Below are 70,748 nucleotides of genomic sequence, written 5' to 3'. Positions count from 1 at the left end.
GTAAACCCCTTTTTCCATGAATAAAAATCCATCTTTCTTGTCTTCATTTATGAATTTTGCTTTTGTGGAATTGCCATATTTGATGTGATTTACAAGAACTTCAATTCATGTGAGTCTCGTTGGATCCCAGTGGGAATTTTGTTTCTTGAAATATCTGCAAAACAAATATGTAATGCTCGTGAAGTTAGATGATATGCAATGCATCTTACCTGTTTTTGAAATATAGGTTCCCCCCTCTTTGATGCTTCATCGTCATGGGGTGGCTTTGTTTGCATTCCAAAGCCTTCTTTGTTCTTTCGATGCATTGGCTCATTCATGTGCTAGCCACCCGCTAAGTTGTAAATGCAGCGCCCATCTTGGGTTGTCCGCGATAATCACTGCTCTCGCTGTTTATCACTTGACAATGCCCCCAAGTGTAGTGTTGCTTGATTCATCATTAAGAAGTTTAACAAATCGTTCATCTCCTGGATTCTTTCAATAATTGTTCTCTGATTGATTGTGCGCACCGTGCCAACACCCATCAAGATTGTCAATCAGTTATGAACTCGACTTCAGTTGAAACATACCCTTCAAGTATATGCGGTCATCCACTTTCATGGAACTGTCATGTCATTCAGACCTGCATTTCATACTTTGCAGTAAAAAGCTCATCGTTGTATGCTCAGTTTCTTTCTCAATAAGTTCTTCTCAACTCATCTAACCAGATTGTGAAAAGAAATGTCTCAACATCATCAATGATGTCGCTTTTATCACCCATACTCATGTGGTGCAGTGCACATTGACTTCAAATCAGATGGTCTCATGGTCAGTCTAGGTGGGTGCGGTGCATTCTTCCAATATTCATGCAAAAGCGATCATGTGATAACATCTTTCAATAGTCATAGCCATATTGGAGATGATAAACCAAGATGAAGATATGAAGATGTCCTTCAGGTACATCTTTGCTCTCAATTGTTGTCGGGGTTTACTGGATCATAAACTGTTCTTGAACATCATTGCCCTTAATTGATATGAATGTGCTCATTCACTGATTATCTTTCTTTGAACCATATTGTCCTCAGTTCATTGATTCATCATTTGATCATCTCTATCCCCCAGCTGATTTAAACACTGTTTGTTTTTCTTCTCAAAGGTCCATTGTATTGCCCCCAGGAGTGTCGAGGAGAATTGATGTCATTTCTGTCAGGAATTTGCAAACTTGGTCGATGTTTTTCTTGTTTGAAAATCTTTCTTATTTTGGAATCAAATCTCACATTTCAAAGGTCATGTCTATTCAAGTATGATTGTTGAAATGAAATCAGAGAGATGTCAATTTTTGAAAGTATTTTTAGAAATCAAGCTTTATTGGTCAAAGATCCAACACACGCTATTCAATATAGTCCTTTGATTGTCTTGTATTTTGAGAGAAAAGAAATTGACTCGTTGTAAGATTAAAATGGTTTTTCCATGGTTCTTTGTATCCATTTTAAACTCTAATTTTGGGTATATCTTTTGATTGTCTGTGATGAGGTGACCTTTTATGAATTTGTGGAAAAACAAGGTACCCGAGTCAAAACTTGAGGCTTTATCAAGAAAGATTGTTTCTTTTTCTTATCAACAATTTTATCAGCATGCATAATAATCAGTAGCTTGATTCATGAAGTCACGACCTGTATGAACAACTCTTCAATTTTTGAGATCGCCATTTATCGGTTCAGATTGCTTACTTGATTAAAAAGGACTTTCTAAAGCACGTAATGTAGGCTATGGTTCATGGCTATGAAATGAAGGAATATCACAAGCTCAAAAGGTGTTTGAGGGTTTCAAGAACCTAGGATCACCATCAATTACTCATCAATCTTTTTTTTCCTCACGTTGTCTTTGTAGAGACAGTGACATATAACCTTGTTAATCTCAAAAATCAAAATTTGTTTAACATAGGTCATAACGCAAATCCAACTTTTCTTTGATGAATAGCCAATCTAATCTTTTGAAGATCGTAAAGGCTTTATCATAGACACGCCAAAAGACATCACACTTGATTTTTTCGGGTTAACTTTTGGCATTTGTTGTGTCTTTATCAATCTTTGGCTTTCTTCTTCTAGCCCTTTCTCAATCATTGGACTTTTGTTCTAAGCCTTTCCTTTATCCATCAACTCTAACATTGTCTTTGTCTTTTCTAGGAAAAGATTCTCATTGCCCCCAGTGTGGGGTGTGATCCTAGTCAGGGTTTTTTATGAAAGAAATATTCTATCAGCTCAAAATGGGACTGCAAGGGATATATATTTCAAGAATTGTGAAAGGATGAAACAAAAATGGCCTTTTCTCATTTCAAGCAAAGTCGGTTAGAACCGATAAATTTTGACCTCATCCAATGTAATGATTTAGACTTGTACGAATCATAATTCATGAGTCCATAACTAATGAATCCACTACGTGTCATTATGCATACTGCTAAAACGTAGCTACATGGTGTGTGGTTCAATTTCATGTGTGAGCTCAAAAGTTTCTTGGTCACCTCATGTCATTTCAACAAGCATCGAGTCATTCAAGCAAAATAATTTTAATCTTCAGGATTGACTAATCTTAAACGCATGTTGGAGCTTGATCAAAATATTTTGTCAAAATAACCTTTGAAAGAAACATCTCATGCTTTCAGAACAACAAAGGGACAAAGAAAAGACATGTTTCGTTAAAAGATGAGATGTGATCCCAAAATAAAATGCAGAATGACAAAACTCATAACAAAAAGGATCGACAGTTTAACACTCTTCTTGGATCAGCTTTTCTGGCGATATCTGTGTTTTGCCAAGCATTTCGATCACTTGTCAATCTGAGGATGTTGAGGTGACAATATGGCCGATGACGTCATTTTGCACAAACTCAACTTGATTCTTGAAATTCTTGCAACCGTTCAACTGAATGGCACAAAATCCCCCAATGATATTCATGTATCTTTTACTAAGGGATGAGGGCTCAAAGGCGCACTCAAAAGGAGTTGAGGGCTCAAAGGCGCACTCAAAAGGAGGTAGGGTTAGAAAAGACACTACCAAAAGGATGAGGGCTCAAAGGCACACTCAAAATGGAGGTGAAGGCTTAAAGGCGCACTCAAAAGGAGGTAGGGTTAGAAAACACACTACCAAAGGGATGAGGGCTCAAAAGCGCACCCAAAATGGAGGTGAGGGCTCAAAAGCGCACTTAAAAGGAGTTGAGGGCTCAAAGGCGCACTCAAAAGGAGGTAGGGTTAGAAAACGCACTACCTAAGGGATGAGGGCTCAAAGGCGCACTCAATATGGAGGTGAGGGCTCAAAGCGCACTTAAAAGGAGGTAGGGTTAGAAAACGCACTACCAAAGGGATGAGGGCTCAAAGGCACACCCAAAATGGAGGTGAGGGCTCAAAGGCGTACTCAAAAGGAGTTGAGGGCTCAAAGGCGCACTCAAAAGGAGGTAGGGTTAGAAAACGCACTACCTAAGGGATGAGGGCTCAAAGGCGCACTCAATATGGAGGTGAGGGCTCAAAGCGCACTTAAAAGGAGGTAGGGTTAGAAAACGCACTACCAAAGGGATGAGGGCTCAAAGGCACACCCAAAATGGAGGTGAAGGCTCAAAGGCGTACTCAAAAGGAGTTGAGGGCTCAAAGGCGCACTCAGAATGAGGTAAATTGGCGGAGTCAGGGCAATAAGTCCAGAGTCTAATAGATGCTGGTAGACAAACTCGAGTGGTTGAGGTATGTCAATCGTGGCAAAGACATTTGAGCAATTGATGTTACAGTGAGACCTGGTTGGACCACATAATTAAGGCTTCCCATCGTCAGAGTCATCCTTTGATTCATTTCTCATTATTGTTCTAGAATCCTTGGCAGAATCTTCAATCATTCCCCTCTTTGTAGCTTGTTCAATTCTTTCGACAATCCTCACAACATCATGTAAATCTTCCAACGTTGTTGTGGTTATTTGTGGATTGGTAGAAACTTTCCAACAGCCAGGTGATCTTAGTAACGCACAGAAATATGCAACACCACCATTGCCAACGTGTGGAATCATGCGTTGTCTCAACTGAAAGAGAAACTGATGAATCTGAAAACCCTTTTGTCTCCTCTTTGATTCCTCACTGGCAGTGCAACAAACAAACACCTATAGTGGGAATTCTGCTCTGTTAAAGTTTCAATGTCTGCTCTTGTTTTTCTCAGAGCAGCATCCGATACTGCTGGATCGGAATGGTGTTCACAATAGAGATGTCTGGAAAAAAGGTCAATGCAACAGGAACAGAAAGCTAGCAGCTATTATGTGCTCTTGGAATATGTGAAGGCTTTGAATGACTATCAGTGCAGTTGAACGAGAACAAGGGTTGTCGTCATTAATTGTGACTGAAGGCGTTGCTGTCATTGTTCATGACGAAAAAGGAGAGGTTCAACTTCAATGGAACGTGGACAAGTAGTGTTCCCAGCAAGAGCCTGTACAAACGTTCCCTTTCCATTCTTGAAGCTCAACACTTATTCAAACAGATTTATGAGTCGAGTAGACCTCAGCAGGTGGGGGAACTTATGTTTCAATCCTTCAAGTAAATGCAAAAATGGATGCAAAATGTCATATGTTTTATGCATGCTTGTTATTTGTTTCAAGTTTTCCTTTAGCTTATGACGAGGAACAGACCAGATCAGATTCTCTTAAGAAAGTTCTCACTGAGGACTCCAAACCTACAGGAACTTGAACCGATTTGGGGGAGAAATTTGATTTCATAAATCAGAATAAACATTTCTCATAACAAAAAGATGATGAAATTGTCTTTTATTAATTGATAATATTAAAAGTACAACAAGTCAATCTTTCCAAAGCCTTGGACCGTCGTATGCTGAGATCTCATTAATTCCATCTCTGATCAACCCAAAAAACTGATGGAATTCATTTCTGGTCATTGGCTCACCATCTGCTATTTGTTGGGCTAGGCCTCTTAATCCTAAAGCATAATTCTTGGCATCATCTGCTTGTACATGATAGCGCATAGCTTCAGAAGCCCAACATTCTGCTTCTTTTTCTGCCTTTTCTTTTTCTGATGATAAAGTTTGCTCAATAAAAAGCAAATGGTCTAAATGCTCATCTAAATTGGCAATTATTACATCTTGCTTTTGATGTTGCTCCTGAAGTGATTTATTTGTCTCTTCCAACTTTAATACCATTTCCTCAGCTTTCGATGCTCTTCTAACCCATCTCTTCATGTTGACATCTTGCTTCGTCTTATCTTCTGACAAAAGTACATATTTTTCTTGTAATTGCTGGAAATCAAGTTGTTGATGTTGTAGCTGAGCTGACAAGTCATCATTTTCCTGTTTTATGATAACCAAAGCTTTTTCTCGAGTGGCTAGATTAGATTCTAACTTTCTTTTTTTAGCCCCTAACTCTTCCACTTCAGCATTCAAACTTAGGTTATAAGATTCTTGTTGGGCGCGAACTTCTTCGTGTATGTCTTCAGCAGACTGAATCAAAGACCTGGGTGGTCCTTCAAAAGGAGGAACTTTGTACCCTTTCCCTTTCTTCTTTTGCCATATTGGATATCCTTCAGTTGTTTTTCCTTCTACTCTCTTAGCGGAAGTAACCCTACCAGGATGTTTCCATGCCTTCTTCACTGACTCCAATAATTTCTTTGAGGTCTTGAAATCTTCATAAAATGTTGCCAGTTTAGTAGTCCTTGGAATAAACTGCTCAAATCCAAACTGTCGTAAAACCAGGTTAGGACAGTAACTAATACAGCAGCGGGCTCCTATCAACGGGACCCATGGGTACTCACCACAATACGCCAGATAAGATTTGAAATAAGCATATCGACTTCTCCAATGAAATTGAGATTTACTTAGACTTAGGAACATTGATTCCCATGTGGTTTTTCCTACTTCATGCAAGTGTTTTTCAGCAAAATTCTCCAGCTGAGAATAAAGATGCCACGGGGTACCAACCAAACCTGAAATCTTCCCCTCAATCATATGACTCACAGTCCAGACAAACAATAACTGCAAGCAACATCTTAAACGATATATGCCTAAGGCCAAAATTCTCAATCGAATTTCATTGCTTTCATCATGTAATCTCTTCTTGAATATGGCTTCTAGCTCATTCCAAAACCAACCCTGGCTATTTCCTCGTTTAGTTGCATGTGATTTTGCTAGTTGACAGTCTATCTGGGTAATCCAAGCAAAGTTAGAAAGTGCATGCTCTATAGGTGTGTAAAAGTACACCTTTTCTGACTTGGGACAATTTAGCAGGGATTCATACTCCTCGATAGTAGGAGTCATATCCACAGTATCAAATGTGAAGCACCGATATTCTGGATCCCAAAACCCTATCATGGCCTGAAAACAAGCATGTTGGACCCTAATTTTCAGTAAATGTGATAGATCCCCATATTGTTTCTGAAAAGTGATTTGATCATGAGAGGATAACTTTTCCCAGCAGTCTAGCAGTTGTCCTGTACCAAGTGGTCTGTCATCTAATTTAACATGCTCTGGCAACTGAGACTTAAATTCTGATGGCAAACAATCCCCTTCATCATGTTGGCTCAATTCTGATCTGGTCAAAAATTCCTCAATAGTAATGGGTTTTTCCATCTCACACTTCCTGTAAGGATCGGTGGAGATTTAATGAGCACATGAAATGTATATGAACATGTATGTTCATGCATTGACATTTGTTCGTGTCCTAATGGGTATATCCTACTTGATAGGATCTAGCTCATAAGATTTGGCTCAGTTTAGTCTATCCTTAAAGATATTCTCCGGTTCTTAGATTGCCCGAATTACTCGTGAAGTAATCGGCCTCTTAACCTTATACAACATGAGTAGGGGAGAAAGACTCCACAGTACTAGTTGCATAGGGTGAGTTCCAATCCAAGCAAAAGTCCAAATGAGCATCAGTGGACATAAGTCACACTTGCCACTTGAATCTCTCTTTTCTAATCTTAAAAAAGGACGAGCTCGGGTCCAGAGCTTTTATGGGTTCACCGTGAAGTGTGTGAATACACAAATAAATAATATGTATGCATGTGACGATATGAAAAATTGAAAAGAATCACAGTAGATATTGCATAAAATAAATAATGCAAATAAAATAAGTGCCCAAAAATAAATAGCGATAAGAAAGAGCAAATGAAAAGCAAACACAAGCAGTTGGCTCAACCCTAAGTCCCCAGTGGAGTCGCCATTCTGTCGATACACGACGTCGGGCGACGGCTCCCGCTTTTTTTGTTTATTTAACAAAAAGGGGTTTTTCTCAATTGGGGGAAACAAAGATTTTATTGGAGTCGCCATCTAGTAATTTGAGGGAACTAGAAATCCCAAATTAGACACTGGTCCCAGAGATTCGGGTACGGGGTTAGTTATGATTAAGGGAAGGTAGACACCACCCTTAAAACATCCTTTCAAAAGAAAGGTTACCCTTACTTGTGTGTTTTTATTTGATTCAAATGCGATTATATTTTGGGCTTATTTGTAAATTTTTGTAAATGATTAACGTCGGTCCCTAAAAATAGGAGACACGTTAAAAATGACATCAGTCCCTAAAAATTGGAGACTCGTCTGAGTTACCAAAAGAAATAATGGATATAATCCATTATATTTTGGGTTTATTGGTAATTTGTTTTTTTTTTAAATGGTTAACGTCGGTCCCTAAAAATAGGAGACACGTTAAAAATGACATCAGTCCCTAAAAATTAGGAGACTCGTCTAAAATATTGATGTTTGTCCCTAAAAAGGAGAATTACGTCTGGGTTACCAAAAGAAATAATGGACATAATCCATATTTGGTATTTACATTTTTGACATCGGTCCTTTTAAAAAAAGAGACGTGTCGACTTTGGTTTTTGTATTTTTTACAACATGCAAGAAAATTTACAAGCATTTATATATAAAAAATATCAAAAATACTAGTAGAAACTCTGAAAAATTACCTGAGTGCCACTGTATAGGCAAAATAATGAAATACCCTTGGATTTCTCCAAAATTTACAAAAATGCCACTGGCGGCGCGTGTGGCACACGCGCGGCTACTGTTGGCGGCGGGGAGATTTTCCGGCGCGATTTCTGGCCAAACGATGGTCGATCCTGGTAGATCTGATGTCAAGGATTCTTATGGTGGTGGTCTTGACTGTCGTTGATGGCTGATGAGCGAGAATCGACGACTTGAAGCTTCGGTGGCAGCCGACGAATCGCGGCCCGTTTCCAGCCAAATAGAGCGGCGAAAACGCTGAAACCGGCCGGGGTTTTGCTTTATATGATGAAGGCGACCTTTCTGTGGTGGTTTTCAAGCTTGCAGTGGCCGGAGATGGGAGATCGGAGGAGAGAGAGGGAGTCGCCGGCGAGAGGAGAGAGATGCTCTGGGCTTTGCTACGGTGAGAACACTAGCACGGTACACCGGTGCAGTTGATGCTTGTGATCCGTTGGATCTCTGATGGAAAGATCGTGCGGCTGTGATTGGCCCGATCTGCAGGTTGATCGGACGGTCCGGATGAACAGAGGTGTGATCCGGTGTGCCGCGGTGCACCTAAGTCTCGGTACACCGGGTGACGTGGCGCAACGGGATCAAAGCTCAGATTTTTTCAAGGGCTGAGATGTGTTGGGGTTTTAATCTGGTGTGGTAAGCCCTATTGTATACTCTTAAATCAACGGTTCAGATCTAAACACTATTAGATCTAACGGGTAGGATATATTTGGTATTTTTCATATTGTTTTTAATAAAAATTAATATCCTACTCTCGTGAAGAAATAGTAAAAAAAACTTGAATAGTGATCCGGATACTCTTTTCTTTTCTTTTTCTTCCCCCTCTGGCGCACTGTCACTGGCTATTTATAGCCAATTAGAGGGGACATCAAAATCATCCATCGATCTGCTTTAAAGAAAAAAATGGATCACCTGCTTTCGGCGCAACTGCCCGCTGACAAATTGTATTACTTTTGTTTTTATTATGTATAATAATAAATATTTATATAGGTAAAGTTAAAAAATTCAAATCAGTATTAGAAAAAGCCTGAATCAACCGCTAAAAATCAATTTTAATGACCGAAAATAACAGTTTTGACCCAAAATGACCTGAAACTCATTTTTTACCCTGGTCGACATGGTTTGACCCGTATTGACCCGGTGGACTCGGTTTTGACCCGAAAACGGCCTGAAACTCATTTTTTACCCTGGTCGACATGGTTTGACCCGTATTGACTCGATGGACTCGGTTTTGACCGAAAATGACGGTTTTGACCCGAAACGGCTTGAAACTCATTTTTTACCCTGGTCGACATATTTTGACCCGTATTGACTCGGTGGACTCGGTTTTGACCGAAAATGGCGGTTTTGACCCGAAAACTCATTTTTTACTTGGCCGACATGGTTTGACCTGTATTGACCCGGTGGAATCGGTTCTTATGGAAAGATGCGGTTGACTCGAGAAAAATATATTTTTGAATTTTCCTTTTTCTTAATTTTTTTGGATAAATAATAATAGAAATAAAATAACATTTGAGAAAATCTTGGTAGATCCAAAATTGGGTTACAACACTCTACATGAGTATTGTCTATCAATCAGATGGACAATCAAAAAGAGTAAACAAATGCTTTAAGGCTTACCTAAGATTCATGACTATGCATTCCCCTAAACAATGGCACATATGGTTATCTAGGACGTATTGGAGGTACAATACAAATTAATATCCAACACAAATGAGCTCTTTTCAAATAGTTTATGGCTATCCATCTCTTGCTGCAAAAATAGTTCGATCTAAGATGATTTATATTGTTGTTGTGGAAGATATGTTACAAAATGGGAAAGAATTGGATCATAGTCTATAGAGGCAACTAGATATGGCTAGAAACAGGATGAAACAAATGGTTGACAAAGGCAGAATAGAAAGAGAATTTCGGGTGGGAGAACGAGTGTTTCTTAAGTTATAACCATATAGACAGACTATTATAGCCCTCAAAAAGAATATAAAGCTAAATCCAAGGTGACCTTATAAGATAATTCAGCGAATAAGGACAATAGCATACAAGTTGCTGCCAGAATGAGTCCCAATTTCACCCAGTGTTTCATGTCTCTTTGCTGAAGAGAAAGATTAGTGACCATTTAAGGTACATGCTATAGCAATTATGGACCGAAAAAACATGAAGAAAGGGGACGTGGCTATTACAGCAGGGCTAATTCGATGGTCAAATTTGTTTGTTTGATGAAGATTCTATCTGGGAAGAACTTTAGTTGCCATTTCCATTTTGAAATTAGTTCCTGAGGTCAAGAATTTGTCAAGTAAGAGGAGTTGTTATGAATAGTTGGATAACGTGAGCAGAAAGGAAGCTTCAGCAGGGATGGAAAGAAGAAATAATTGTGCACATTTTTTGTATTTTACAAACAAAATTTTCTCTCTTGTTTTCTTCTATTTCTCAGCTTATTTTTTGCATTGTCAAGAGAGATTTTAATAGTGTGTATATATTAAAAAAAAAAACACTATATTTTGTTGAGAAATGTTCCCAAAAAATAGCAAAAGCACTGTCAAACTCGAGCATTTGATTTATCGGCCTCGGAGTTGGAACGACAGATCCTCGGAGTTGCTGCAAGACCTCGAAAACCAATTTGCTTCACAGAAGCGGATTTGGCTGTAAAATTGGCAAGGCCAGTTGCTCCAGGCTGTAGGATTCTGCATTGGCTAGAGTACATTTTCCCAAACCTGGATAGCAATTTTACAATGAGGACAGCCAAACATCTACCACGCTAATTGTCAGCTTTAAAAACCAAGCCACAACGACCTGTGAGAAAATTCACAACAAATACTGGGAGGTAAACCTTGAGCAGTGACATCATTAAGGTGCAGAAACTGAAACAATTCAAATCCATATATCTTCATGTGATTTTTGAAGATGGACAAACCTAACTCTAAAGCCAGTCTGCCTATTTGGCTAGACTTTGGGACTTCCTAATTGATGGATCTTGGGGCCTAAACTGTCACGGGCGGTTCTGTGATTGTCTTAAACAGGGGTAATTTGTAATATTGACCAGTCAACTACTACACTATTGAGTACTTGAAAGCCCAGCTGGCTCCACCTTTGGAGCACCTCCTTAGTGCACCTCTATCAGGGTACCCCCAAATTAGTCTCTTATACGCTAGTAACCCCACACTTTTAAATGAACTTATCAATGACTAAGAATTTCAGTATATGTTTTGAGACAGTGTGGTGCAACCTATCTTAGGTGTGGAGCAACTATATTAGGTGTGACGCCAAAGAACCTTAGGTGTGATGCGGTTTTCTATCGTCTAGGTATTCTTCCTATAAATCCTACTAGTGTGACGCCAAAGATTTTGGTATGTTTAAGGGCAGGGTGATTAAACTAGGTAAAATAAATGAAGGATATTATGGGGTTTATAGATTAAAGTGGAAGGAATATAAAAGCACTACGGGTGATTAAACTAGGTAAAATAAATGAAGGATATTATGGGGTTTATAGATTGAAGTGGAATGAATATAAAAGCATTATAAACCATACTGGGAGGTAGTGCTTTTATATTCATTCCACTTCAATCTATAAACCCCATAATATCCTTCATTTATTTTACCTAGGGTCATGTTTGTTTTCCGGAATTCACTTTCCGGGAAACCACTTTCCAAACTTTCTTGTGTTTGTTTGTCATTAGAAAAGTTGGTCAACGGAAAACACTTTCCGGTCAACGGAAAACACTTTCCAGTCAAAGAAAAATTTGGTTTAGTTTCCAGGAAAGTGTTTTCCCTTTTGTTGGTTGTGTTTGTTTTCCGGAAAGTGGTTTCCGGGAAACCACTTTCCAAACTTTCCTGTGTTTGTTTGCCATTAGAAAAGTTGGTCAACGGAAAACACTTTCCAGTCAAAGGAAAATTTAGCTTGGTTTTCAGGAAAGTGTTTTCCTGGAAAATTTGGGCGGAAAACACTTTCCGGAAGTTGTGAAAAATTTAGAAATGTCATTATTTGCTGATTATATCAAATTTGATCCTCAAACTTTTGATTGCTATATATAATTTGTTTTGTATATTTATTTTTCAATTCCATCTCTTAAAATTTAATTTTTATATTAATTTTGGTCTTTATTTTTATAATTGCTATTTGCTTTTTCCTTATCATTTTTTTTTTTGAAATTTTTTATCTATCAAATTTGGTTTTCATTCTTTTGATTGTTACTTATTTTATTTGAAATAATTTATGAAATGTTAATTATTATTATTTTAATTTATTCACCTTTCATTTTTTTTTAATTTTTTAGATTTGATCTCTATTATTTTGATTATTATTTATTTTATTTGAGATAATTTATGAAATTATATTTTTTTTCAATTTCATTCTCATTCAACTTTTTAATTAGTAAGATTTGTTCCTTATTATTTTAATAAACTTGAGAAAAATAAAACATTAATAAGTTATTTTCCAGCTCATTTTCATTACATAACCAAACACTGGAAAGTATTTTCCAACTTATTTTCCATTACACTACCAAACATCGGAAAATGCTTTGGAATTCACTTTCTCGGAATTCACTTTCCCCGGAATTCACTTTCCAAAAGGAAACTACTTTCCAGTAAACAAACGGGCCCTAGTTTAATCAACCTGCCCTTAAAACATACCAAAATCTTCATCTATAACCTATTCTCTGAGTTCCAAACAATCAAATTTGATGCGATTTGTAATCCTAAGAGATTTGGGTGCTGTAAATTGATGTGAAAGGGGAGATATTCTTTGACCAAGAAACTAATTGATTAAATACTTGAACAATTCACAAATCACTGTAGTAGTTTTACCGAAAACAAGCTGTTGACAAGCTGCATCCAAAAGTCGAAGAGGAACTCAAGTGATTTGGCTATTTCCAAAAATTTGAAGATTGCATGAAGTATTGCATAATAGATGTAAGCAAAAGCTTAAGACCCCACAGATTAATTCAGATCACTTGAGCATCAATATGGGCTTAATTAATTTGGAAGCTAGTGCAACAGTCATATTTGCCAAAAGAAAAAATAGATAGGTTGAATGAAAGAATTGCCAATGGCTAGAAAGAACATCATATCTGAATACTATGAAAGGATACTAAAGGAACCAAATTTGAATCGCATAAAATATATATCATCTTAGTATAACTTACCAAATTTTGGACCAAAGTACCATGGGATGATGGGAATGAGCTTTGGTATCACCTACCTCTCAGAAACTGGGGAACACAAGTCTTGAAGACCCTGTATCCATGGAACAATTACCCCAAATTGCCACAGCTCGCCAAAACAAATACAAGATTATGATGTTATTATATAAAGTAAGCACAGCAGTCATAAAGACATAATGGGCAATACGAAATAGATGGGAAAACTAACAGATAAGAAACTACTTTAAAGAAATTTTACAAAGAATTGAAAATTCTGGCTGTCCCTTGTCACGAGAAGGGAGAAGAGGGAAGAGGAAGGGCATTTTCTCTCCCTAGAACATCTGGAACTAAGACGCAATTCAAACGTGAGTTTGCACTAGTATTCAGAGGCCCAGTCTCAACAAAAACCTCTTTTTCTTAACAAAGATAAACATTTAAGCTCCACTGGTAGAATTCAAACTCGGCGCTACAAAATTGTACATTGAAGTTGTTAATCTACTTCAACCCAGTCTTTCATCAAGCTCAATCTCCAAATAAAACCAAATTATCAAAGTCGGGTGTATTCAATTACAGAAAATAAATGCAAGTAATCAAAAAATGCAGCAGCTAAAGAAGTAAACATCAGAAAGTGCAATATTTTAAGAGTGTCAACGCTTCAAGCTGCGTACACAATTATTCAGGAAAAAGAAATGAGAGTTCAAATATGACACTCAACTAATATCAACGTGAAATCTTCTATTACCAGATAAAGGCAGAAACTCTGTATCAAGAAAATATATGGAAACGGAAGTTTGTTGAATAAATTGAGATTGTCGAATCCCCGACTTAAACTCAGTCCCGTTGGTAGAGCAGTAACCACGGAAGTTTCTGATACCACTATACTGCACATAGATTTTGTTACATGGTCTTCTGAAACTCCCAAGTGCCTCAGTGAGCAAAAACAGTGTCATTTCGTCTAGGAGGTCTATCAGGAATTCCTCCTGGCTTGAATTTTGAAGCCTCGTGCTTTGCCAATTCAGGAGGCACGGGACTGTTATTCTGAATAAGCATTTGCTTGAGATCATAAAAGACATCCGAGTCCCCATGAGTCAAGAATGTTGTAGCCACACCTGTCTTTCCAGCACGGCCTGTTCGTCCAATACGATGAGTATACATTTCAATATTTCCAGGCATATCATAATTAATGACATGGGCCACATCAGGTATATCAATACCACGACCTGCAACATCTGTTGCGACAAGCACGTTGTATCTTTTGGTTCTAAAACCTTCAAGGCTAATTTCCCTCTGCTCCTGGGACTTCCCACCATGCAAAGTTGTGACACGAAAACCAAGCTTGTCCAAATTCTTGGCCACCATATCTGCATTCTTTTTAGTATTAACAAATACAATTGCGGTCTTATCTCCAGCTTCCTCAAGCAATCTATTCAACCTGTAGGACTTCTCTGATTCCTTCATCATTATCACATGTTGAGTTATCAAGTCGGTGGCCTTTCCAGCAGTACCAATAGTGACCACAACAGGATTTCTCAAGTACTTCCTAGCAAGTCGCTCCACAGCAGGTGGCATAGTAGCACTAAACATATAGGTGGTGCGATAAATCTTTTTTTCATCAAGCTCTTCATCCTCATTTTCTGGCTTCAAATTACTCGATGGCATTGCATCCAACACACCCATAACCTGTGGTTCAAAACCCATATCAATCATCCTATCAGCCTCATCAAGCACAACATAATTACACTGATTCAACACTGCATAACGCCTCTCCAAACAATCAATCAAACGACCTGGAGTAGCAATAACCACCTCACAACCTTGCCTAATCCTAAACCCCTGCTCTTCAATAGACTGCCCACCAACGATAGAAACAACTTTAATACCCAAATAATGTGCAAACTTAACAGTCTCATCCTCAATCTGCTGTGCCAACTCACGCGTAGGTGCCATAACAACTGCATAAGGCCCTTCAGCCTCATTCTCCTCACTCATTGGAGGCAACCTAGAAATATAAGTCAGCATAGGCAAAACAAAAGCACAAGTCTTACCAGAACCAGTCTCAGCAATCCCAATAACATCCCGCTGTTGCAATCCCAAAGGAATCGCTGCCATTTGAATAGGTGACGGCTTCTTATACCCGGCTCTCTCCACTGACTTCAACAACTCACTACTCAACTTACTCTCTTCCCAGCTCCTCATCGGCCGCGGAATCTTTGAGCCCTTATAAGAAATATTATAATCTTCCCTAAATATCCTCCAATCTCTCTCAGCCATTTCTTCAAGCTTCTTCTCCGACCAATGTCTATCAACACGCATATCAAAAGTATCATACATATCAGCAGCTTCTTCCTTCAATTTTTGAGCAGCCGCCTCTTCTGGCTTTTCGTCTAGGCCTTCTTTTTTCCGAAATTCATTTCTCATATCCTTCTCATTCTTTGCAGCAAGTTTTTTCTGCTCTCTCCTATCCATACCAGCCCGAAACCCTCGACCGAACAAAAGCTGTGCCTCATGAGGGTTTTGATACAAAACATTCATATCTCTAGAAGTATCTTCCGTGTTTTCCCAATCGAAAGAGAAGCGAAACTTCTCACTAGGTTTAATTACTCTCTTTTTAGGCTTTTTGGACCCTAAATATTGCTCTTTAATGGCATCCAGCTCCTTCTCTCGCTCTCTCTCGGCTAATTTCTCCAATCTGGCTTGTTCACGCGCCTTTACATCCTCTTCACGTTCGCGCTCTCTGTTGCGCCGCGAGGAGCGTTCGCGCTCGCGCTCTCTTTCTCTTTCTCTGTCTCTCTCCCGATCGCGCTCTCTGTCTCTGTCTCTGTCCCTGTCTCTGTCCCTGTCTCTGTCTCTGTCACGGTCTCTGTCTCTGTCACGGCGGTCAGAATCGGAGGGAGGTTTTTCGGTGTCAGAACTGGAGGGGCGGGATTGGGAGAGGATGAGTTGTTGGCGTTTTTTCTGTTGTTCGGTTTCTTCTTGGCGGCGCTGAAGGGCTAATTTTTCACGTTCAGCTTTGGTTAAGAAGACGGGTTTGCTTTTGCTTTTGGAGACGCTAAAATCGTCGATTGAGCGTTTCATGGTGGTGGTGTTGTCGGCGGCGGTAGGGTTTAAGAGTAGAGATCGGGGGTTTGATTGATCGAAAAGCAAGTGATTCTCGATCGATCCAGACGAGAGATATTTCTCTTCTAGAAATTACTCTCTCTCTCTCTCTCTCTCTATCAATATTAATTTAAAAATCATTTAGGCTATTTCGTTACTATATAATTTTAAATTCGAGTCATATAATTATTTATATAATAATTATTGAAAATTTATATTATTATTAATTTTAAAACTTGTAAAATTAATCAAGGAAATATAAATTAGTTCAAACATTTATATTAATAAAAAAATATATATATTAATTTAAAAACCAACTTCGTGCCTTGTGCTGCTTTTTCACCCAAGTTTCACTCAATTTTAATTTATTTTATTTTAAATTAATTTTTTTATATACTAATATTAAAAATAAATTTTCAAAAATAAAAAAAATATTTTTATATATTTATAAATAAAAATTATTTTTAAAATATAACATCAACTACACTTTTAAAAAACTCATAAAAAATTATTATGTTTTTTTACCATTTTAATATTTAAAATTTGTAGTTTTTCTAATTTAGGCACGTCACTTTATTTTTCAATTACATATTTTAAAATTATGTTTTCATGATTTTATTTATTTGAATTTTTTTTTTCTTTATCTTGCTTTTTTGTTGTATTAGCTAATTTTATGAAATATAATTTTAACTTCTTTTTAAAAATAAAAATTAAGAATTAAGAATTAAAATTAATACAAAAAGAAACAAGCATTTTTTTCACAAATGACATGCAAAAGTTTTATTTGAATCTCTCAGGTTTTTTTTATTTATTTTCCATCCTTGTTCTTTTAAATTATTACTTTTTAGTTTTCATTTTATTTTTATTACATTTTAATTTTTAAAACATAAAAAGTAAAAGAATTCTAGAAAAGTTGAAGAGCTAAAACTCTTAGATAATCGGACCTCAGCCATTTATAACTTTGATTTTACTATTATAAATGCTGTTTAAAATTAAAAAAAAATTAATGAAGGTGGTATTTATTTTTAACTATATTAGAAAAAAAAACAAATCTCTAAAAGTTTTTTAATTTGATTTTAATTTTTTATGCATTTTGGAGTCTTTGGGTGTTTTCTAGTTTGATTTTTAGGTATTTTTATGTGAAAAATGAGTTTTTAGGAAAATCTACGACAATTAAAATAAATATTATTTTAATTTCGTTTGCTGAAATTCAATTTTTCAGAAACTTCCGGTAGCCAAAGCTTGAGCTAAATGATGACAGGTGGTCTACCCCCATTGAGCATGTATCCTCTCCTGCTTTTTTTCCCCTTGAAAAACATGTTCCCCCAACTTATAAAAAAAAAAAGAAAAAAAAAAGGGCACCTTGACTTATAGTGTGGGTGGAAATATAATTGTTTTTTTTTAAAAGTATTTTTTATTTAGAAATGTATCAAAATAATATTTTTTATTTTTTAAAAATTATTTTTGACATCAGTATATCAAAAATAATTTAAAAACACAAAAAAAATATTAATTTGAAGTAAAGAAAAAAATAAAAAATAATAATTTTTTTCAAAAGCACTTTTAAAACGCCAAAACAAACAAGACCCTGTTTGTGGGGGACAGGTGCCTAGCCTTAATCTTTTTTTATTTGTTTTATAATATGATTTTTTTAATTAAGATTATTACAATAACATTTAAAAATTCATCCAATTATTTCTTTTTTAAAATAATTTTTGGGTTTTTTTATGGTAATGTTGTTAATTAATTTATAAAATAATTTATATAAATCTAATATGCAGAATTGTTTGAAAAGAATTGCTCATGAATATTAATAAAGAATATTTTTTATTATTTTTAAGTTATTTTTTTATATAATTTATCAAATTAATTATTTTATATTGCTAGGTCAAAATTTTCCTTGTATTATTTTTTTATTTTCTTATTAAGATTTTCTTTTTATATGAGATTAATTTTTAAAAAAAATCTTCTAATAAAAAAAACATTTTGTTTGCTAGAAATTAAAAAAAAAAGAATAAAGAAGGAGGGTTTTGGTAAAGAAAATATTTTTTCTCGTTTATCTCAATCATTTTATTTTTTGTGAATATTTATTTTAATTGTTTTAGATTTTTATTCAAAAAATCATGTTACTTGTAATATACATGCATTTATATAAGTGTGTGCGTGTGTGTGTTTGTCGAAAAAATGCATTTAAAAGGAAATAAAATTTAAATTTATATAATTTTAATTGTTTGAATTTTTAAAAAAATTATTCTACTTACTGTATAATTTAATAAAAATATATTTCAAAAATTATCACATGGTCATGCGCAAATATAAAAATTCAAACATAAGTTAATTTGAAACAATTACAACTGTTTGCAAGTTAGTTAAATGCTAAAATAACGTATTAATTAACATAAGAAAAATTGTGGATTTTGTTCAAAATAAAATAATATTTAAATAGATATTAATAATGATTTCCTAAAATATATATATTTATTCATTATATTATATTTAAAAAATTTAAATTTTTAGATTAAAATATATATTATAATCTACAGTTTAAACATTAGATAAGATAATGATATTATTATCATTACAATATATAATTTTATCTTGTTCAATGCATACCAAACACAAGACATGATACTTATTTATCCAGTTTAATTCAGTCATGTCTAGTCTAATCCAGTTAATATTATCCAACATACTAAACAGTACGACATATACTTCGTGGGTCACTAATCACCCTTTTCATCGTGAAGGAAAACTTTTTACCTTTGGTAGTGTTGGAAGTGAGACAATATGTATGCCAAAAACCAGGATGTGGGAAGGAATGGGAAGGAATTAAGGTATCCATCAAAGTTATGAAAGGATAAGGATTCTCATGGTAAGTTTGTTTTTCAGCCATTAGTTGATATCATAGCTTTATATTTCTTAAAATGAGGAAGAACATTTCATGATTTAGAATTTTAGCATTTGATTCTATTTGCAGTCTTTGATTATCATCCTCTCTAATACAGTTAACTTAGACTAGGTGGATGCTCATCCTCTCTAATTCAGTTAATTTAGACTTGGTGGATGCAATATGTTAATTTTTCTAATTAACATTTTCTACTATAAATATTAGTTTACTATGTTTTATAGCCAATCAGCTGGTTACACGTGACATTATTATATTCATGTAAATACATGTTTATTATTAATTAAGGCTTAATTTATCTTTAATATTCATATAATATTAGGTTAATGAATCTAATATTTGATTTATGAAATCTAGAGTAAAAATAAAATTCATGAGACAAAAATGATTTGCAAAGAAAATTATAAAGTTATTATAATTATAGAATTTTTATTATATCAAAACATTGTTTCTAAAATGTTCCTAGCCAATGCTTTCTTAAATACTGGACATTCATTAAAGCCGTAGAGACTGATACATATTATGTTCTTTCTTTTATGAAAGGAAGCAATTGTTTTTATAAGCTAACGTACAAGGGATACCTAAAACTAATATGTAGATTCTTATCATAAAACATGTACACTAAACTAGCCCGCATGAGAATTTCATATGGAGAGATTACATATGTTTATGGAAAGATTTATGTTATGGTTATGTAAGTGACCTTAGACTTGAAATCATCAAGTTATTTTATATAGATAATGTTATGTTTTGATCATGTTACATGTTATCTTAATCGAGGTAACGAAAAGGCATGTATTGGCTTTAGCATGAACTATATGAATATACTTGAGTGATTAAAAGAAGATTAATCACTATAGGTGAATTGAAGAAAATGTTACATTTGTTCTCAAATAGTATTGACTAAGAAGTTCTTAGTCAAAGTGGAATGAGATTTGAAAAGGATTTCTAATCTTATTCAAACGATCAATAACTATTATGTAGAGAAAAAAGATGATTTAACATGACAGATATACTTCATGCTTTAATTTTAAAACGAAACATTATTAATGAAAAGATTTTAATTATATTTAGAAATCAATCACTGAAAAGATTTAACTCAAACTACTAATGACTTTTCTAATATTTAGAGGATTATGACACGTTGCTAAATAATGCATTTGATCTTTAAATATAAATTAATCAATTTTTGAATTGATAATAAATTAAATTATTTAATTTATTTAATTATAATTTATATTTGGATCAACATATTATAAACTCAATTGGTCAGACACATTAAGAACCATTAGTCAGAAATTAAACTGAGATGATTTAATAAAATATGACTTGATTAAAATATATTTTAAAAATTAAGGAATAAAATATAATTAATACAAGGATATTATTGAGGGGGGAAATTCAAATTTTACTAATTTATAGGGTTTTTTAGATTTCAGGTTTTTTTAGAATTGTTGACTGCAGGCTTTGTTTACTTTTCATAAACTATTAAACAGTAAAAATATTTTTTTACCCCCCTAGAATCAAACAAATGTTAGGCTGTTGGACAAGGTTTTTTTGGTTTTTTTTTATGTATAGTTAAAATACGTATTTAACCTTAAAAAAAACAAAAATAAGATTTACATATAAGGGTGTTTTTGTATTTTCACACGGGTTTTTGGGTTATAATTAGGGTCATGAGAGGCATTTTGATATTTTTCACATTGACTTCTAATTTTTCTAATCAAGAAAGCTGGTGACGCGAGCTAATCACACGTTAGTGAGTGGGTGATGCCTGCACCATTTTGACGATGCATTCAACACCACCCAACGGCCTAACCCGACCTTCCCCCATATCTTTGAATGCGCCACTATGTTCTCTTTCACAAGGTGTGACACATGATGATGTATGGTGGTCAAATTGTCGCTGATGTTTTTTCTCTCACTCCTGCCAAATAAAGTGCACAATTGTTTTATTTGACTTTGATTTTTCAATTTAAGTCCTCATTCTTTTGATTTCTTATTTTGTTCATATTATTTTTATAAAAGTTTTATTTGTTTTCAATTTAGTTCTTCAATTACAATTTCTCATATGTTTTTCTTCATTTCAGTCTTTATTCTTTATTCTTTTGATTTTTTTTCTTGGCCCTTTTGCTAATTGTTTTTTGGCTTTAAATTTCATCATTCAATCAAAGTTTTTGTTATTTTTTTTTATTTAACCCTCATTATTTTGATTTCCTTTTCTTTTTGTTAAAGTTATTTTTCAATTCAATTTAACCATCCAATTGAAATTTTTTGTTTTCCCTCTATTTTTCTTTTAATTTTCACCCTCATTCTTTTAATTATTTTTAAATCCTTTTATGTAATTGTTTTTTTTTAGTTTTATTTTTTTCCATTTGATTTGTTGGGGATTTGGCTTCATTAGATCTTATCATTTTACATTATTTATTTTAAAATATTAGTTTTGTGATTATCTTTAATTTTTTTCTATGGGTTTATCTCAGTCTTATGGCTTAATTCATGAGTTTTGCATGTTTTTTTTGAATATAAGTGTTTCTAAATTGTTTTTTTATGTTTGATTTTTCAAGATATTATTCTAATTCATCTATAATCTTTATTATTTTTTTTTATACAAATGAACTTCATTTTTCAAAATAAAAAGTATTTATTTTTAAATAATATTTATGATATGTTCGGCGTTGTTAATATTTTTAATTAAATGCTTACATAAACTTTTTAATTTATATTTAAAATTTTTTTAAGTAAAAAAACACATCGAAGTAATCTGCATACCTGGGTTAGATAGCTAATCTACTCTTATTTTATGTATGATATTTGATTTTTTTTCCCTTGCATTAATTCCGTTATTTTTCTTTATGGATCTGAGATGCTCATTCTTTTTTGCCCTTTCTGCTTCAGCCCCGATCTATCTACTATTATTTGACTTCACTGCTTCTTTTTTTTCTTTTTTTTTCCTCCATTCCAATAGTTTTGGCTAAGTTCTTGTTAGATTATGTTTTTTTTTTTTTTTTTTTGTAATTTTTATTTACCTTGCATGGAGCGCAGGTAATATTATATTGTTTCAGTATAGCTTCTAAAATATTTGTATGCAGATTTATTAAACACAAAATAAAAAAAAAATAAAAATTTGAATGCTCCTATATTCTGTTGTAGGCCCTAAAAAATATCATATAAATATTATATTGTTTCAGTATAGCTTCTAAAATATTTGTATGATTGGATGCATGATATTTAACCTAATTTTAGGAACCATATGTATAAAATTTTGAGAACTACACTGGAATTATCCATGCAAAACCTTGTGATCTCTTAGGGATCTCCACAATTTTTTAGAACATTCCATTTTATTTTCTATTTTTAACAATTTATTGAATTTTCATTGTCTAAAAAATTAAAGAATACTTTCTACTATAAAAAAACTGAAATAATTTTTGAAAGTGGATTTGATTTTCATTATTACCTATAAAAATATTGATTTTTTTTTCTAAATACAAGACAACATAAGTACGCGCTCCCAAGATATTTCAAGGAGGAAAATTAGAGATATTTATTTTTTTATTTTAAAAATATTTTTGAAAAATTGAATTGAATTTTTTTATTGTTTTTAGTGAGTTTTTACATATTAATATTAAAAATAAATTCTAAATAATTTAAAACATTATTTTAATATATATTTAAATAATAAAACACTTTAAAAAATAATTTTTACCGTTTATTAATCATGGTTGACATGCAAATTGGCATGAGGATGCCTTAGAATAATAATAATAATAATAATAAACAGAGGCCAATGGAGGGACAACATTTGTCCATAGTTTGATGACATAATTGATCAAATTGATAGTATAAGTATCAATATTCACAAGCTCAATAGTTTATGGGTGAAAACTTACATTAAAACCTTCTCCAACAGTCGCTCTGCCCAAAACTCTGTGTCAAGTGGCAATAGGCAGTAGCTAAAAAAAAACCTTCGAACTCTTGAAAAATCCCATTCTCGCACTCAGCACAAAGAGAAGCGAAGACGTTGCTAGTCATTTTCAATCCCCTCCTTAGTCACTGAAAGATACTCTCCTCACCAATTCTCAAACGGGAGCCGCACGACTCGTCGTTTTGAAGCTTGAACTCTACGATTCCAGGTATGGTGTCTGTCAATTTTTTTTTTTTGAATTTTGAAGAGTAAATAAACTGTTTCTGGGCTGTTTTAAAACATTATCAAATAAGAAGATGTGAAATTGAATTTCAAAATCGGGTTCTTAATTTTATATTATTTGAATAAGAATTTGATGTAATTAACTGTAATGCAGGTGATTAGTCTTGACGATTTTTATTCATTTATTAATTATTTTATAATGAGAGAAATTTGATTGTTTGTGGGTTTTCCTTGTCAATGCTTAAAACCCATATCAATTATATCAGTTAATTTTTTGAGGATCATTTTATTTTGCTTTGTTTAGATGGTTTTACGAGGACCATTTTAATTTGGTTTGTTTACCTTTTGATTTTTTTTTCTTGTTGGTTTCATTAGAAAGCACTGTTAAAGTTTTCAAGGTGTTAATGACGATGAGAAAATTGAATATAGAATCAACTGTGATGGAAGGCTACTATAGCCTCACATATTCTTGCAATTTTAGGCTAAACAGAGATTTTCACGACCAATGTGAATGAACTAATTAAAGGGGATGGAAGAGTTTGGTGAGTTGGATATTGATTGCTATAATAATGTTATTGAGATATGCATTGCATGTGTTTCCTTTTATTTTTTCTTCAACCTCTATTGCCTGCCCAAGCCATTCAATGGTGATTATTATGTCAAATATTGTTGATATGAACATTCCTGTGTTGTAGTGAGTTGCATAGGAATTTGGCTTTGAGCTGCTGGAAAGAGTATCGGATAACAATTCCGTTTTAAGATATTGCTGTAAATATTTTGTACTGGACGTCATATCTAGGTCGGTGTGTAGACCTGGCCTCTAGAGCTTGTGATTCAGCATTGCCTCTTCAAGCACATTGTATACCACTTCCAATGAACATAGCCACGAAGCATTTATTTCTCGTTTGTAAAAATTGTGCGTTCAATATCTTTTTTCTGTAATAATAGGTTTTTGTTTCTCACTCAAAAGACTCTGTAACTCTTTAAATTCGGATTTTCTTTTTTCTCTATCAGTAAATGAATTTCTTTTCCCTTTCGGCTTTGCATAAAATCCACCTCAAACTTTGTGATAAAACTGAAGACATGCTCAAAAACACTCTTTTTTCGTGAGGTTTAAGATGTGTGCCTTTGGATGTGAGGCATGGAACTTCTTCCGTATATTTTAAATAAAAAGAATTTTAATTAATAGAAGACAAACATGCCAACATAACTATTATATGACACTATTTGCAAGATTTCTGAATGAGGTGACTCCTGGGATTGTGATTTAAATCTATAGCATCTGTTTAATAAAGGTCTCTTTAGATCAGTTTTTCCAGACTTAAGCCAGAAAGAAAAAAGGGCATGGAAAAGTTGGAAATGACAAATATCTTGTTTCTGTGACTGCCTCAGTGTCTCTTGCCACTGCGCATTTTCTGCAACCTTCTAAAGTAATACTCATGAAGCTTTTTCATAGATCCCAGGGACATGAAAGGTTTATGCCTCCTGGGGGAACACACATATCATATTCTCTTTATTTTTTTTCAATCATTCCTTTTGTCTAATGCCTTTTCTTATGATACATTTTCATAGATCACAGGATGTTTTACAAGCAAGATGCTGTTGCATGATACAATTTGAGCATGGCATTTGTGTATTCAGTAGTAGATTTTTTGATTTCATTCCATTTACTTTCTGGTAAAACAGGCTTGTTGTTGAATCTATCCTTCATCCGGGTTCGCCTATTTTCCAACTTGTCATGGATAATTCAAGATGACTGACTCACCTGCATCACGTTCTCTTTGTAATTTTATTAGTCTTCTCAACTGAGTGTGCTCTATATTAAATTGGGGCTTTGTTGTTTCCTATTACCACTATTGTTTTGTGTTGTCTTGTTTCTATCAAAGAACTATATATTCCCAAAAGCTTAAGCTGTTAGATTTGGATTTGGAACTTGCACAGATCCATCATTACCTTGTGCTTAATTTTATTAATTAGAATGTGGTGGTGAGATTCGAATTCATGACCCTTTGGTCATTAAGACTTTGATACCTTGTCAAGTAATCATCTCAACCTAAAAGCTTAAGCTATTAGGTGAGACCTCAAGATATAATTTATATTATTCTCCAATAATTTCCTCTATGCTTTGTCCTGGTTTGTATAGTAATTAAGTGTATGGTTTTGTGCTTTTCACATGATGAGTCTGATCAACATATTTTGAGTGCAGAGGTTGATTTTGCCATGGAGAACTCTGATGATGAAAAGGATGGAGTTTTCAGTAACTATATGCCCAAAGAACTAAGTTTACCTAATGGTACCAAATTTGTAGATGAGGTTCTAAGCGGTCAAAGTGACCGCTGTCTTGAAAATTTTCGTATGGATAAGCAGGCATTCTACAAGTTATGTGATATTCTGCACAGCAAGGGCCTGCTACGCCATACGAACAGAATCAAGATTGAGGAACAATTAGCCATATTCTTGTTCATTATTGGCCATAATCTACGCACTCGTGCTGTTCAAGAATTGTTCCGATATTCAGGAGAAACCATCAGTCGCCATTTTAACAATGTTTTGAATGCTATCATGGCAATTTCATTAGATTTCTTTCAGCCTCCAGGATCCGATATTCCACCAGAAATCTTGGAAGATCCTAGATTTTACCCATATTTTAAGGTAATCCTAAAGTAATTTGAGTTCAATCAATATCTTTTTTTTGGGTGACTTAGATCTAAATATAAATTATTTGCTGCTAGGATTGTGTTGGAGCGGTAGATAGGATACACATTCCAGTGATGGTTGGTATAGATGAGCAAGGACCTTTCCGTAATAAGAATGGACTACTTTCACAAAATGTTCTGGCTGCATGCTCCTTTGATCTGAGGTTTCATTATGTTCTAGCTGGATGGGAAGGCTCAGCATCAGATCTGCGAGTTCTGAACTCAGCACTCACGAGGCGGAACAAGTTGCAGGTCCCTGAAGGTATTTTGTTTCTCTCACATCTTAGCTCACTAGAAATTTATTTGTCCACCCTAGCGAAACGCCATAATTATGCAGCTTTTGAGGGTCCCTTTTTTTTATATATATATATATGACTTTTACCTTTTACCCTTTTCCTTTTAAAGTGCCTTTGAGGATTTCTGATGCCAATTTATGTAATCATTCTTATTTCTTCAACTAATTTAGTACTCTTTTGCCCCTATTGCTGGTTGAAAAATTGACAATGTAGGGAAGTACTACCTTGTGGACAACAAATATACTAATATGCCAGGATTCATAGCTCCATACAATGGGATCTCTTGTCATTTAAATGAGTATTCTGGTGGTTATCCTCCTCGAGATTCAAGAGAACTATTCAATCAAAGGCACACAGTACTAAGAAACGCCACTGATCGTAGTTTTGGGGCTCTAAAGTCACGTTTCCCTATACTGATGTCCGCTCCTCCATACCCCTTACAAACACAGGTTAAGTTGGTTGTAGCAGCATGTGCGCTACACAATTACATACGTAGGGAGAAACCAGGTGATTTGATTTTTAAAATGTATGAACATGATACTGTACTGCAAATGGAGGAGTCCTTGCCCCCATTAGAGGTGGAACATCCACTTATGCAAGTTGAGAACCCAGCTTTGGACGTTGCTTTTGATACAGAACAGCTAGAATTTAGTTCTCAGTTGCGTGACTCAATTGCAGGTGAGATGTGGGATGACTACATAAGTGATTTATCAACCATGTAGATGGATTCATTGTGATTTGATAGTTTCAGGCTAGGATTGGATTCTTTTCAAGATCACTGGCATATAAATTCTTAAAACTTGGTCTTGATCCTGATGTTGTACATTGGCGCTTTGTTTATAACAAAGAAGTATATAGGTTGATCAAAATCGTTAGATGTCCTTGTTGCATACAGTAGTTTTTTGACAATTATTGCAATGCATGGTTCTTCATGCCCCCTTCACATTAGATCTGCTGATGAGCTGTCCAACCCTGAGTTGGCTTTCTAGTCGATTATAATCTCTCGAAGGGGTGCCAACAAAAAGTGGGTAAAATCAGCCCTAGTTGAAAGCTTTCTAGTTTGGTTGCTCTACTGCAACCCAGTCTTAAATGGTGTTTTACTGTTTTTGTTGCTGGGTGGGTGCTGTATCTGAAACATTGCTTGCTATCTGGATAACACCATCCCTCTTGCCTAGTAGAATGACAGGGGTGGCACGTACAAAAGCTTTTGAAAAAGAAAACGAAAGTTTGCTTTCCAGTTGGGAGTGCACTGCCAAAATCAAGTACACTGTCCAATCTGCCTGCTATGCTTTTATTTGAAGCTAAGAGTGTGTTTTGTCGACTGGTGTCTTCTGAAAAAAAAAAGCAGCATCCCCTTCTCCTCTTTATATCTTATTGATCTAGGTTCTAGAAATACTTTGACCGGCACCCTGAGCTCTGCCTACAGTCGGATGTGTAGCAATATTTTGGCCCCTTAATTCAAGATGCCAATCGGAAAGAACTGCCCGAGCTATACAAGTATATTATGTAGAAATCTTTTCGAATCATCGACTTCTATTAAATGCAAAAAACACATTCACTTGGGCTCAAGAATATATAAACAATCTTAGCCTTAAGGTAAGTCATCTTTCTTTCTTTTCTAGAGGAGAGGAAAAGGATGAATTCTTTAGTTTTGCTCAAACTTGAATGTTCTCTACAACTTGACACATATATACATAGCTTTATAAAACCTTTTTAGAAAATTTGCTTTGCATGTATTCCAATTGTCCAAACTTAGTCTCCTGAACCTTTCCATCCCAGAGAGATTATCATAATTCTTGAAAGGTTTTCAACTCGTGACGCAAGAATCTTCATAATTTTCTTCCATGGGGCATCCGTGTACTGCTTTTCATGAAACATCCTAGTCAATGAATGGTGTCGGCACCACTAGTCAACAGAAAACAAATGCGTGGTAAAGTGGAGGATCTTCCATAGTTTATCAATTAGTTTACTTGGATTATTATGAGGTCTATTTCTCCACAAAAAAAAAAAAAAAAAAACATGGTTTATTTTCAAATGGACAAATGTAGCCAAATAAGCTACAAATACCTACGAAATCGAACATTATCGCAAAGAGTATTTAAAGATAATGATGAAATTGAATCTGTAATAATCATGGTCTTAGTAATTGGTTAATAAGACATTTGAAGTGAAAGAAACAGTAGCAACCTCCAGCAATCATCAATGTCTTAAAAATTGGTTAGATTTATGTAGATAAAGGAAAGGATGTGTTCATTAGTTTATAAAAAGTTGTGAATTCTTGTTCTAACATACACATAAAATATTAGAAAAGCCAAAACAACAATCAAATTCTCTGTTAAATTTCATTTCAGAAACACAGCTCTAAAATCCCATCTATCACCATCTCTCTAATCTTGCAGAGTTGCAGCCTGTCCTCTCGTCGTACTTCAAAACACTAAACTCGGCTCCTACAAGACAGAAATATATGACCGCCACAGTATAACTTACCCAAACAAGAGAGAGAGAGAGAGAGAGTAAAGTAGGGACTTGGATAAAAATGTTGGATCCAACAAACGATATCCTTCCACCTCCATCTTCCCCCACCAACTCCTCCATCTCCTCCTCCGATCTTGACACCGAGGTATGCAACCACTTTCTCTCAATATTCAGTCTTCAAGATTTAACCTTTCTTTGATTTTTACCATTTCTTTGCCTTTCTTGCTCTTGTTTTTCTTTTCTTTAATTGTCCCGTTACTTTAATTTCTTTGCTTCTTTTTTTTTGCATGCACTCATTTCTTGATTTTCTTGTTTTTGCTTTTGTTTGATTTAACATTTCTTGCTCTTCGTATTCTTGTTCTCCTTTAAGTTACCATTTCTTGATTCTGTTCTTGTTATGCTGTTGTTATGCAGTCTACAGGGTCCTTTTTCCATGATAGAAGCACTACATTAGGTACTCTAATGGGTGTCACATTCCCTGCCATCACTTTCAGAGCACCATCCCAGCACCGTCACCCCGCCGCAGCCTCCTCCACGGTAACCGCCTCCGCGAACGGTGGAAACCCCAGGAGGAACACCAAGAAGAGAAGGAATCTGGCGGCTTCTTCGGTGGCGGAGCGGAGGAGGCGGAGGTGGTGGAGCCTGTGCCGGGATGGAGGGGGGGCTAAGCCGGCCTCTCTGGGTGAATTTCTGGAGGTGGAAAGGAGGTTCGGTGATGCCGCCGCGGAGCTTGAAGGCGTGATGGTGGCAGAGCAGCCGAGGAACGGAGGAGTGAATGGACGGTTGTTATTTGCTGATGGCAGGGTTTTGCCACCTGCAGATGTTGTTGATGATGGTGGGTCATCATCGTCAACGGCTGGTGCTCTTTGGCGATTTCCGGTTTCACTTACAGGGATCTGCAGTGGTGGCACTGGATAATACTAGCATTTAAAAATTATTTATTGTTTTTCCCTTTTCCTTTGGCTCCTGTTATTTAGTTTTATTTTACTTTAGTCCTTGTCTAATTCGATTTGTCCCAAAAAAAGAAGTAATTTTGGCCTTTTGGGGCTTACATTTGTCTCTATTCCTTTTGGAAATATTCAGTTGGGATATTTTTCTTCTCGAGAAATTAAAACTAATATGAAAAAAAATTCAAAGTGGTAGAGCATACCACTACTCAAAGTGTTTAATTCAATTTCACTAATTGAATTACAATTCATTAAAATGGATGGTCTTGGGGATTTATTGTTGCACTATGGCTAACATTTAATTTGCATAGAAATTATAAAAAAATGGAATAACTTTTGGAAAATGAGTATAAGAATTAAGACATGTACAAGTTTTTTTTAAAAAAATTTATATATTTTAATTTTTTTTAATATCAATATATTAAAATTATAAAAAAATTTGAAACATATTTTATAAAATAATTTAAAATATATTTTAGTAAAAGCTATTACAGTCTACACATGAATTACATGGTTACTACCGGCTAATAACAATGATTAGGTAATATTTATTTTTGCTATTTAAAAGTAGTTTTGAAAAAAAATTGATTTTTTTATTTTAAATTAATTTTTTTATATTTTCAAATCGTTTTAATATATTGATCTCAAAAATAATTTTTAAAAAATAAAAAAATTATTTTAATATATTTTTAAATAAAAAACACTTTTCAATGTGAACCATGAACATTGAATAAATGCTAAAACATATTTTAGTTCAAGCTTTTGTTCATGGATGCCCTTTGATTGGTTTCAATAGATCATCTTGAAAGACAGAAAGTTTACACTGTTCTAATTATGAATTAAACGGGACCAATGTCATTAACTCATAAAGCAGGTCACCGATTGCTAATCAAAGGTTAACAATATTATCTCTGCATTATAGTTTATTTTTATGTTTTAAAAATATTTTAAAATTTTTAATTTTTAGATGATTTTAATGTTTTAATATTAAAAATAATTTTTTAAAAATTTTAAAAATATTATTTTAATATATTTTCAAATAAAAAATATACAATCAAAATATATATATAAAAAAGCAACATCGTCGCTGTGAAAAGAACTTTGCCTTTCTTGGTGTGGCTTTAAGCATCGCAAATGACCCACGAACACTGACAGCTCGTCAAACAATCATGATTATATTCTCATCGAGGCGAGGCCCCATATTGTCTTCAACACAAGGTTCCTGTCAATTCCTAGGCCCATTTGGCTTGAAAGCTCCTCACCGGAGCCGTTGACAGAACGGAGGTTTGATAAAAACAGATCAGGAATGGGGCCGGAGTGTTGTCTTTATATGGGTTGGACTCTTCAAGGAAGCACAAAATATGTACGTGTCATGGAATTGTACATCACTATCTATGTTATAAATGTTTTTTTTTTAAATACTAGATATACAAGATATTTTAATATATTTTTTATATAAAAAAATTTAAAGTGAAAATTGTTAATTTTATATAAACATCTAATTAAATAAATCGATAATTATTTTTTTAAATAAAAAAAAAAAGTCCAACAATTAAAAAAAATAAAACACTCACCCGATTGTGTTTACTGAACTTATTTATTTAAATCAATGAAAGATAAATTTATACCATAAAAAACCAATGACTTAAAAGATAAATACAAATGAAATTGACCAAATAAACTCATGCCATAAAAAGTATTATGCAAGGTTGAACACATCATCAATATTAATTTAAAAAGAATATTTTTATTTTAAAAAATAACTTTAATTTGTATAAAACAAAAAATATAGATAAAAAAAAAGGCATGAAAAACGCGTGATTTAGGTCATGAGATCGAGATAAACTCATAGAAATATTGTTTTGAAGATAATCACAAAACCAATACTAAAAAAACTAATGCAGAATAATAAGATCATAGGAAGTTAAATCCCAAAAAAATCAAATGTTGAAATATAAAACTAGAAAAATACAATTAATTACACAAAAGGATTTAAAAAAATTAGGGTGAAAAAAAAACATTAGTTAGAGGGTTAAAAATTTTCAATTGGAAGGTTAAATTGAATTGAAAAATAGCTCTAATTAATAAAAAGAAAAACAAATCAAAAGAATGATGGTTAAACTGGAAAAAATAAAACAAAAAAAATATGATTGAAGGATGAAATTGAAAGCTAAAAAAACTTCAACAACACCAAGACAAAAAAAAAAGTACCGGAATTAAAAACAAAACTTATGAGAAACTGCAATTGAATAGGGATGATAATTTAATCTGAAACCGATGGATGTTGACCTAGTCTGACTTAAATAGATAAGTATTTTTTGGACCCGATGGATAATGGATATAATATGAATATTATCAAACCAAACCTAAAACTCGTCCGAACCTAATTCAAAACTTACCTGAACCTAACTTAAAATATATATTTATATTATATAAATATATTTGTATAATATTTAGATTTCTTAATACAATATGATATATACATACCTTAATATTGACATAAAATACACATATATTTATTTGATATTTGGTTAAAAAATAAACATAAATTCATCGATCTGAATGTTTGATTTCATCTAACATTTTAGCGCAGAAATATTACATCAAACCATTGAAAAGTATTTTATTTTATATTTAGTTAAAAATACAATCATCTTAATATTTAATATTGAAAAAAATGAAGTAAAAAGGATCATGCATATCTATTAAAATCCTCATAATTAATTATTAATTCAAAAGCTTTAACATATCCCTAACATTCATCAAGACTCATGCCTAAGAATAAGAATATAAAGGAGATATTTGAAAGTGTAGTAGCGGTTGTTTTTTAAAATGCTTTTCGCTTGGAAATATATTAAAATAATATTTTTTATTTTTTAAAAATCATTTTTGACATCAACACATAAAAAATAATCTAAAAATACTAAAAAATATTATTTTAATATACACAAACACACACACACATATATAATAATAAGTTAATAACTACCTTGAGTTTTTATAAAATTAGAAATGATGATCCAAAAAATTTAAAGACATTATATAAACTCAAAAACAAAAGATACTTGATGTTTTAAAATTTTCATTATTATTATTATAAAAAGAAGGATTATAAAAATGTTAATGATATTTTTTTGGTAAGAAAAATTTTTTCTCAATATTTTTATAAGTATTAAGGTAGTTTTTGTCAAATCTAAATTGAAAATAATATCTATATTATTTCACAATATCCAACTTAATCAAACAAACCTAGAAGAAGGCAGCAGCAAATAAATGTGATGCAACTTATAGCGTTAGGTTTTTTATCAAGCTCTAAAAATTATAACTCTAAATTGTAGAGAAAGAAACCAGGATTCTCGCATCATATAATTACATACCTAATCTATGGAGAGGAAAATTGTAGAGATTTCCATATATTCTGAAAAGTCTTTGATTCATAAATCTAACAAAAAAAAAAACATATCAACTGTTTATATAAAAATAAAAACCAACTTAGCAAAATAATCCAAACCTAAGTAGAAAAATAATTAAATTCAAAATTAATTAAAAAATCCATTAAAACAACAAAATCCATATCTTTTGGGTCTAATTTAGTATTCCGGTATCAGCTGATACCACAAGCCAATCATATTTGGCCCACGCAAAAAAGATTTTTCTTAGATTTTGTCTTATCTATATACATCAAACCTCTCTAGAAGTCAACAATTCGAGTTTTATAAATTTCAGGGCCACTGAAAGTCTACATGGTCATTAATTTCAGGATCCGTGAAATTAATCGAGGTACGCGCAAACTAGTCCAGACACTCACGATAATTAAAAAAAATATATTCCACATCAAAATATTACTCATATCAATCCCACATCAACAAGCTAACTTCCATGGAAGAAACCTGCAACAAATTAATCTCTAGTGTTGATGGATAACTACTACATTAGCTTTGCACCTTTGATTTGCCTTCTACAGTTGTGATTGAATGTCAATATTGATTCCATCTCACTGATGGGATTCTTTTTTTATAGTTTATACAACAACAACAACAAGAAAGTGGTGATTTTATATAAAGTCTGTGTTATATGTGTTTTAGTTAATTTTCTATAATTAAATTATATATAAAAATCACCTGAAGTTTAAATTTGGTTATAACCTTAATTAGTCTTAGTGATGTGCTCGAGATTTACATGTATTATAATAGAATCACTTCATATGACCTTGTGAATAGAAAGCGTCCATAGAGTTTTCTATCTATGCATGATACTACGATGAGGGATAATATATAATTTTATTTTTATTATATAGATATTCGTCTGACCTAACCTGAATAAATAATAAATTTTATTTGAATTCAAAACCTAATCCAACTTGACTGGAATAGACTGTCATGTAGATGTGATAAAGAAAGGGAATAAAAATCTAAAGCAGGAAGTAATTGAAACCAAGCAAAAGAAAGGAAACCCATGAGTAAGTAAGTAGGAGAAAGGGAAAAAAATCAAAAATTTAGAAGAAGAAGAAGAAGAAGAAGCTTGAAACCAAGTAAAAGAATGGAAACCCATGAGTTTATTCATGTGAAACTTAGGTTGCTTTTGGTCTAGAGTTAAAAATTGAAGGTTAAGGATGTAAAAAGTGATTGAAAGGTAAAATGTTGAGGATATTTGATTAGCATATTAAAATTAAGTATAATGATGGAGTTCAATATATTTTAATTAAGAAATAAAATTAAATGAGGTTGTAAAATAATAAATATATAATTATACATTAATGGTGGGATATTAGAGGCCGTTTGTTTACGCGGCTGCGACTGCGTTTTAATTAAAACACAGTTTGCAGCCGTTTGGCAATGAAAAAAAAGTGATTTACTGTACATGGATCCCACATGATTTTTGCGTCCGAAACGCTGTTAATGAAAAGTAAGAAAATCCTGCTTTTCACGCACTGTGCATGCTAATTGCACTGTTCACTGAACAGTGCAATTATCATGAACAATGTACATTAATGCACTGTTCAACAAGAGAATTGCACTGTTCACGTGAACGGTTTTTTTTTCCCAGTGTGTTAATTTTATTAACAGTTTTTTTTTTTTTATAAAAAAACTAGTTTAGAATGAATTAAATTCATTCGCACTGTGATGTGAACAATATTTTTTTCCCTGAAAAACTAATATAGAGTGAATTAAATTTACTCGCACTGTAATATCAATTTTACACCTAATAATATTTTATCTAATTTTATTACAAGCTCAAAAAATTATGAAAACTGTAGTTCTTATCGGATGAATTTTGTACGTAATGGAATTATAAATAGTTTAATAGAATAATAAAAAATATTTTATATAAAATATTATTTATTTCATGATGTAATAGGAGTAATTAATTCTACAATATTTAAATTTAAAACCATCAATATTAATATATATTTTTTAAAATTATTTTATAACCTCAATTTCAAAAGCATTTTTAACCAAACACATTAAACTACTTTTTCTTCAATCTCAATTTCAACAACAGTTTTAACCAAATACCTATTTTTTCAAACCAACCTCAACTAAAAGTATTTTTTATAAAAATAATTTTTTTCAAACCACAACAACTACCGCAATAACAAACAGACTCTCGGTTAAATGGGAAAATGAGAATGACGAATTTGGAAGAAATAATTCAAACAAAAAAATAAAGCACAATTCTCCAAAATTTTCCTCTTAACATTTTGTTAACCTACCCTCCACTAGGTTAATACTAGGTTAAATGGGGAGAGTGTTAATCCATTTATTATTTACATAAAACCAAACACAATCTTATAATTAAAGATTAATATCATAATTAACTTATGGTTAATGAAATATGTTTCAAACCTCATGAGGTTGTGAAAGTAAAATCTACGTGATTTCTCTTTAATTAAGTATGGAAAGTCTACTTCTTAAATTGAGTGGTGGGATTGATAGTTTACATTTGAGAATATTTAAATTTCTACGAACCCGAGATTTTACATTATATATAGAGCAGCAACATTTAAAATACATCAGGTTTGTTGTCATTCTAGCGCAATCTTCTCTTTGTTTTGGAGTATAAACAGCTGGAGAATTTATACTACAATAATGAACTTGACAGGCGCACATGTTGCTAATAATCTACTGATCATAATGTCAGCAAAAAAAATCCCAAAAAAACAAAAGAAGGAAATTGAAAGAAGAAAAAGAAAAACCATACACGCTGATCAAGGCCGCCTACAAGGAGTTTCAACAATGGTTTCCAAGGCAGGCTTCCATGATCTTTGCTTGGAATACCTCTCCATAGGCTGTGGCTCTGTGGCCATACTATCCGTTGTTTTCCCTTCCGAAGGGAAAATGCAAAACTCACTGAGGACTGGAAAAATCTTGCCAAAATTGTTATACTTCAGTGCCTTGGTAGCCTTATAAGTGAGAGAGCTCAGTTCCTCATGTGTTAGCACCGAGTAGAGAAGCTCCGTGGGCAAAACAAAGTAGAGTTGGCGCCTCTCTAGCTCATCATCAGCTGATAGACAATGAATTCTATAACCAACTTTTAGACTTGCAGAATCACAAACAAATTGTCCAGGGTTCTCTAGCATGAGCTCTGCTGCTTTAACTGGCTTCGTGTAGATTTGCAAGTTGCCATTATCAGAGAACAAGACTTTCACTACTCCATTTGATGAGATGATTGACGGAGCACAAGATGTTGCATTCCCCATTAGATACAAAAAACAGAGAGGAAGAGAGAGACTGAAATGAAAATGGGTGCCTATTTCTTTAACATGAAGTGATCAAATATGTAATCAAAGGTGATAAACAGATGGAGAAGTTGATCATTCGAGGTTGATGGCGTCTCTCAAAATTAGCCAGTTTGTCATGCATGATGGTAGTTGAAAAGGAGAGGAAGCGTCCATATATGTCCATTGTTGGTTAAGTTGTCGTAATATTCAATGGAAGATCACACACTTCCCTCGTAGGGAAGCAGGAAGTTGCATGAATTATTTGTGCTACATGAGGATTTGAGGTTTGAAAAGGGGACACGTTCTTGCAAGGAAATGGAAAAAAAGGAATATGAACAAACCTGTTAAGCACAGTCAAGTCACCCTAAGAGAAGCCCTTCCATTTGCTTTTGTTAGGGTTTAAATAAATGTATCCATTTTTGTTTATGAAGGAGTACAGCACATAAAGAGCTGGGAGAATGGAGCAGAGCTCACTGAAGACACCACCAAACTAATGATTGAACATTGTAACAAGCTAATTCTTTCATCCAATTCCTTCATGCGGGTCACCTTCACCTAGTTCCTTCAAAAACATGCAGATGTTCTTCTTTATTTGTAGTTTTTATAGCTTATCCTCTCTCTCTCTCTCCCTCCAACACATAGAGTATGTATTTATTTATTTATTTTATATCTTTTTTTTAATTAATATAAATATTCGGGCCAGATTGCAAGTATCTCGAATAATTTTACGAACCCTGAAATTAATAACCACGTAAAACTCTAATAATCCTGAGGTTAATTAATTTATGAGACTTGAACTAATAACATTTAGAGAGCAAATTTAAAATCTGACTAGTTAAGCTACCTCAGGATTTTATTTTGTATCTTCTTTTCGTGTGCGTCTATATATATATATATATATATATATATATATATATAAAAGAAGAGTAAGCATATATCTATAAGATACGAAAGAATATATGTACAAGAAATAATTGCAGTTTCAAAATCTTAGCCTTGATGCATGGTTGGTATATAGTCGCTGTCATATGTTGGCTATCAAAATATTCCATAATTTATTAATAATTTGCTCACAAGGACTTTTATCCTTTTCGGTATATATGCAACTACATGACCAGAAAGCTGAGAAACTCCTGGTAGTTTATTCTTGCCGGCGTTCACAATTAATATAGCACACAATTGTTCATAAGAAAAATAGAGAGGCACTCCATTTTTTGGCCATGTTAGGTCATCAATTTAGGTCAAGTTCATAGGTTAGAGCTACCATGGATGGACGTCTAAATTAGTTATCTGACATTATTTCGCGTTGGATAAGCATACTGACATCGGATTCATCCATTTTCTCATACTAGCTTCCATCTTTTCGTATATTTAGAATGTCTAATTAAATATCCACTTATTCATGTCCAAAATATCTAATATCACACCATATATATTCTAAAAAAAAGAGTGAAGAATAAAAGCAAGATATATAGGTTTTAAATTAAAGCACAATTTATTTTTGTGTTTCAAACTATATATTTTAAAAATACATTTAACTTAAAAAAACATCAAATATACATTCTTTAGTGGGTTTTGTTCAATTTAGACAATATTAAAGAAGAAATAAACTTTTGGTTATTAGCTAGCTAGGTTGTCAATACTATTATTATTATTATTATTATTATTGTCGTCATCGTCGTCTGTATTATTATTATTATTATTATTAAAAACTAAAAACACCAACGTTTTAGCTTTATGTATATCTATGTATAATAATATAATGGGGCCAACGTCTAAAACAAGGATGGGTAAATTTGAACTCATAAAACTACTAATGGTTATTTTGAATATTTTGAAAACATCTGCCTTTTCTTCTATGTAAGTCCACCCTTTCTCATGTATGTTGGTATTGTTTGTGTTTGCGGTGTAAAAATATTTTTAAAAATATTTTTTAAAAAATTAAGTTAATATTTTTAGATTATTTTGATATGCTGATATTAAAAATAAATTTTAAAAAATAAAAAAAATATTATTTTAATATTTTTCAAATAAAAAATATTAAAAAAAAACCATTATTATAATATTAAATAATCTCGTATAACCGCCCAAGTTGACACAAGTTTTGGCTATGAAACGTAGTTACAGTGAAATGATAATGAAGTTAATCATGACTCAAGAGAAACATTTAGTTTATGAAAAAAAACTCAACTTTTTTATTTCAAAATAATATATAGTTAGAATATAGTATTGTAGTTAGTTTATTCACAAGTACCATGTCTTCAATTTATCAACTTTTAAATCTAATTTATGATATATGCAGCTAAAAAATAAATCCAATCTAACATAACACCTTTCATTGCTATGAAGTCCATTTATGCAGTCTCGAAATACTTAAAAAACTCCATAAATTTTAGCCTAAAATATATAATCTCACCACCATTTTAAAGTTGATTTCCCACGATTTCATTTCATTTCATTTTTAGTGTGTGTTTGGCTGTCCGTTCTCCCAAATAAACTCTTAAATAGCATAAGATTTTGTAGTAGCATTATCACATGTCATGTGTTGAATGAAATTCCCATCAGGATTAATAGGCTATTTGAAAGTGTGGTTGTGATTGTTTTATCAAAGTATATTTCACTCGTAAATGTATTAAAATAATATTTTTTTTAATTTTTTAAAAATTATTTTTTATATAAGCGCAAATGATCTAAAAACATCAAAAAATATTAATTTAAAGTAAAGAAAAAAATAAAAAAATTTCAAATTTTTTTAAAAACGTTTTTTAAACGTAAAAACAAACAGGACCTAAAAATAACAGAATAAAAAAAAAACTGCAAAGATATTAAAAACTCTTAATATCAATCTCTCCAGCTCGAAAAAAAACTTGACTATTAGAAATTTATCTTGACTATGCCAAAGAAATAAAAAATATTTTGATTAAAACGGCATAAGCAACTTCATCACACAATTGTTTATTTGTATAATTAAATTTGGTAGTATCCATATATATGAGCTCTTTCAAAAATCTTTGCTTTCCAAAAAGACCATCTCACTATTTGATATTTTCTTAATTTTCCGGTCCATAGAGCCAACAATATAAATAAAGTTACGACTATTTTTTTCCTAAAACTATATGTAAAATATCTAACTCTAGCAAGATCACATGTCTTCTATTTTATCAATTTGACTTGAATCCTAACCTGTATCAAGCACGCTAGTTTGAGAATTCATATGAATGTATTTTTTTTAGATATAATTTATATTATTTTTTAACATATTCTCTCAAATGAAAGTTTTTTAAACTTAAAACTTGTACAAATCCATATTACTTTGTACTTAATTTTTATTAAATAAATAAAAGTGATGAGATTCGAACTCATGATCACTTGGTTATCAAGGCTTTAATATCATATAATAAAATCATCCCAACGCTAGTTTGAGAATTCATATGAATGAAACGTTTATTAGTTATTTTTTTTAGACTTAAAACTTGCACAAATCTATATTATTTTGTACTTAATTTTTATTAAATAAATAAAAATTGTGAGATTCGAACTCATGTAAGATATCAAGATATAATCTATATTATTCTCTAATATTTTCTAGTAATTGAAAACATTGCATAAGCCTTCAATTTTAGCCCTTGTTTGGGAGTTCGAACTAAACAAATAGAAATTGGTTAAAATTTAATTTTTTTTAAATAACTTATCAAAATAAAAAAAATAATACAATAAAAATAATTACATAAAAAATAACTTCATCCCTTTGGAGAGATTTAGGCTTGTATTTGATTTTGTAGGCTTGGGTAATCCATGTTTCTTGGGCTTTCATTGCCTTGTATTTCAGACACGGGCTTTCTGTATTAGCTGTTCAAGTTTTTTTTTTTTTTTTTGAATAGTCCTATTGCTGCAAGAGAAAAGAAATTAGCTATTCCTTACATTGGCCTCAAACTTCCTGACTTGAGGGACTAGACTGCAATTATAGGAAGCAAAGAAAAATAAAAAGCTGAATTCTACGGAGTTTCTCATATCATCGTACTCCATCACCAGGGAGCGCTACTAGATCTCACACGACAAAACGCGAAGCCAGGGTCTCAATTGGCGAGTCCTCTTTTTTTTTTTTTCTCTTTCACTTCTAACAACGAAGCCCAGTTTCCTTTTCTTCTATCTCTGATTTCTCGTTTAGGTTTTACGCCATAGTTTTATTTTTTAGCTGTAAATAATTGTGATTCCACTCCTGGTCAATGTTTTTTGTGTCGATTGTAGGATTAGGATGAAAATAATGAATCAGAATCTTAAAATTAAAAACCCCATTTCATAATTTTCAATATGTGCTTGTTTGGTTTGTTAAAGTCTTGATTTTTAATTCTGGGTATGTAAAATCAAGAGCATTTTTTTAAAAAAAATTGAAATCAGCATTGGTTACTTGGTTGAACTGTATGATTTTATTTTTCATGGAAAATTGTTTTTTTAACAGGGAGAGATAGGTGATGATGGATGGTGGAGTGCCGAATATAAAGAAATGGGTGGTGTTATATCCTGTCTACATTAACTCAAAGAAAACAATAGCTGAAGGGAGGCGGATTAGTGCAGAAAAGGCGTGTGAGAACCCTACTTGTGTTGAGATTGGTGATTGTTGTGGCCATCTCAAACTTCCATTTGCAATTGAGGTCTCTTTTGCAATCCACAGTTTTTTCTCTTTAATTATTGGAGCTTGTGATTGCTGTTTGTTTGTGATTTATGATGCTTCTTGGATGTTCTAGATTGATAAGGCGTATCCACGAGATTTCATGCAAGTAGGGAGAGTGAGAGTATTGCTGAAAAGAGAAGATGGGAGTTTATGTAATCCAGCAATTCCTTCCCGTAAGCATACTTTACCGTTGTTTCTGTTTATCATATGATTCTGATATTTCTTTTGGCTTCTTTTTCATTAATTATCTTTATCTTTTTCTTTCTGAGATCTGCGTAAATTGATGGACTTGTACATGTAGTTTTTTCAACACTTAAATTTAAGTGTATTGGTATTGATCAAGTGTGATTTTGTCAATCTTTTTTGCCTATTACATTGAATTATGCCACACCATTCTTCTTCTTCCTCTCCCTCTTCTTTATTTTAACAAAGAGAACTATTTTCATGAGTTGCTAGTGTTGAAGTAATTCAATATTTGTTATGTACAAGGATTGTTATGGCTTTCAATAGTTTATAGCCTCATCAAATAGTGGCTTGAGATTTTGGGTTAATGCTTTGACATGGTATAGAACTGTGCCATCATTGTGTTTTGTTTTGCTGTAATTGATTCACAGGATAGGCTCATTTCCATTAAGTGAAGCAGCTTTTTGGTTAGAGACTCTGACGAAGAACATGTATCAAGCTGCCAGTGGCTAGTCTTGCAAATATATAGAAGAATCTGACATCTTTTAAATGATAATATATATTTTAAAATCTTTTAGTTGATTTCCTCTCACAAGCGAGATGAACTTGGAAATCTAACCCACTCCTTTTCCCATTCACTCCCCTTCTTTTCCTTTTCTCATTTTAAGATCCAAAAGAAATCAAACTTCCTTTCTGTTAGTTCTGCACTCTCCTTCCTCTTCCATGAATCCATATGTATTGGTGAATTCAACTAAACTTATATAAGATTTTTCTTTATACCTCCCATATGACAGTTTATTTTTATATTTGCCACATGCTCATTGGCACCTCCACCTGTCTTGTAGACACCTCTTTATTTTGTTCTCTAATAATCCTTGAAGTGAAATATTTGCAATTAATTCTAATGCGGATAACATGTAGGTGACTCAATGGTATCATTTAAGTGGTCCTAATTTCCAAGGGACAGTAAATATTGATATGCGTATTGGTTTCTGTTACTCTGCACAGAGACTTTTCAAGAAGGGATATTGACACATAAATTTAACCAATCCAAGAATGTATATTTAGTATGTTATGGTGTCATTGACATCTGGTATTGCATAAGACTAGTTTCTGCTAGGGATCCATCACTTAAGAGCTGAACTAACCTTTATATTGGTGTTGTTTTAATTGATGATTTTGTAGACACCTCTTGCATGTTAATGAGTGGTTAGCAGCATTTACATGAAATACCAGTGCTCCACTTGGTGATCTGGACTGTTTGATGATTGTTCCCTTTTAGTTTAGTTGAGAAATTTGAGAGCTGCCTCTCATCGCGCCTGATATGCCATGGCACTGTACTTCATTGACCTGGAGGAATAGGGGGAGAAATAGAAAAAAGGATAAATAGTGGTGTATTTTTTGTCACATCTATCAAGAAAGTAAAGTATAAGGTGAAAAAACAATTAAAAATCAGCTCAAAGTTGGATGGGCTGATGCCACTTATATATGAGTGTCTGTCCTACATTTCATATGTCATGGATTTGAAACTTCGACCTTATTGCAGGAAAACAGCTTATGTTCCATGTTGCAGAACTGGTACCTAGACATCCTGGGAGGACCAAAAAGCAGGAGCCTGCATCCACGGCAAATGTTTCAACATCCAAGTCTGGGAAGGGTGGGAGAAAGAAAAGATAGCCTTCTTCACGAGAAAAAAGATGAGGTTTGGTTTGCAACTAGCTGGTATAAATTTGACTTTTTTCATTCTTATCATGAAAAAATTTGAATGAGAAGGGGGTCCTTTTCTGATCAATCGAAGAGCTAAAATTCCAGAATCTTGTGTCACAACAATTGTCTGTTCATGCACCCTTTTTACCCAAGTCTTTCCACAAAGTGAATTTGTATGCAAGTTTTTTCACATAGTGAAAAGTGAGGTCTTGATTCAAAGTAATCTGGGTTTGCTATTATATGGTATGCCTTTCTTTTGTTGGAGTTGTTGGTTTCATGGCCTTGCTTAGCATTAAGAAATATCATCTAGTGTAACCATAAAAAAATGTCATAGAACAGACTGCCCACATTCTTGGTCCTGAACTCCTTGCAGTCCTTGAGGAGAAAATGTACCATCAACTTGGTCAATGTAACCTGACTTTGTCACAGAAAAAGTTTGATCAATTGTTTTGTTTTGGGTATTGGAATAGTGATTGGTAGATGGCCCAAATATCACAGCTATGACATGCTTATTTTAAAATCTTTTCCTAAATTACATCTAGTTGGTTTCCAGGTATGACATCTCTAGCTTTACTGTGGCATGCAGTAAAATCTTTTTTTTAGCTGAAGATGACCTGCTATTGACTCGTTAATTTGGTGTCATGTTGTGGTTCTAGTCGTGTTATAATGCTGAGTCTAGTCGCCATTCCTCTGAAGCTGGGTAATATGCATAACAGAGCTTTGTCTATTGCAGGAACATCGTTCGTTTGGTGAACCTGGAATACAGAGCATGGAACCTTCCCATAACTCATGTTGATCTGTGATTGTACACAGTTTTGAAAACCCCATTTAAGGATCAGAGAAACTAATCTGGTGTGACTGAGCTCTTGGATGTGATGATACTCGGATATCACTGAAATGTCTTGTTGCCCCACTTGGCTAATGAGAACTTTGTTTTTTTGGTATCTTGCTCTTTTGTGTTTTTGGATTATCACTAAGCATTTATACAATCAGAGAGCAGCATGCACGTGAGACGATTTTCCTACCTTGTGATCTATACTGCAGTGGATATTTAGCTGCAGCTGTCTTCTTTTTCTTATCTTTTCTCTGCGTGTCCACTAATAGAGCAGTCGAAAACAGAAGGCCACCTTGTGTTCTCTCGTTCCCTGCCCCTCCTCCTCCTCCTCTATCACTTTGACCAATTGAGCATCTATTTTCGATTCCATCCAATATACAACTCGTCAAAATCGAAAAAGGAAAACAAAATCCTTACCAAGTACAAAAATTCCGAGCAAAAAGAGCCTTTTATTTTTCCTCACTCATTAAACCATGATGATGAAAGTTTCGTTCTTACCCAAGGTGTATTAATATATCTTTGCCGACTTTCTTTCCTCTCCATAGCCAGATCACATGATTTGCATACTTCATTAAAACCTATTCCATATGCCATTCAAAGTCCAACATTTCAAGCATGTTAAGTAATGGATTTTTACGCATTCTATGTTTGGTTACCATTGCCACACCCAGTTACAAAAAGACACGAGACTCGTAAGTAAATAAATAATTCAAAGTATATATATTTCATGCTATAATATCTAAATTAAAATATTCTTGATAAAAATAGATAATAATTACACTGAAAAATTAATCTTTAAGTCAAATAAGTTATGGTTTTTCTAAAATTTGAAGAATTATAAAAGTTGTTAGACATTGTACGTAATCTTTAAATATAAATTAATTAATTGTTGTATTGATAAAAAATTTTAATTATTTAATTTATTTAATCCTATTTTATTTAGAATTATTATTTATAATTTATTAGGGAATCTAATGGGTTACACACATAAGAATTATTGGTCAATGATCAAAAATTAAAATGAAATGATTAATCAAATGTGACTTGATTATAAATAAGTTTTAGAAATAGATGACTATAATGTAATTAATACATGAGATTATAATTCTAGATCTAGAAAAAATCAAGTACGAACTTGAATAAATTTCTAAAATTATATATATATATATATATAATTAGACGGTTTGTTAACTAGACGGTTTGATTGAATTAAATACCAGGGTGGTGGTGGAAAGAATACCAGTCACCAAAGGCATGAAGATGAGGGTAACATGAAGCAACGAGAAAAAAGAAAAAAGAAAAAGAGAGAGAGGATGGGCTTAGTGCTCTTCATAGAACCAAGTCTTTCAAATCTAAAAATTCATTTTTTCTGGATTACTATGCATCAATCACACACTCCTCCTGGAGCCATGCTGGTAATGTTTCAGAAGAAACCTGGCCGCATATACACAATTTCTCTTCAACTTTTCCTTGTTAATTTATATCTGTTTTACTGCATTCGCAGAACTTGCCCCGATGGTTTTAGCTGAAACACTTGCAAGGAGTAAAAGGAACATTATCCCTTGTGTTCCAGATGGCTGGACTGCATCTACTCTAGCAGATCATCTGAAAGTTGGTGATGTTCGTGTCTTCGAAATGATGAAAGTGGTGAGGGCACACTTAGAGTTCAAATTTTCCGAGTGGTCGCCCCTGACTAGGTGAGTCATACTTAGTCTGTGAATGCTCTAGTTTTTTTGACTTGTTAATGCCTTGGAGAAATGACTTTAGGCCGTGAGTTATTTCCATCATATTCATATTGATTTTTTGAAGGCTAAAAACACTGTTAAACCAATTGATCCTTGTAGAATGCTGTGCTTCAGGTTGCAGATTCCATGGATGAAGGACCAAATTGGAGTGGGAGTAAGTGCATAGAAATCACTAAACCTGACAGGTCACCATCTCCCAGCAACCATCTCTTGACAGAGACACAGACATATATTAGCAATGAAGACTTTCAGCCCACTTGCTGCTCCTCATCTTTGACCTCGTATGATCAAAGATGAGGAACAAAGTGAGCTGAAAGTCTTCAGTAACTATTTAAGCACATTTGGTTTGTCTAAATTGCAATTTCACTTCTTTGGTGATTCTCTTTAATTCAATCATTTGCTAGGTTTTTTCTTTCAATTTGTTTTATCAATGAGTTGTTCTTGAATCGTGATGCCTTATAAGACAAGCTTTTTCAACAAGCCTAAGATATGTTCTGGAATGATAATGTGGCTTGGCAGTGCTTCAAGAAAAATCTTCTGTGAAAAGACCTCTCCTTTGTGTCAATGAAAGCTGACAATCTTGTACAATCTAGGAGATTTGCTTTTGTAACTTACAAGGGTTAAGGAGGTTTCATCTGGGGGACCACATTTTGTTTGATATGAAATAAATTTTTTTGTCCGTTTTTGTTAATGATAAGTGCCTTGTCAATTCTTGAGGAAATATGAAATTCAAAGTTGTTGAATTACAATTAAAACTGAAAAAAAAAATAATAATCTAAGTAGTGTGTTCTTTTTACTGTAGGTGAAAACATTATGCATCTTCTCGCAATTCGTCGTGGGTTAAAGTAGTGAGATTTTTTTTCATTTTTACTATTAAACTTTTTGTTTTTATCTTTCAAAAAAAGAATTGATGGTCAATTGTTTTTAATTTATTATAAAAAAGCAAGATTCAAAGACAAAAGATTAAGAAAACGAAAAAACATATGTAGCACTTAATTTGAAAATTTTCTTGAAAAGTTCACTTTGATTCTTCATCTTTTAATGGACACATTTGCTGATTTTGACATTCTAGACATGCTCTCTAGGGTCGGATAAGTCATTCTAGTTATCCAAGTTCATCTTGATAACTATAAAATCTATGGGCTACGAGAGTTTAACACGCTATAATATAATGGTGAATTTCTAATCTGACTTGAGTCTTTTTTATCTTTGATGGTACTAATCTTTTTAGGTTTTCAAGTGCTTGAGTGAGACTCTGAAGGAGAGTGAGATCGATGATAAATGGTATGGCTATAGGCTTTGCCTCTTGATCTGTTAAGGTAATGCTTATATGAAGCTACGTGAGAAGGTTCTTTATGTTGACGTGATCTACTCATAGTAAAGGTAAAAGTATGGCGTCTACTTTTTTTCTACCTTGTTTGAGGTTGTTTCTTCTTGAAATTAGAGTTGTCATTGTACAAGAGATGCAATTGGTATAACAACAATATGAGGAGTAGACGATTATACAACAACCTAGATGTTTTGTGGATAGATAGGGACAGATCAAAGCTATTGTTGAGTAGCTAGTACAACCTCAGTAAGTGCTCTCATCTGTTGTGTGAGTTGTTGGAGGTCAACAGGAGTTGATGAAGATGGTCGGAGGTTAGTTACTCTTCCTCTTGGTGTTTCGGTATTGTTCGCCTTGAAGATTTTAGGATCAAGTATACAAGATGATAAGAAAAATATAACAGGAAATGAACATGATTTTTGTTCGGTTTCCTATAAACAACGCTACTGATGAAGCTTGAAACTAATTACACTATATTGAATTTGAGCTTCCTTCGATGATGATTGTTGTAAGGATGACGGTTATTACCTGCAAAAAACCCTTCGATGCTAAAATCAATTTAGGGTTTTTAGGTAATGATAATGGAAAAAAAAAAAGCGAATAAAAAGATACTGATATTTTTTCTATCTCTTGTTTAGAGGGAGAATCCCTCTTCTTTTGCTAAAACTTGGCAATTTATATCTAGGAAAACATGAAAAAATCTAGATAAATATCTAGAAAAAATCTTTCATCCTAAGGTGATAGCTCTATTCCATTGTTATATCTCTGAGTAGAGTTGTCTTAGACTCGTAGCTTGTGATTAAAAAGAGAGAAAGAAAGAGAGGAAATAAAAGAACTTTGTTGGGCTGTGACCCAATTGGGGTGTTGAACCTTGGTTGGGTTATGACCTAGCCATGGGTTGAACCTTTATTGGGCCCTGGTCCAATCAAATGTGGGGTTCGGTTAGGCCAAGGCCCTACTGAGTATTTATCATCATAATCTTAAACTATAACTTAAGAGATTACAAGCTACGGGTTACAATATAAGATTACACCATACACTTTACAGTCTAAAATTTCAATACAATTAAAGTTTCAAAGAGTTGCACTAGGTGAAATTACAATTTACATTTGCATTGATATGTGTACTGTGTTTGTGTTGTAGTTTCCTTACTAGTTACATGCCCCGCGCGATGCCGCGGGTCAATTATTTTTTGCATTTTAAAAATAGTTAAGATCTAAAAGTATTAGGTTTTTTTATAAAGTTATACCCAAGAGTCTCAGGTTTGGTTGCAACGCCTGATCCAAGAGTAATGTTTATAATATTAATAATAACATTAAACTTGGGTTAACCCTTAACATAAAAGTGTCTGGATTGCAATACCAGACCCAATAACATTGGACATGGGTCTAGCTGCAAGGTTGTGTCATAAAAGTGTGATAATTTAATAAATTAGTTAAAAAAAAAACATCAGGAAAAAAAAAACTAATGAAAAAAAAGAAAAAAAAATATGAATTAATTGGGTTAACCCTTCAAACCAGGTTAACCCGTCATACATTGAATTTGCATCGTGAAAGCTTGATAGTTAAAAAGAAAAAAACAAATTAATGGGTTAACCCAGAATTAACTGGGCTAACTCGTCAAACCAGGTTAACCTGTCAAACCCAAAATCCGTGTAATGAAAGTTTGATAACTAAATAGAAAAAAATTTAACATTAACAATTTAAATTAAACAAAAAAAATTAATTAAAAAAAAGCATCAGCCTTTTCACAGTGGACTGCACTGTGCAGTTCACAGTCAAAGGCATAAAAAAAAACTAAAAGCATCAGTCGAGAACTACTTAGAAAAAAATTTAATATTAATAAATTAAATTAATTAAATAAAATTAATTAAAAATAACAAATAAAAGAAAAAAAAACCTCTAAGAAGAAAAAAAACTAAATAGAAAGAAATTTAACATTAACAAACTAAACTAAACGAAACGAAAAAAATAATTAAAAAGAAAAAAAAGCAAAAAATAAAATAAAATTCATGTTAACTCGTCAAACCAAGTTAACCCGTTAAACCCGGGATCTGTGTCATGAATGTTTGGTAACTAAATAAAAAAAAGTGAATATTAACAAATTGAACTAAACAAAAAAAATTAATTAAAAAGAAAAAAAATCCAGGTTAACTCGTCAAACCATGTTAATCTGTTAAACCCAGTATTTGTGTCATGAAAGTCTGATAACTAAATAAAAAAAAAATTAACATTAACAAACTAAATTAAAAAAAAAATTTATGAAAATAATAATAATAAAAAATTGACGGGTCAACCCGGAATTAACTGGGTTCACCCGTGAAACCAGGTTAACCCGTGAAACTCGAGATATGTGCCATGAAAGTCTAATAACTAAATAGAAAGAAATTTAACATTAACAAACTAAACTAAATGAAAAAAATTAATTAAAAAAAATAAAGAAAAAAGCAAAAAAAAATCCCAAAAAGCATAAAAAAAAACAGCTAAAAAAACTTAAATAACCTTAAAAAAAAAAAAAAAAAAAAAAAAAAAAAAAAAAAAAAAAAAAAAAAAAAAAAAAAAAAAAAAAAAAAAACGCCTAAGGAAGGAGTTAGTGTTTTACTGTGGACTGCACAGTGCAGTCCACAGTAAAACACTGACTCCTTTTAGTTATAGTTTAATTTGCTCTTATACAATTGTTTTTATATTTTTTTGTTTAACTATTTTTTTTTTCATCACATTCAACCATTAATATAACTATGCTCTTATTTAAATTATAAGTTGGACTCTTATTTATTGATGGATTTGATACAATGTCATATATTAATTACTAGTTCATTTGCTCTCGTTCCGCCACGGGCCAAACTATGTTTTTAAAAACGTAAAAAAGAATATTAATACTATAAACCAGGACAAGAAGATAAATCTTTAAATCTTTTATTTTGGATTTTTGTTTGGCACGAGTTTCCAATAAAATATATAAGAGAAACCTGGATGGCTATTTTTTATTTTGAAAAACTAATTTTGAACCATAAAATCAGGAAAAAATAATAAGGCAAAAAATAAAAAAAGACATCAAGCCACGTAAACTTTTCAAACTAGTAACTTGGGATATTATATCGAAAATACAATACATAGAAAAGTGATTAAACTCAATTTCCAACAAATCTAACATCAAATGATGAATTATCACTATTATAATTATAACTATTATTATTCTCATTGTTATTATTATTGTCGTTACTACTGTCATTGTTATTACAGTTATCACCATTACTACTATTATCAATAAATAATATCATCATTATTATCATCACTAGTATTATTATCGTGATCATTATCATTATCATTATCATTGTTACCATTATTATTATTATTGTCACCACCACCACAACAAATATTACTATTTTAATCTTATCACTATTATTATTATTATTATTATTATTACAACCACTACAATTACCATTATTAGTATTATTACCACCACCACCACCACCACCACCACCAATATTATTATTATTATTGAAATAACAAAAAGCATAAACTTGTTTTGAAGGATAAAATTAAAAATAATAAAAATTCTGATAAAAGGGCAAAGAAAACAAATAAAAAAATTAAAAAAGGACCAAACTGAAATATATATTATAACTATTGAAAACAATTCATAAATTTGATTTGAAGGATAAAATTTAAAACTATAAAAACTTTGATAAAAGAGTCAAGGAAGAAAAAAAATCAAAAGTAGAAGGATCGAATTGAAAAACATCATATAAACAAATTAGAATTGAAGGATTAAAATTGAAAAAAAAATCTATAAAAGGAATAAGAATGAAATAAAAAACTAAAAGAATAAGGACTGAAACTATAAAAGGAATATGAATGAAATAAGAAATTAAAAGAATGGGGACTAAAATGAAAAACAAAACATATAAAAAATTGTAATTGAAGGACTAAATTGAAATAAAAAAAACTTCTATAAAAGGAATAAGAACGAAATAAGAAATTAGAAGAATAAAGACTGAAATTGAAAATCAAACAACAAAGAGAACAATGATGTACTTTAGATGTTAGGAGAGATAAAAAAAAAAGGTAAAAAACTAAAACAAACACCGCCAACAATTTGACCACCACAAGCCTATACGCGCCACATCATGTGAAAGAGAAGACGATTCCGCATCTAATAAGACGACAGATGACTAGATTTGGCCATTGGGTGGCGTCACACACGCCAACAGATTTCTAAATAAAAAATTGAAAAAGTAAACATGAAAAATACTAAAACGCCTCCACGAACTTGTTAAAATATCTATGTGAAAATATCAAAATACCCCCAAAGACAAAACTTTTTTTTTTTTTTTTCTAAGGTTATAAACGTGCTTTCATTGAACATCGATCATGGAAAAAACATTAACACTAGGGGTGAGCAAAAAAACCGGAAAACCGATTAAATCGAGAAAACCGGAAAAAAATTAACCGAAAAAACCGAACCGAAAAAAACCGATTAAACCGATTATTTTTTTGAAAAAACCGGCCGGTTCGGTTCGGTTTCGGTTTTATAAACAAAAAACCGAACCGAACCGAACCGAAACCGACAAAAAACCGGAAAAAAACCGAGCCAAAACCGAGCCAAACCGAAAAAACCGAGCCAAAACCGGAAAAAACCAAGCCAAACCGGTTTGAACCAGTTTTTGCCCTAAAAAAACCGAACCGAACCGAAACCGGTCGGTTTGACCCGGTTTCGGTTCGGTTTCGGTTTTTTTTTTCAAAAAAAAAAAAATTCGGTTTGGTTACTTTTTTTGATAAAAATCGAACCGAACCGAAAATGATCACCCCTAATTAACACCCTTTCCCAGCTGCTCAACAAATTTTTGATCTCGAAGGAAAAAAATATTTTTATTGTTAAGAAGCTTGTGAAAAGTTAAAAACACCCTTGGTTAATAGTTATAAGTTTTTTTGACTTTAGGGTCAAAATTTTTTTTATAAAAACTAAAAAAGACTCTTACAACTCAAATAATCTTTTAATGACTTATAAGCAAGTGGAAAAGACCAACAAACCTGCAGCTTTAAGACTTATATTTTTCTCATTAAAGGATAAAAAAATAATTTTGTTGTAGCAGTTCATAGTAAATTATGTGTAGAGCTAGAATGAAACATGTAAGTCTTTTAGCTCTTTTTTTATATATATATAGATATAAAAAATAGTGAAATTAGAACTTTAGAGACGAGGACGCTACTATAAAATATATAAACAAATAATGGTCATAAAATAATAAATGATTTTTCAGGAGGCCAAATGCATATTTTATACGAAACAAAGCCTTAAATGCAAGGATATATTAAAAACATTAAAATTCGTTGGTACTAAAATTAAAACGTTTTGAACCCCAGGGACTAAAAGGAAAGCTGAGTAGTGAGGAATAATTATCGATGAATAAGAAAAAGCCAGAGTCTTCAACTCTCAATCATTAGACCTCAATGAATGCCTCACCCCTTCTCTTCAAACGCAAACAGACAAACGAACAATCTCCCTCTCCCTCTTCCTTCACAGAAAAACCATGATACCCATTTCTCCCTTCTATTCAATCCTTCCAAAACCTCCTTTCTCTCTCTAAATTCACTCTTTCTCCCTCTCTCTATAATGGCGATCGTAACAGGAGATCGTTACTTGGAAAAACTAGTCAAATTCGTCGAAGAACAAGCCGGTCCGTTAATTGACGGAACCCTAGTCTTGAAGCTCAACCCAGCTGGTCTCCACTACGTGAATTCGCGACTCGAATCACTACACGAGCTGGAGAATTTGTTATCCGGAGCTCCGGTCGATTATCTTCGCGCTTACGTTTCTGACCTTGGTGACCACCGTGCTCTCGAGCAGTTGCGGCGTATTCTACGTTTGTTGACGGAGTTGAAGGTTGTTTCGGTCTTGCCTCTTCCGACGCGTGATCCCACGCCGGTTTGTTTGGTTCCGTTTGGGAGGTTGAGGGTTTTGGAACTTAGAGGTTGTGATTTGTCTACCTCGGCTGCGAAAGGGTTGCTTGAATTGAGACATACTTTAGAGAAGATTGTTTGTCACAATTCTACTGTGAGTAATTTTTTTTATTGAATAGGTTTTGTGACATTCACTCTGAAAAATATAAAAAAGAAACAAATTAATCACGATTTTTATACTAATAGTGGCATTGATTAAAGGAGATAGTCCTTGAATTGAAGGATTGAAGGAAGGGATTGGTATTGCAATTTAATTAGAATTTTAATATAATTAAGTAAAGAAACAACTTATTTAATGTGCATTAATTTCTTTGTGCTGTCTAAATTTTATTTTATGATTTGGTTATTTGTAGTTGCCTTCTGTTTTGGATATTGGAGTGATTTTTTTATATATATATTTTTTGTTTGTTGGGTTATTTAGGATGCTTTACGGCATGTATTTGCAAGTAGGATTGCTGAGATAAAGGACTCGCCACAATGGAGTCGGTTGTCATTTGTATCTTGTGCGTGTAATCGATTGGTTTTGATGGATGAGTCTTTGCAACTTCTTCCTGCAGTGGAAACTCTTGATTTGAGTCGAAATAAGTTTGCGAAGGTGGATAATTTGCGGAAGTGTACCAAATTGAAGCACTTGGATCTTGGGTTCAATCATCTGAGATCAATTGCACCCTTTTGTGAGGTAGGGATAAAAGCCATTAAGCTTCAAATCCCATGCTTAGGATTTGGTTGCTTTCAAATTTCAGAATGCACTATATTTTAATTTTAAAGTATACTTCTAGTTTGTTGATTGGTGGATTTTTCTTTTCTTCTCTCTCTCTCTCTCTCTCTTTGTGTAGTTGATGCTGTATCCATTGCTTTGCTTATTTTATATTTTCCAGCTGATACTGCTTTTTTGATGGCAGGCATCATAATTGCTATTCTGATAGTAACACTTAAGCTAAAGTAAATTATTAAAGATCACTGCTGCAAAGGAACATATCTTCTTCAAACATACTGACTTTAATTGACCTAGGCACTCTCATTCAAGCTTTCTTGGCAACTAAATAAGCCAAGCTCAAATTTCGATTTTGCTGCTCAAATCAATATCTTGACTGCTATGCAAGTAAACTGTAATTTTGCACAGTAATGAAATTATATTTAGAGGTGCTGAAGTTGAACACGCGACATCAAGTGTATGTATGTATGTAGGAGTCTAGAGTTTCACATGTGGAGGATACATGGAAGGAGTGGATTAGATAATGTGGAAGTAGTGGATTAGATAATGTGGAAGTTTATATTTAGAGGTATTGAAGCTGAACACATGGCATCAAGTATATTTATGAGTTTAGAGTTTTCATGTGTGTAGGATACATGGAAGGAGAGGATTATATAATCCGGAAGTTCCATAATCCAATTGTTAATGTTTTTGGGGCAGGATTCTAATCATGCATTAACCATCTCCAGAATGATCCTGGGTAAATGAGGATGGGTATTAGTTGCAACCAGTATTTTCAAATTTCATTGGTTGTCATTGTATAAGTCTGGAATATATACTGTTAAAACTCAATAGCAGAATGATTCAATTAAATTTTTTCTTAAAGATTTATTTCCTTCCACTCTAATTTTTTGTCTTCAGAATTAGCTTTAGACCCACACACTGATGTTTTTCTGTGCAGGTGTCCTGTCACATTGTTAAACTTGTTTTGAGGAACAATGCTCTAACTACATTACATGGGCTTGAGAATTTGAAGTCACTTGAAGCACTTGATGTATCCTGCAATATAATTTCCAATTTCTCAGAGCTGGAGTTCCTTGCTAGCCTCCCATGTCTACAAAACTTGTGGTTGGAAGGAAATCCTTTGTGCGGTGCCCGATGGTATCGAGCTCAAGTATTCAGTTATTTTGTTCATCCAGATGCTGTAAGTGATGATCCAGGGGATTGTGTTTCTTAATTTAAGATAATGCAAGAAATACAAGAGTATAACCTGTGGATGAGTAGAATGTAATGTGATATTTAAAGGATACTTTTCATAACTCCATCATGAATTGTGTAGTCCTAGTAAACTAACAACTTTTTAATTGTTTCCTGATGCATGGTTGCTTAGGTGAAGTTAGATGACCGGGAAATTAGCACAAGGGAGTTTTGGAAGAGGCAAATCATAATTGCCAGCAGGCAGAAACAACCAGCCAGCTTTGGATTTTATTCTCCTGCAAAAGGAGATGCTCATGGAGTGGGGATTATTAACAGGAAAAGGGTGAGTAATATTGATGTGCATTGAGCCAGCCCTCATATTAGTCAGCCCTTTACATATTGACAGCATAATATTTGTGGGATGATTTATTTAGCCCTCTTTTTCTTCTTGTATTTCTTTCCGCTACAGCATCATGGTAAACTGAATTCCTCCCAGCATCAAGTGTGTATTATGTTTTTTATTTCAGTAAATATCTGCCTTTTGTTTAATAACTCGCAAGTATTTCAAATATAACACTGTATTTCTCTCTACGAGTCAATTAGATTATTGACATTGACTTGGAGAGGAATGACATCTCCTTATATTACATTTTTCAGGGAAAAGTATCTCGTCTTGCTTCAATTGCAAATAAAGAAGAGAGCATGTATTTTTCTTCTGACCACGAGTCTCCAACTTGTGATTATGAGATTCAAAGCAAAGAGGAGAATGCCATGTCTGATGACGAAGCTGAAATAGTTGATCTAATTAACAGAGTTGAGCTCATGAAAAAGGAGCGTTCTATTCTTTGGTTGCGAGAATTTAAGGAGTGGATGGATCATGAATCAGAGAATATTGTGGATTGCAGTACATATTGTGGGGTTACATTGCATCATGCCAAGGAAAATCATCCAATAAACAAGTCAACACAGAAGGACCACTGTGATAGTTCTAGATATTCCTTGGATGCTCTTCAAGCTTCAGGAGATGAGACCAGCACAAATCTCTTTGAGTCTGATAGTTCATTTGTTGACACTGGTTCATATGGTGGGGTTGCTTTACCAGGTATGGGGAACATGAATCTAGGACAGAAGCATCAAAAGTCTTATTCAAATGAAGGGTGTGATAGCATGTCTATGCAAGGTAAAAGTTCTCACACAGATAGCTCTACTGTCCAAGGAGTCCATACAATACTTGAAAATGGAAGCATATCACTGTTAACCGCTCATTCATCTTCTGCTTATCCTAGGTCTCCTCCTCATTACGAGGAGGACATTTTGCATCGACGCCACAACTTGGTGGAAGAAATTCTGCAGCTACCTGCAGAGTCCTATTCAGTGGCATCATCCGATGGTAATACAAGCTCTAGTGATGATGATTTATATGAACTTGGGCCTTCGTCATATGAAGTTGATAAATCAGAGAATGGAGAGTACTTGAATCCCGGGGCTGGAGGGCACTTATTTTCCAATCTTTTGAAGGATCAAGGACATGGAATTCATCATGTGAGGAAAGAGGACAATTATCTATTTGATTCACAAACCTCTAATTCACCAAAACTCTTAAATTCAAACTGCAATGATTTTTCCTCTGGTTCCCATGATATTGAAATTGCTAATTTTGCCAACCAAGAGGCTTATTTACTGGAGAAGAAGAAAAACAAAAGGAAATCAAGAAGAAGAGTCATTTCTCTGTTAGAGAATGTGGTTGGCAGGATAGGGAGACCAGAAAAATCAGATGGAAATGAGGATACTTGTGGAGCTGATTTGGTGGAAGAGCAGAGGGAAAAAATTGTTCATGGGAGTGGTTTTCATGAAATTATTGATAAAAAACAGCTGTACACAAACTCTATTGCAACCTTGGATGCTGCAAATGTCACTGGATTCTCTGATGATTTTATTGAGAAATATTTTAATGAGAATGTTGCCGATTCCAGAATTAATGAGAGCATTAGGAGTTATATGTGTTGTGATTGTGTACTTGAGCCAGAATCCTTGTGCAGAGAAAGGTAAACATCTTGTAATCGTTAGAAAATGTGGCCTATGGAAGAGCTTACTTTTTTGTTTATTTCCTAAGCACCATAACCATTGCTATTGAATTCTGGAATGGCTATAAAATTTGGGTCAGCATGTTGCTAATTGTCACTATGCTTTTGCATTAGTTTTTGTTCCCTAAAATTGGTATTGATTTTTGTTCATTATCATCAGTGATGCAGTACTGTTTGTCCATTGTTTAGCATCTTACAGATCTGCTGTTGCTTATTTAGCTCTTTCCATAAACTGTATATTATGTTTTCTAGAAGCTCTAGTTAAACAAGATATCAGTGAGTTGTATTCCTTTTCAACTTTCTTTCTTCCAAGGTCTTCCGTGTCTTACCAGCAGAATGAAAGAAATTTAGATTAGTAATTAATGTGAAATAATAGTTCACTTTTTTTTATCCACAGTTGTATACAGACAGAGGAGGATGATCCTGCCTCAATTTTGCTTAGATTACTAAATATAAAGAATCGAAGTATATTAGATTTTAGATTGTGAAGGGAATTTTTTTTGTGAACTTGTAAACACTCCTTTCAATGAAAATTACAATAATAGGTTAAATCTGAGGATATTCCCTGCTAGCATCTAGTATATATAGCTTTGCATCTTCAAAGGCTGATACTTGATACTAGATTTTCACTTTTTGCATAACCAAGCACTCCCAGGTTTCTGGACTTATAATATGAGATGCAAGCTCATGCTGACCTTAGCATATCTGTCATGTCTTCTTTTTATATCTTATCATGAATATCTAAGTATGTTATTGTAAAAATTATATTTGTTCTCTTTTTTGCTTTCAGAGAAGTAGTCTTGTTGCTGAGCAGTGAAGACAAGCTGTATGTACTGCTCATTGATGTAGCATTTGATGGATCAGGTTAGTTGTCAAGTCTGTAGGAGACACCTATGCTTCTGAATGTTGATTACATGGAAATTTTCTTATCTTAATTGCTGAATTTTGGAAGTTCACTTAAATGACATATCGCAGGAAGCATTTTAAGTTTGCTGGGTTGGTATAGGGTTGAAGATGTTAGGGAAGTTTTAGTTGGTATAGGACTTCAGGTCGTGAGGTTAGTGTTTTCTTTGGTACTATTAGTAATTAGAAGACTGATCTTTTATAAATCTTGAAAAATGTATTTCACTCCTGTTGGTTAGGGTATACATTGAGAGGGGAGCAACCTACCTATTTCTAACACGGAGCATTGAGAAGTCAAGGCAGTTACTCCATATCTTGCAAGTTTCCAGGGCATGTTCAACAAATAATAAATGTTTGTTAAAAAGGTGATCTATCTTATGCCCCTTTCATACATGGATGGGAAATTTAATGCCAGTGTTTTGGCTTACGCCCATCTAAAATGTTTTTTTTTTTTTAAAAAAAAATAATTTAATAAGTGCTCTCTATTTATATGTACTTATCTTCTTTGTTGTAAGACTCGGGTGTTGGGAATTTATATGGCAGTTTGGAGCAGGTTCAGGTCAAGTTGTTTGATCAACAAATATGTAGAGGTTCAAAACTGAGCATATTCCAATATTCTATGGTGCAGCTTTGGCACAGGCAGGATGAAGGTATGCATCTCATTGGTTTAAGTTGATGAAGTCTTATTGCATAAAACAGGTAAATGGTCCCTCAGATTGTTGTGATGTACAGTTGGATAAAATGAGGCAGAATAGGTAACTGACTTTGGAAGTTTATTCTTATAGCCACATCATCAAAAGCATGATTTATCAAGCCCACTGCTTTTATTCTGGTTTTTCTGGCTTTCATGCTTATGAAAGATTAAAAACTGACAAAGACCTCAGCTATGCTTGTTTCATACAAATAATTCCTGAGGGCTTCTTGTTTAGTTTGTTAATTTAGGTATTATTAGTATTGGTTTTATCTGAAGAATTAAATGTGAATCTGTATGATGATCAGATTTGTTATGACCACTGAGAAGCCAAAATGTTGTTATGAGGTGTACATAGCTATGTTCTTAGACACATAGTTGATCCCATGCACGATAAAGTTTAATTGCAAATGTAGCTTTATGATTAACACTCTAATCAAAATGCTTGGAATCTCTCTTAATTTGATTGAAATACAAATTTATATCATAATACTTTCCTAATTTGATTGAATAATGTGAAACTTTTCAAACAGTTGTGGATCAAACTATTCTTAATTGTTGTGGCATGCTTTCAAGCAGATGCTCTATGACGTGAAAATAACGTGTGGATTTATTTTATTTTTGAAATTCTTATTTTCCTTCTTACTTAACCCAACCATTGGCTATTTATACATGATGATTTATGGACAGAGGATTCATGGCTTCCCAGATCACTTTTTGTAAGTGGTGGGCATGTGCTTTTGTGTGTTGAAGATTTTAAGCAGTTCAACAGTCCTTCCATGGATGCATCTTCACCTCCATATTTCTTGTTTGATTCATGTTGCTCCATCAGTGATGTGTCGGAGCTGGTATGTTTCAGTTTGCTTAAGCTTTTATTAGTTCTTTAGTTCATAAAATTGCTTGCTTGTTAGGGCAGCCTATTGATTATTCATCCAAAACGTTCAATAGTCATTTTTTGCTTGATAATTTGCTTGCATCCACCCTTTACTGTGTTAATGAGATAATTATGACTAGCTAAATTAGTCACATACAGTCTGGTTTTCTTTTCCCTCTTCTTTTTCGCTTTTTGGAGTGCGTCTAAGAAACTGCTTTCCTCAAAACTAAAGGTCTTTTGGGCACTATATCTGCCTCCATTGTTTTGTGCTAGACCGGTTCTATTGAATGTGCGAAAGGTTATATATCTGTTAAGATCATAATTCCATTTTCAGGTCATCGAAGCCAAGGAGAGTTGGTTTGTGACCTTAGCCCTTCAAAATGCCACAAAAAGCTTCTGCCTCTCATCCATATCTCAAAAGGATGTCAAAACAACTAGCAATGATAACGCAGCTTCAGTTTCTTTGACATGGAAGCTTAAGTGGTTCTCAAAAGAGAGCCTATTAAATTTTGTGGCTTTGTTAAAGGCAATTCATGCAGCAGCAGGGGCAGCCACAGCACCATTGCTGGTGACGCATACTTCATGAGCCCCACCCGCATTCATGTTTTTGTTTGTCATATTCATTTCATTCTTTTTGATTTAGGGTTTTCATTGTCCTTGTCTGGTATATGCATTTAGTATCCTGGACATGGTGAGTCGATAGCGTTCTTATTCTTTCATTTGTATTCTTTATGGTTGCTCCTTTTTCTCCTGTACAGAGTGTACGGTATAGAACATCGAGGTAAATTGTCCTTAGTTCAGTTTTGATTGTCCATGGATTGCCTTTCTTGTATGTTTTTTTCATATCATCCTGTAGGTGTCTATTGTGCCACCATTTAAGAATGTGCAGCTGTTAGATCGATGCATTAGACATTGTATGATTGAAGGAAATCGTGAAGGGTTCTTTTGAAGATCGATTCTTTTCCTGAAATAACAGAGATTCTACTCAAAATGCAAACGCCACTGTCTCTCTCTCCGAATAGATAGATAAATATGGGATGCCCTTTGATTTTTCATTCATGAGAGTGCATGTTTACTGTGAGTTTTCAGCATTATTGGCCTAAAATAAGCATCTTGCTTCAGTCGTGCCAACCAGTTTTCAGCTTTGACATGGTAAATGATCCCTGATACGCAAATTCCTTCAAATGGCAATCTTTATTTTCTTGTAAGTGAGTTCACGTAAAAATTTATATGGTTTCTCACTAGTTTGCCGGGATGGATAGGTTTTTTTCCCAGCACAAAAAAAATGAACATGTAAGTTTTTTCAATGTTTATATGTATATAAAATCACAATTGTAAATTGAAAAGTTGATACGATGATGTATACTAAATAAATTAAGAATTGTTTATACCAATAAATTTAAAATAAGAAAGTCATTAACTATAAATAAAGATTAAAATGGAAGAATTGAGAGATAGATATAGATTATGAATTTTAATTTTGTAACATGGACTATATATTTGGTTGTGTTTAATAATTTTATTTTTTAGGAATTAATGTTTTATTGAATTAATGTTTAGTAATACCTCCTCTTATAATAATAAAAAAATATCGAGTAAACGAAGAAAAAATTAAATAATATTATATTACATTAAACATAAAAATCTGTTAAAATTAAAATGAGAAAAAAAATAAATACAATGAAACTAGAGAAAAAAAAATTAAAAAGAAACCAATGGATATAAAAAAAAAAAAAACCCCTAAGCATATGGGCCGGGCCTAGATGGCCAAGCATGCATGGGCTTAAAATATCTAGGCACGTGGGCTTTTTTTTTATCTAGGTTCACACGTTTAGATTTACTTAATTGTTTTTAAGTTTTAAAAGGGCGGATGATAACTCTAAAATTTTAGAAAAAAAAAAAAAAAAACAACATATCATTTGATTCTCTCTAGATTTTAACTACTGTGATAGCGAAAAATTGGAGGTGATGAAATTTTTACCTAAAAAACTTAATTTTCAACTTTTATTTTTCACCCAGAATACTTATAAAATACTTTATAAATCCATTAATGACTTTAAATAACCTAAAACCAGTTCATCCATCCAGAATTAACCTGAAAGAAAAAAACTTACCGAACTAGATTGTTGTGGGATATCGGGGAGAAAAGGAGCATTGAAACAGGATGCAAGAGTGAGCGTTCAAATAAAGACAAAGCTGGAGAAAAAGATGTGGCTAGTTTAAAGAAAGAAAAGGTGGTAAACGCCTACGTGGAAATGGGCTCAGGTTCAGGTGGAGCCCACAAGGAGGGTCAATTTTAAACTTAAAAAAATATGTTTAATTGGGATCATTCACTACCCGGATAATAAATTTCATTGATTAATTTAAGTTGTTCGAGGCAGATATAATATGATATAATTTTTAAATTTTATTTTTAATTTTCTTAGAACTCTTCAGTTTAATTTTATATTTAGGTCAATATATACTCAATCAATATACTCAATCAAGACTCAACCAGAAAGAAGAAAAAAAGAAGAAAAAAAAAAGAAACATTGTTCAACTAGATTAATTTATTATGATCGTGTTTATTATTCTAGTTGTAAATTTCATGTGTTAACTCAGGTTAATATAACCTGTTTTTTTTTTATTTTACTTTATTATTATTATTATTTAATTTCTTAATAATTTGTTGTTCACATTTAAGCTAAGGTTAAGCTGCGTGAAATTTTTAACTAAATTGCCATTTAAACGGGCGATTATTCGCTCTTGCTTACTATTGAGCAAGCCGCACCAAGTTTTTTTTCATTTATGAACATGTAAGGTGATTGATTCATTTGGTCTATACACTATTCGAGTTTTTATATATTTCATCACAGGCAAATAAAAATAACAATGTTCATAAAAAAAAAAAAAAAAAAGGAATGACAACTACCGAGTATTCAAGGTCCCTGAGTTATGAAATGGATAAAAAAGAGGAGTCTGTATTATTTTTGGGTAAAAAATACAAGTTAAATAATATTTTATTTATTTTTTCATCAACTCCATTTTTCTGATGAATCATTAACTTCAAATTGTATGCATAATCAATAACATTCAAGAAATCTTCATTTGCAAAGGCTATCCAATATTAACTATGCAATTTCTGCTTTCCCCTTATCTTGTATTCAAATCACTTTTGAGATGGAATAACCAAAGTTTTCCAATATAGAAATAAAATACAGGAAATGACTGATCTATTAAGATTTCTTATGCCAATAGCTGGGATTCCTTCACCACCCAATGTTGCACATTATCAGCTGTTAAACCAGAATGGATATTCATGCACATTTAGTTAAAATAAAAGGGAAAAACAATCAGAATGCAGTTTGCACCAAAATTTTCAGACATTTTCTTCTCCGATCAGCAGTTCCAAAATCCAAGTAAAATCTCTCACAGTAAAGACTAGCTATCTTCGGCTCTTTTTTGGCCTTAGTCTCTTAAAGGCCATGAATGTTACAGCAGCAGAGAGAGAATACCTGCACACACAAAAAAGGAGGAAAAAAGGAGAGAGATAGAGAGTGAGTTACTTCCAAAATCTGTTGATGCGCTGAAAATTGCTCCGTGAGAGACTAAAAAGTTCATGCTACACTAATAGGCATGGTCACTTATAATCTCCCCTCCTGCAGTCTCTTCCACCTTCAAGAAAATTAGGTTTAATACCAGTATTTGGTATGCTCACCTAGATACTCTGACAAGCTAAATTTCTTTTATGACAATAGCATGTCATAGTTTTAGCATGTTTCCTATGAAGCAACTTAAGTGCATATTAGACTTCAAAAGTTTTAAAGCATACTACACAGTCACAGACCAACAACTTTTTTGAAAATGATCTAATTAGGGAAATATTAGGAAATTTCTGTGTTTTAATCCAACTTTTTTCTCTATTTAAGATGCTGGGAGGTGGAGGATCAGGACCTAGCACTGCCATGCCTCAACAGCTGCCCCATCCAAACCTTGGGGCCTTCTGAGCAGAATGAAAACTTCATATAAGGGAACAGATTTATACCCGATAATAACATAAAATATCAAAGCAGACAGACTTCAAGTACACAGAAATAGCTCGAGAGATCATACCAGGTCAGTGTATAATTGAGATGGTCCTGTGGCATGACTGAACTTCGAATCAAGGCATTAACATCCTTGGGTACAGGGTAAGGACAGCCTGAATTAAAGTTTTCATTAATGTCTTCCACATATATGGTATTCTCAGGAAGCCCACAAACACGGGCAATTGCGGGAACATCAACATAGAACCACTGGAAGGAGCTTGGATCATTTGCAGGAACAAAAATGCTGGGTTTTTCACTACCACGAACGACTCCAACAACTTCTACAGGAGCGATGGAAGGGATTTTTTCCTGTATATGCAATAAGTTAAGATTCTATCTTTGGTGGGTCTCAATACCGAAAGACAAACAGAAGTACAGGAGACACCTCAATAGTTTTTGGCTTTCTGGACCAAAATCTCCACCACGAGCTTTTCTCACTCCCTTGGGCAGATGCCATTGCTATATCTGAAGGTTGTTCATCATCTTGTGAAACTTCCAAAGAATTGTCTTTCCAGCTACGGGGTACCCATCCTCTATTGACAAGAATCGGTGACTGCACACTGTAGGAAAATTACATCAGTTAGCTTAAAGAGAAACAGACATCCACTTATGAGTTCATAAATGTAGAAACACAAATAACATCCACTTATGACTTCATAAATATAGAAACACAAATAACATTGAGGAAATGCATAGTGCGATTATGCAAAAGTCATATCCATGAATACTGCACGGGAAAGAATACATTCTTGAAATGTGCTCTCTCTCTCTATATATACATGTTTTCAGAAGCCTACTCCAATATTCATGTTGTCAATGAATGCATGATGTCAAATAACCACAGGAATAGTGTACAATCTAACCAAACATAACTTCAAGGTCAATTTGGCACTATCTTAAAGTTGGGAAGACGTCAAACAGTCAGTATATCCCTTGAAAAAGGTTTCTTGATTAGAGATAGTAATACATTCTTTGAAATGCAAAGGGAGATCAAAAAATTTGAATATGGCTGTAAACCACCAATGGCAAAGAGAGTGTCACATATAAATAAACTATAGTAGATTAAACTATTTACCATCATTCAACAATTTTTAATGCCAAGCTAAATCAGTGACACTAGCCCTCAGAACTTTTAGTAATTTGTGCTCAAATATTATTCATTTCAAAAGGAATCAATTGCTTCAGAAATTTCTAGTCTTACCTTCTGCTGTGCTTAACAGAATAATCACTACTGTACCAATCATTTTTTTTTCCTTTCCCATAGATGAGGTACCGAATTGATCTACTATGTTGTGTAAGATATTATTGTTATTTTATACTGTTAACATTGTCAAACCATATGAATCAAAGTTTTGTTATGATCAATGTTCAGAGTTCAGATTGCCTTGTGAAACAACACGATAAAGACAGTAACACTAGAACACTATACACAACTTTCCTTCAGAGTTCAGATTTCAGAGCCTTCAAGGATAAAATAATATAGTAATTACTTTCTACAACAAATTTCCACAATCAGTTGCTTTAATACCCCAAATGAAATTAAAACATGACTCTGTTTAAGGTGTTACTTAAAAGAAAAAAGCCAATCAGGATATCAGGTAAATAGTTGATTGCATTTGTGGTGCTAACAATAAAACTAACAATGCAGGAGATTAAGAGAAAATAATTTCACTCCATTGAGTCAAAAAGAGAGAGAACACCATTAACTTCCAAGAGAAGGTAATAAGGTAGAGAGTCAGGCAATCAAGCAAATGTAATATTACAAGAAGAAAGAGAGAAAATATTGGCTTGATAAATGAAAGCAACGATTTCAAATGCATAGATCTTACACCATTAGTTCATATTCTACTTAACTTTGGAAAGCATCCATATTGGTTAATACCCATAACAACCTTGGCGATCCCAGAAACTTAAGAGCCTAGACGTCAATACTTGTAATGTCTATGGTTGATATTTCAAGAAAAACTCAGAGAATAAATTAGGACATTTGAATGAGTGGTAGTATACCTTACACGTTACAGCTTGGTGAATTACCATGGAAAAAACAGGAATACGACATATACAGATAAAAAGCAGGTGCAAATTTGGCAATCTAGTTGGCCTCACAGAGAGACATGGCAAGCTGCCTGTATTTTTGTCAATACTAAAATTATGCTTACCACTCAGGGTTTTTGGAGACTGGCATAAGTGGTGTAATGATATAGTAGCCATTTTCAGTGATTCCAGAAATATTTCTAGAACGTGGCCCCACATAGATTGACATTTTATCATAAAAAACTCCTTTGCATGCCACTCTTCTGAACTCTAAATCATCCAGCTGTTCACTAGATGGAGATATATCATTGAACTTCATCGGTTCCATTGCCAATCTCCCCTCTCTATATTCCAGCATTTTGATCTATAGGGACAAAAAATAACAAACATATTAGTTAAGCAAGCAAGACTGTAAACAGCCTTTATGATTAAATTTAGCAAAGTGGCATTATCTATATGTGGAAAGGGATAAAACTTGTACTCTCGACGGTTTGCTGTGTTACAAGCAAAGGCTTAAAGTTACATATAACATTTATATCCAGTTTGTTTGTCAGAAAGTGTCCCCCTGGAAAATACTTTCCCAACTTCCTAATGTTTGGCTGCATTTTTGAAAACTGTTTAATGTAATTTACTTTCCAGTTGAAAAAACCTAAGCTTTAGAGGGAGGAAAGTGTTTTCAATGGAACACCTCCCACGAAGGACCGAAGAACTGATGTGGTACACTACTTCATTATCCTTGTATAAAAAAACATTAAAATGAATTATTATATTATTGGAAAATATATCATTATTGGAAAACATTAGCATTTTTTAACTAATATGATATATTTTAAAATATATCATATTATTGGAAAATAATAAATTATATATATATATATATATATATATATATATATATATAGAGAGAGAGAGAGAGAGAGAGAGAGAGAATACATCATAATAAGATACAATAGAAAAGAAAGTCATTATCAATGTACATCGAACAGCGAAAATGTTTGATAGTACCATTTAAAAAAGGGTAATAGGTCAAAATTCTTATTTTCTAATTTATTTTCTATGACACAAGCAAACACCAAAACATGGTTTCCGACTCATTTCATGATACATCCAAAAATTGAAAAGTGATCCATTTTCTTGGAAATCATTTTCCATTGAATTCACTTTCCGTCAAACAAGCAAGGTATTAAATGCATTTTCTTCCTACAATAGCTTTCAGCCACCTTATATCAGAGAAAGAATAAAATTAATATTAAATATAAGAACTCTCAAGCTAATATCATGATAAGAACAAAAAATGCAACGCTCAATGTTGTACTCAAGCTCACAAAATATTCACTAATCTATCTCTTTGCCATCAATTTCACAATCCCTTAGCTTCCATCCTAGTTTGTGAACCTGCAACCATTATGCTTTATCACAGCCAATATCCTAAGCCTTTATGCAAGGAAGGTTTCCATTGTTCTCATACTTGTTTCCACTTCAGTATTTATTCTAATCCAAGAGAGAGATCGCATAGCCATGGGCGGGTCTTAATTTTGCTAGTAAGCAATAAAACAGCTTCTGAACTTAACCTTCCTGGAGAAACCCAATTGATCCTTGGAGAGACTAACATTGGATACCCTTAAGATAATTTCTTCCACAAGTATTTCACAATATACATATTGGACCATCTTGATGCTAAAACAATGAAATATAAGTAACAATAAATTCACCAAACCACTGTCATGGTGTTGATATTCGAAAGCAAGCATTACTAATACAATTTGTTGCAACCTATATACACCCACTTAAGCTTAAAACCAACACTTGACAAGCAGTATAATATTTAAAAACGAATTTCAATGGAATCAAGAGCCTACCAAAAACAAGTTAAGGAAAACATTAAAGCAATAACTAAACAAACAGACAGATATTGAGAATTGATTAAAGAACCCAAATTAAAAAGGCAAGATACAAGAAATGAAGGAGAAAAACAGAACCTTGTCCTGCCTTCTAAGAACCTGCCAAGTTCCAAGGCCAAAAGTGATAGCTCCAGGTAAAAAGAGTAACCATTTTGACAATCTTGAACCACTCTCTTTTTCTGAAAATAAAAGGAACCATTTGGAACTCCCATAACTAATTCTTGAATTTCTTGATCAACCCAGAAAGAGAGGAAGAAAGTAGAAAACCACAATATATATCTACAATGCGCATACCTGGAGGCTGTGCAGAGATGGTGGCAGCAGAAGCGGAGCTACAAAAGGGAGATGATGAAGATGAAGACGGGATCCAATATTTCGGAAGGGAGTCGAGGGACCCGCCACTTCTAAGCTGAAGAGTGTTACGGAAATTCCTTGTTAGAGTTCTGGACATGGAAGCCATATCGAGGAGTCTTGCATTTGATTGATTGTTGCTTTCGACAAATCCGTGTCTCTAGCAGTGAGGGCTTACGGGGTTTTGACCGGAAGGAGAGATGGAAGTGGACTACCTCTGAGGCCTAAACGGCCCAGTGGGCCTTATATTGAAGCCCAAGCAATTCAAAAAAAAAAAACTAGGGTTTTACTCTACACCCCTCATCTCCTATATAAGCAAAGCCCTTCTCCTTCTACTTCACAGTGGCTCTTAAACTTTCTGCTCCGCTGCAGAACATGGCTGGCGACGGTCTTTCTCTGTGCTTAGCAGTGTGATTATGCAGGTGGTATTATATTTACCGGATCCTTTTGTTTTGTTTAAAGAAAAAGGCAACGCGTCACTGATGTGCTAATTTAGATAGCGCAATCGGTCCTTTTAGTTGCCCATATTTATTTTCTTATAGCGAGTTATCATGCTTGCAGTTGCCGTCTTCACCATACGGTCTTTTGCATTCAGATGCTCGTACATGCTCTTTTCCTTCTTTTTTTCCTCCGATGGGTTGTTTTCTGGGGTTGATTTGAGGTTTTTTTGATTGACCCATAAGCGTAAATTCTTTCATCACTCTAATTTGAATTAGAATATTGTTAATCCACAGAACACTATTAACGTATTACGTTTTAACATGTTTTTTTTTAAAAAAAATTTGAGTTTTTCTTGTTTCAATTTTTTTTTAAATATTTTTGAATGGTTTTACATTGATTTTAAAAAATAAAAAATATATTTTTAAATTCAAATTAATATAAATAGCATTATTTTAATACAAAATATTTTGAAAACATTCATTCATTTCTCTTCATTTTAAGTCTAAATGCTTAAATTTGGTTTCTACTGGAATATTTTTTTGGATTTGAAATTGGCTTTCAGAGTGAAAAAATATTAAAAAATTAACCTGAGCTCCATGGCATGTGCGAATCACGCGCTGGTCAGTTGATTACCTAGGAATAACATGCTTGTATAACACGTTCCAAATAAAACCTGCAAAAAGAGAAAAAGCCTGACTTTAATTTCCCAAACCTAATTCCCTCTTGTTTCTTTAGTTACTAGAGTTAGGGCTGGTGGCTAGATGGTGAGAGAGAGGGATGCGATTCGGTTAGTTAAAGTTGATTCGTCTCAAAATCTAATTTAAAAGTTGAGATTAAAGTTGATTCACTCAAAATCTAATTTATAAATTGAGATAAATATGTTATTTAAAAAAAAAAGTTAAATATTTATTTTAATTTGAAATTAAATTCTTAAAGTTTTGATTAAATTAGGATTAAAAAACTTAAATTTTAAAAGAATAAAAAAACTCCTATAATAATAATTATTATCCATCTATAACTTTATACAAGTTACTAGAATTAGATATTGAGTCAATAATTGTTTTTTAACATGGTTTTATAAAGAATATATAATTCTTTACAGGTAAAATGACACGAGTATTTTTTAATGAATTAATTTTTTAAAAGATGTATAATTACTTGGCGTGACTCTTTTGGTTTTATACTTTACATAACGTGAATATTTAGTTTCACATTCACTTATAAGTAAAAAATTAAAAAAAATCATCAATTTCTTTACAATAATCTTTCCTATATAACTATCATGGTGAATCTTGATACATCTAAGAACAATAATTTATTATTTAGAAAACTTATATAAAATAATGACAATATTTATTAATAATATAACAATCAATTCAAAGTTCAACTTTGATAATTAAAAATAAATTTACAATCTAATAATCAATTATTATTTTTGTATAAAAGAGTAATGATGTGTCAAAATATTAACTAAATAAATTCAATTAACAAGTAATCAATACCCAACTAATTATATATGATTTGTTTAATTCAAACTTATTCAATCTAAATTAGTATTAATTTTTTTTTATCAATTCCATAAAAAAACAATTTCTTCAAAATTCCCAGCATAGTAGTAAAAGTAATAAAATATAATAGTTACCTATTAAATAACTTATCATTTTTTTCGGTACAACGCATCTAATCAAAATAATTTCCAAGATAAAAATAATTTGAAGAGGTTGATTGGGGGAAATGTTTTCCTTTCCATAAACCAAATTAAAACTTCCTTCCAAATGGCCAAAGATTGTATGAAACAATATCTCATTTTACGGTGAAAAGCAAGAAAAATCCCTTCCAAATGATCAAACTAAATTTTTTGAAGAAAGGGAGAGAGAATGTAACATTCTTTTAAGAGAAAGAACATAGTTTTTTTTTATGGGATCGGCTTAGTAATGAGGATTTGTTTTAGTCGTGTGAAGTAACCTGTCTAATTAAGCTTTGATTCCCAGAAATACCATATCCCAACGTTGTGAGCAAATAATCATATATTGATTATGATGATTTCTATATCAAATTAAGGATCTATTACCTTCAGATCTCATGCATTCTTAATTCGCAGCAACAAATTAAGCAAATATATACAAACACCACCACCCTTTGTATGAAACATCATCTACAGCTGCAGGAAGGAGACAAGCAAAGAATGAAAGAAAGAAAGAAAGGCAGTGGCACACGGTATTGGCGCGGCTCAGTCCAACCATAGATTTGAATCATTCATCAAGGATGAACTGTGCCAATATCTTGAGTTAGTTTGGAAGTGATTCTAACTCTAAAATCAACCAATATTTATAGGGTTTTTGCATAATTATTGGTAACAAATTTGTAATATACAAGAGAGAGGTTGATGGTTAATTTAAGGGGAAGCACATGGAGACTTTTACAAGAACATAAGTCGATGGTCTATAGCTTTATATGCCGACCTTTTTCTTTAGAAATTAGTTGGCTGGACTAAAACATTCAAACAGCCAACACTGGCATTTCTCGTTAAGATAAAAGAAAAAAAAGCATTAGGTGGTAGTGGTGTATGCATATATCCTCATTAATTTTAATTATATCATTGCCAATTGAATATACAAGTTTAATCAACTGCAAGTCAGATTGATCACTACTAGAAAATTAAAAAAAACAATGAAAACATCGATGAAAAATA

At 33.0% G+C, this 70,748-nt stretch overlaps 7 protein-coding genes across 12 annotated transcripts; 4 read left to right on the top strand and 3 right to left on the bottom strand.

Annotated features, from left to right (window-relative positions):
- Positions 1-13,612: 13,612 nt before the first annotated feature.
- On the bottom strand, positions 13,613-16,320 carry LOC7493486 (DEAD-box ATP-dependent RNA helicase 21). Its single transcript, XM_002317830.4, has one exon. The coding sequence runs from the start codon at positions 16,174-16,176 to the stop codon at positions 14,029-14,031; it is 2,148 nt and encodes a 715-aa protein (XP_002317866.4). The 5' UTR covers positions 16,177-16,320; the 3' UTR covers positions 13,613-14,028.
- A 6,665-nt stretch (positions 16,321-22,985) lies between these two features.
- On the top strand, positions 22,986-27,113 carry LOC18109570 (uncharacterized). 2 transcript variants are annotated; one of them, XM_024582129.2, is made up of 5 exons: positions 22,986-23,238; positions 23,948-24,051; positions 25,459-25,904; positions 25,985-26,210; positions 26,458-27,113. In XM_024582129.2, exons 3-5 carry the CDS (start codon positions 25,473-25,475, stop codon positions 26,964-26,966), a joined length of 1,167 nt encoding a protein of 388 aa, XP_024437897.1. In that variant the 5' UTR covers positions 22,986-23,238; positions 23,948-24,051; positions 25,459-25,472; the 3' UTR covers positions 26,967-27,113. The 2 variants fall into 2 exon arrangements, with proteins under 2 accessions (XP_024437897.1, XP_024437896.1); XM_024582128.2 differs by lacking the exon at positions 23,948-24,051.
- Positions 27,114-28,428: 1,315 nt separating this feature from the next.
- LOC7486718 (uncharacterized protein At3g17950) lies at positions 28,429-29,818 on the top strand. The gene is made up of 2 exons (XM_002318478.4): positions 28,429-28,864; positions 29,134-29,818. Exons 1-2 carry the CDS (start codon positions 28,781-28,783, stop codon positions 29,635-29,637), a joined length of 588 nt encoding a protein of 195 aa, XP_002318514.2. The 5' UTR covers positions 28,429-28,780; the 3' UTR covers positions 29,638-29,818.
- Positions 29,819-35,602: 5,784 nt separating this feature from the next.
- Positions 35,603-36,919, bottom strand: LOC7493485 (uncharacterized). Its single transcript, XM_002317829.3, has one exon. The coding sequence runs from the start codon at positions 36,364-36,366 to the stop codon at positions 35,875-35,877; it is 492 nt and encodes a 163-aa protein (XP_002317865.1). The 5' UTR covers positions 36,367-36,919; the 3' UTR covers positions 35,603-35,874.
- Positions 36,920-40,301: 3,382 nt separating this feature from the next.
- On the top strand, positions 40,302-43,973 carry LOC7493484 (signal recognition particle 19 kDa protein). 2 transcript variants are annotated; one of them, XM_006376650.3, is made up of 5 exons: positions 40,302-40,470; positions 40,847-41,039; positions 41,133-41,232; positions 42,789-42,944; positions 43,683-43,973. In XM_006376650.3, exons 2-4 carry the CDS (start codon positions 40,860-40,862, stop codon positions 42,917-42,919), a joined length of 411 nt encoding a protein of 136 aa, XP_006376712.1. In that variant the 5' UTR covers positions 40,302-40,470; positions 40,847-40,859; the 3' UTR covers positions 42,920-42,944; positions 43,683-43,973. The 2 variants fall into 2 exon arrangements, with proteins under 2 accessions (XP_006376712.1, XP_052302144.1); XM_052446184.1 differs by having other exon boundaries at positions 42,789-42,964.
- An 8,309-nt stretch (positions 43,974-52,282) lies between these two features.
- On the top strand, positions 52,283-60,259 carry LOC7486717 (uncharacterized). Of its 3 annotated transcripts, XM_002318474.4 has the most exons (11): positions 52,285-52,913; positions 53,241-53,498; positions 54,475-54,717; positions 54,904-55,053; positions 55,368-56,755; positions 57,585-57,658; positions 57,770-57,851; positions 57,937-58,062; positions 58,241-58,347; positions 59,079-59,236; positions 59,597-60,259. In XM_002318474.4, exons 1-11 carry the CDS (start codon positions 52,314-52,316, stop codon positions 59,846-59,848), a joined length of 3,438 nt encoding a protein of 1,145 aa, XP_002318510.4. In that variant the 5' UTR covers positions 52,285-52,313; the 3' UTR covers positions 59,849-60,259. The 3 variants fall into 3 exon arrangements, 2 of the variants coding, with proteins under 2 accessions (XP_024438226.2, XP_002318510.4); XR_002977067.2 differs by lacking the exon at positions 59,597-60,259 and having other exon boundaries at positions 52,283-52,913; positions 58,213-58,347; positions 59,079-59,227; XM_024582458.2 differs by lacking the exon at positions 59,597-60,259 and having other exon boundaries at positions 52,283-52,913; positions 58,251-58,347; positions 59,079-59,227.
- Positions 60,260-62,457: 2,198 nt separating this feature from the next.
- On the bottom strand, positions 62,458-67,812 carry LOC7493481 (surfeit locus protein 1). 2 transcript variants are annotated; one of them, XM_002317828.4, is made up of 6 exons: positions 67,559-67,800; positions 67,343-67,443; positions 65,489-65,727; positions 63,715-63,889; positions 63,355-63,638; positions 62,458-62,756 (listed from the first exon to the last, which is right to left on the bottom strand). In XM_002317828.4, the coding sequence occupies exons 1-6, from the start codon at positions 67,722-67,724 to the stop codon at positions 62,687-62,689; spliced, it is 1,035 nt and encodes a 344-aa protein (XP_002317864.2). In that variant the 5' UTR covers positions 67,725-67,800; the 3' UTR covers positions 62,458-62,686. The 2 variants fall into 2 exon arrangements, with proteins under 2 accessions (XP_002317864.2, XP_024437756.1); XM_024581988.2 differs by lacking the exon at positions 62,458-62,756 and having other exon boundaries at positions 63,355-63,610; positions 67,559-67,812.
- Between the last annotated feature and the right edge of the window lie 2,936 nt (positions 67,813-70,748).

The sequence above is a fragment of the Populus trichocarpa genome, chromosome 12 (assembly GCF_000002775.5).
Source record: "Populus trichocarpa isolate Nisqually-1 chromosome 12, P.trichocarpa_v4.1, whole genome shotgun sequence".
NCBI classification, from domain to species: domain Eukaryota; kingdom Viridiplantae; phylum Streptophyta; class Magnoliopsida; order Malpighiales; family Salicaceae; genus Populus; species Populus trichocarpa.
The sequence above is the reverse complement of the archived record's forward strand: the minus strand, read 5'-3'. Positions and strand labels throughout refer to the sequence as shown.

Coding starts and splice junctions, on each gene's coding strand:
- LOC7493486 (XM_002317830.4), bottom strand. CDS start 16,176: ATGAAACGCTCAATCGACGATTTTAGCGTCTCCAAAAGCAAAAGCAAA.
- LOC18109570 (XM_024582128.2), top strand. CDS start 25,473: ATGGAGAACTCTGATGATGAAAAGGATGGAGTTTTCAGTAACTATATG. Junction 25,905..25,984: donor GATTTTACCCATATTTTAAG/GTAATCCTAAAG, acceptor ATTTGCTGCTAG/GATTGTGTTGGAGCGGTAGA. Junction 26,211..26,457: donor CAAGTTGCAGGTCCCTGAAG/GTATTTTGTTTC, acceptor TTGACAATGTAG/GGAAGTACTACCTTGTGGAC.
- LOC7486718 (XM_002318478.4), top strand. CDS start 28,781: ATGTTGGATCCAACAAACGATATCCTTCCACCTCCATCTTCCCCCACC. Junction 28,865..29,133: donor CCTCCGATCTTGACACCGAG/GTATGCAACCAC, acceptor GTTGTTATGCAG/TCTACAGGGTCCTTTTTCCA.
- LOC7493485 (XM_002317829.3), bottom strand. CDS start 36,366: ATGGGGAATGCAACATCTTGTGCTCCGTCAATCATCTCATCAAATGGA.
- LOC7493484 (XM_006376650.3), top strand. CDS start 40,860: ATGATGGATGGTGGAGTGCCGAATATAAAGAAATGGGTGGTGTTATAT. Junction 41,040..41,132: donor AACTTCCATTTGCAATTGAG/GTCTCTTTTGCA, acceptor TGGATGTTCTAG/ATTGATAAGGCGTATCCACG. Junction 41,233..42,788: donor TAATCCAGCAATTCCTTCCC/GTAAGCATACTT, acceptor ACCTTATTGCAG/GAAAACAGCTTATGTTCCAT.
- LOC7486717 (XM_002318474.4), top strand. CDS start 52,314: ATGCCTCACCCCTTCTCTTCAAACGCAAACAGACAAACGAACAATCTC. Junction 53,499..54,474: donor CAATTGCACCCTTTTGTGAG/GTAGGGATAAAA, acceptor TTTTCTGTGCAG/GTGTCCTGTCACATTGTTAA. Junction 59,237..59,596: donor TCAGTGATGTGTCGGAGCTG/GTATGTTTCAGT, acceptor TTCCATTTTCAG/GTCATCGAAGCCAAGGAGAG.
- LOC7493481 (XM_002317828.4), bottom strand. CDS start 67,724: ATGGCTTCCATGTCCAGAACTCTAACAAGGAATTTCCGTAACACTCTT. Junction 67,444..67,558: donor CATCTCTGCACAGCCTCCAG/GTATGCGCATTG, acceptor TTTTATTTTCAG/AAAAAGAGAGTGGTTCAAGA. Junction 63,639..63,714: donor GAAAGCCAAAAACTATTGAG/GTGTCTCCTGTA, acceptor TTGCATATACAG/GAAAAAATCCCTTCCATCGC.